At 33.0% G+C, this 72,089-nt stretch overlaps 6 protein-coding genes across 7 annotated transcripts in view; 3 read left to right on the forward strand and 3 right to left on the reverse strand.

The window, feature by feature from the left end:
- Positions 1-3: 3 nt before the first annotated feature.
- On the forward strand, positions 4-2,691 carry LOC132722015 (perlucin-like protein). Its single transcript, XM_060706411.1, has 5 exons — positions 4-87; positions 416-511; positions 1,135-1,220; positions 1,576-1,666; positions 2,234-2,691. Exons 2-5 carry the CDS (start codon positions 448-450, stop codon positions 2,452-2,454), a joined length of 462 nt encoding a protein of 153 aa, XP_060562394.1. The 5' UTR covers positions 4-87; positions 416-447; the 3' UTR covers positions 2,455-2,691.
- Positions 2,692-3,383: 692 nt separating this feature from the next.
- On the reverse strand, positions 3,384-13,335 carry LOC132722014 (uncharacterized). Its single transcript, XM_060706410.1, has 6 exons — positions 13,220-13,335; positions 11,946-12,043; positions 11,343-11,439; positions 6,744-6,931; positions 5,045-5,134; positions 3,384-4,020 (listed from the first exon to the last, which is right to left on the reverse strand). Coding segments are annotated over exons 1-6 (720 nt in total). The 5' UTR covers positions 13,221-13,335; the 3' UTR covers positions 3,384-3,774.
- A 10,525-nt stretch (positions 13,336-23,860) lies between these two features.
- LOC132722016 (potassium channel subfamily K member 2-like) lies at positions 23,861-26,034 on the forward strand. The gene is made up of 3 exons (XM_060706412.1): positions 23,861-24,187; positions 24,660-24,820; positions 25,582-26,034. The coding sequence occupies exons 1-3, from the start codon at positions 23,926-23,928 to the stop codon at positions 25,654-25,656; spliced, it is 498 nt and encodes a 165-aa protein (XP_060562395.1). The 5' UTR covers positions 23,861-23,925; the 3' UTR covers positions 25,657-26,034.
- Positions 26,035-34,757: 8,723 nt separating this feature from the next.
- On the forward strand, positions 34,758-40,676 carry LOC132722018 (uncharacterized). Its single transcript, XM_060706413.1, has 6 exons — positions 34,758-34,840; positions 35,713-35,784; positions 36,448-36,591; positions 39,481-39,582; positions 39,978-40,158; positions 40,448-40,676. Exons 2-6 carry the CDS (start codon positions 35,722-35,724, stop codon positions 40,591-40,593), a joined length of 636 nt encoding a protein of 211 aa, XP_060562396.1. The 5' UTR covers positions 34,758-34,840; positions 35,713-35,721; the 3' UTR covers positions 40,594-40,676.
- A 3,618-nt stretch (positions 40,677-44,294) lies between these two features.
- On the reverse strand, positions 44,295-56,448 carry LOC132722019 (uncharacterized). Of its 2 annotated transcripts, none has more exons than XM_060706415.1 (4): positions 56,338-56,448; positions 51,728-51,883; positions 49,428-49,976; positions 44,295-47,349 (listed from the first exon to the last, which is right to left on the reverse strand). In XM_060706415.1, the coding sequence occupies exons 2-4, from the start codon at positions 51,828-51,830 to the stop codon at positions 46,940-46,942; spliced, it is 1,062 nt and encodes a 353-aa protein (XP_060562398.1). In that variant the 5' UTR covers positions 51,831-51,883; positions 56,338-56,448; the 3' UTR covers positions 44,295-46,939. The 2 variants fall into 2 exon arrangements, with proteins under 2 accessions (XP_060562398.1, XP_060562397.1); XM_060706414.1 differs by lacking the exon at positions 56,338-56,448 and adding an exon at positions 55,679-55,951.
- A 15,333-nt stretch (positions 56,449-71,781) lies between these two features.
- LOC132722006 (uncharacterized) overlaps positions 71,782-72,089 on the reverse strand; it is a gene marked incomplete at its 5' end in the record, with an annotated part of 723 nt that continues 415 nt past the window's right edge. The window contains 1 exon segment of the mRNA XM_060706400.1: positions 71,782-72,089. This exon segment is cut by the window's right edge and continues 415 nt beyond it. Within this exon segment, the coding sequence (XP_060562383.1) occupies positions 71,849-72,089 (241 nt within the window).

Below are 72,089 nucleotides of genomic sequence, written 5' to 3' on the forward strand. Positions count from 1 at the left end.
ATTACATGAGCAGGATTCTATTTTCTATTAACATAAGCAGATAAGCAGAAACAGATTGTTTGTACATAAAATGGGATTTATGAAAGTGTTTGTTGAAATAGTATTATATTCAGTGGGCTGATAGTTCGACGTGATATTATGATTTCAATTTATATTTAACTGTCTAAACCATTACAATATTTGATATTTGGCTTTTTTATGAATTATCTTTGTTGCTAAGAAATAAGTTACAGCTTTCAGTATTTTATAAAGCGAATACAAGAAAAAATAGTAATTACTTTCATTTTCTGTTGTTGCTCTTTTTTAAATTGATATGTTACATTTTCATTTTGATACCGAAGAAATAAGTAATATTATGTGATAAGAAATAAGAACATTTAAAGAGCTTACAAGTTATAAATTTTGTCAATTGCAGTCAACCAAGAAAATTTCTATTCACGGCGTAAAATGAAGACTGCTTTGGCATTGCTGTTTACTGTTACAAGCCTGCTGGTAGGAACTAATGCTAGAGGTAAAATGATTTATAATACGCAAAATCATTCCTAGCCCGATACAAGTTATGGAAATGAAAATTCCTTAACAATAATAAGTAATTTGAATTTCCTGTGTATAAAACGGTAGTTTTACAAATGTGTTAAATCACGTACATTAGGAAATGCATATATCTAAAGGTATTTTTTGAATAGTTATGGTATATAAATTGATGCTTATCTTTTGTTTATTAAAGAATAAGGTAGTGTAGTCTAATTCAAAATATATTTACTTCTTTGCCTGAGTGGCGCAACTTTTTAAGCAAGAGGAGTCCCAAATAGACAGACACATCCGTGACTTCTGTCTATGGCCTGCATTGTGCGCTATAACGTCAGTCAACATTCAAAAAAATCATACAGCCATTTTCTAGCTTTATTGGTTGAGGTAGACCGCAGGTGCCCCAACGTGCATAACAAACGATCACTTGAATAGAACCACCGATGTTCCGTAAGCTATCTAGGTAGCTTCCTCGCATGACCGAATACAAAGTCCTTGACGGGATTCAAACCTAAAGCGGTGAGGGGCAAATGATTTGAAGTCCTTACGAACTCCTTCGAACGAACTTAACCACTAGGCTGCAGACACCAAACTTTTTGGTTTCAGCATGCTGCGATGACGGCTGGATAGCATATCAAAATCATTGTTACCACATCGGTTATTGGAAGCTTCTAACATTTGCTGAGGCACAGGTATGTGTAACAAATTTTTCGGTTTAATTTACACAAGTAACCATAAAGCTGTATTTATATTGAACACATTTTTCAGTAATAAGTACATAATTTCTAATTCAAGGAAAGGAAATTTTTAATTTTTTTTTAATCGTAAACCAGTGCCACTCTGGTTCAATTATTATTATTTTTTCGATATGTTGCATTTATTGTTTATATTTAGTAAAATGTTAGACTATTATTTTGTTCTATTCATGGTTTTGAAGCTTTTAAAGTAAAGAAATTTACCAAGTTTATGTTTTATGCAGAAATTTAGAAATATATTTGAAACTTCAAAGAAATGAATCTGATTAAAAATACATGTTTGTTATATCAGGACTACTGTCAAAATCTCAGTGCTTACCTTGTCCGACTGGAAACGTTAGCAGAAAATCATTTCCTAAAAGATTTACTGAACAAGACTCAAGGTAAAAATTTACTTTTCCTTTCAACAATTCTTTAGAGCCAGGTTGCTTTTGTATGATTGTTACTGTGGAAACACATAAGAATGTTGAATCGAGTGACATTTGCCAACAATTGTTATTATATTTGTGGGAACAGTCAAATTTTCGCTTGAAGGGAAATACGGTAATAAGAGACATTAGCCTAAGGTTACAGTGTTTTTACGAGGGATAATATTTTGACTGTTACTCACAAACTTATGTGTTATTTATTTAATTACCCGAAACAAATTCTTCATTGGGACACTGTTTCTATAGGTTTTTATTTAGTCACATGGTAAACTTTAATTTACAGTAAGAATGCCTCACATTGGCCTATGGGAAAACTAGTCAGGGGTACATATAATAAAGTAATTTATAAGGCTTTAAGTATGAGTTTCCTTTGAATCTGTTGTAACAATAATGTAATTTACAGTTCCATTTTCGAGAAGTTGACAAAGTCTCTACAACGTAAAAGATATTTACACACAAATCATTTCATTTTATTACAAACATATTGAGAAGAATAAAAAAAATTGTGTTCGTAATTTTAAGCTGGAAATGCGTGGATGGGGCTGACTGACCAGGAGCATGAAGGTATTTGGATATGGATTGACACAGGCATACAAGCGACATTCTCTGACTGGGGACCAGTGGAGCCTAATAATTATCAAGGTCAAAATGAAGAGTGTGTGTATTTTTATGGCGCTGTAAAGTATAAGTGGAATGACGCTATGTGTCTTCACAAAGCTGTACCTTTGTGTGAAAAGGAATAACATACGTTTCTCAGCATTGTCAATCACATACAATATGGTACAGACAAAAATTTGTGAGAATTTTCTTTCATGAAAGCCAAGAAAATTATTTGGTTGTAAACATTACTGTTTATATTTGGACTATTATACATGTACACGTTCATAAATATGTCTTATTGTTTTGGAAAGATAAATAAATAATTACTAAAGTAGGAATATATCAACTATATTTGATTAAAAAACAAGATCTGTATCAAGAAGTTAAAAAGTTATTTTCTATAACTACCCTATGCATACCAAACAATCTTAAAGTGTACGTTTAAATAATTGTAAGCAAATTCTAATAATTTTTACTTTGTTTAAAGCTATTTTGTTTATTGTGTGAAATGTTATGACAAATGAGCCGCGTCACGACAAAACAAATATAATGGGTTTGCGACCAGCATGGATCCAGATCAGGATCCATGCTGTTCGCTTACAAACCCTATTACAAGTACAGAAACTGATAGCGAACAGCATGGATCCTGATCAGACTGCGCGGATGCGCAGTCTGGTCTGGATCCATGCTGGTCTCAAACCCATTATGTTGGTTTTGTCGTGACGCGGCTCATATTATTACACTAAATATTGCCATTTTCGGATATCACCATAATATCACAAATTGTAAGGCCGTAAATATATAAGCTTATAATTTGCTTCGTTTAAAATTTCAAACCTTAATTCTTACTGTCTATGCAGTTTTCATTTAAGTCACATAAGGTATCTTCTTCTACCTTGGTATCATTAATCAAATAGGCTTTTTTTCTCAAAGGCACACTAAGCCTAAAAAATATATACATTTGTTTCTTCTTAAGAAAATTTAAACAAAAAATTGACAATAGTCATTGATTTACAGCATGTTAGACGTCTATACGTTGAACTACGTTTTTCTTTTTTTTAAAAACAAAGAATATGTTTTAGGTTTTATTGATATATAATGAAAAGTTTCAGTACTCGGATTGATTAATAAACATATTGGATTCTAAGGCGTTTGAACCTACACAGACCAAGTGTCTATGGCGGGCTTCAACATTGGTCCTTTGATCATGTGACATTCTGTACTGTGCCATGTATAAGTTTCATTATTTAGGCCCGCATTTTTATTTTGGGAACTAATATTTAATATACGGAAGCCACTTTCGCGATTAAGTCTTATTACGCAATGCCCGCAGAAAGAATATGAACACTGCATTGTCGGCGAGACTTTAACAAAACAATAATGAACAAATAACTGTTATTATATTTCAAAAATCATATGCTAGCCACCTTAAATGAATTTATTTAAGAACGAACGAATCACTTTTACAATCTTGCATAAACTCGTGTAAATATAACAGTATTTTCGATACTTTCGATAGAATCACCATCCGCAATTTCGCTGTCATTTATATTTCTTGAAGAGACAAATATGACCAGTGTCTTTGTACCCACAATCATGGGTCCGAAGTGATAATCACAACGTGTTAATAATATGTCTTCAAGTGACGCATCTGGAGGGCAGCCGAACTCGGCCTCTTCATGGCGCGTTTGGATTTCACGCTCGATTGCCTGAAACATACGTTTAACTCAATTAAAATCACATAAAAAGGTATCTGTGTTTAATCTTATTATTTTGAAATATAGAGACTATTTATCTGTTATTTTTTATGCAAAAGTGAAATAACGTATTTGAACAATCAGTTATAACGCGGTTCACTTTACGAAAAAAAGAGATTTTTTTTCGCATGGAGTTCTCACTAGAGCTGGCTCTACAATAAACATAATGAATTTCTGGAAAAAAAATATAAAAGAAAATGCAACCTGGACCACCTTTTGTATTGGTTTTCTTCTCTACACAGATCACAACAAGAGCTGTCCGTAAGACAGCGCGCTCGACTTTTTTATTGCTTGCCAATAAAAAAAGTTTTTGCAGTAAAAGGCAATACAAGAATCTCTGTATTTTTAAAGTGAACAATGGCCATGAGCAAATCCTTGACAGAGTTACCTTCTCTTGCGTACAGATGGGGGTAATGATGTGAAATAGCATTAAAAGTTTCAAAGCAATATCTCAAAGGGTTAAGGCAATAAGTGGATTTTACCCATATTCAATGTATTTTCTAAGTCAAAAAGGGGCATAATTCTGTCAAAAACCTTGACAGAGTTATGTCCTCTTGTCTGTTGATGAAGGTCGTGATGGTAAACAAGTATGGTCAGTTTCAAAGCAATACCTCCAATGGTTTTGAAATAAAGTGAGGTGGTACAAAAAACTTAACCAAGCTCAATACACTTTCTAAGTCAAAAAAAGGGCCATAATTCTGTCAAAAACCTTGACAGAGTTATGTACTCTTGTCTGTAGATGGAGGTTATGATGGTGAACAAGTATGGTAAGTTTCAAAGCCATACTTGTAATACTTCTGAAATAAAGTGGGGTGGTACGAAAAACTTAACCAAGGTGTGACGCCGACGCCGACGCCGGGGCGAGTAGGATAGCTCCCCTTTTCATAGAAAAGTCGAGCTAAAAAGCACCGTAAGTGTGCAAATTCTAATCTATACCTAGCTGAAATCACCAGATTGAATAAAAACTTGGTATTACCTTCACACTTTCTTCATGGATATGTTTCACGCTTTCAGCAATTGCACAAGCTGTAGATAAAGGCCCCTTACAGGAAACTGTTGCGCTTCTCTGACACGAAAAGAAATATGATCACAATCAAAATTATTAAATAATAGCCCAAATAAAGGTAACAATAATTCTTAATAACAGACAATGAATATCGCTAAAGCGGATGAATGCTCCAAAAATCAGCAAGTTGGACAATGTGTTTCAATGATCATCAGCTAAATATACGGAAGCGTCCTGGTGCCAATTTAACATGTTCTATAAAAAAATGATAACTCCTACGTAGGAGATAAAAAAAAAGCCTAATTAGGAGTTTATTACTCCTACACGCAGGACTTTATAACTCCTAAACGCAGGACTTTATAACTCCTACGTAGAAGATAAAAAAGCCTAGTTATGAGTTTATAGTGTTTATAACACCTACGTAGGACAATTAAAAAATAGCATGTTAGAATTATGGTTTAGGAAATTGATCTCGGTTTTTGAGTGCATTGTTTTATAATATTGCAAGGCTACTATGGACTTCAGATGCTCAGTAGAAAGCGGCTGTAGACAAGACTGTGACGGACGGACGGACAGACATACCAACAGTACGGTTTATTTTTTTTCTTTGATCTTTATGTATCATTTTTTTCCGCAATTTCCACTTTAACCAAGGATTTTTGTTTTTTTCTTCTTTTTTACTAGGATTTTCATGTTTTCCTTCTTTTTTACTAATAGGGTTTTTGTGGTTTCCTTCTATTTTATTAGGACTTTTGTGATTTCTTTTTTATTAGGAGTTTGCGTTTTCCTTCTTTTTTACCAGGATTTTAGTGTTTTTCTTCTTTTTTTACTAGTAGGATTTGTGTGGTTTCCTTCTTTTTTATATGATTATGGACGGACGGACAAGGCGACGACTACATGTTCTCCCTTTGTGGAGCTGAAGATTTTTTTTGAACATAGTTTGTGGTGCGAAGGGGTTTCCTTATATGTAACCAATTTACCAAAAGATTTCAAAGCAGAACTGATTATTTAAATCAGGGTCAGAAATCAAACTGAGATTTAAAGCGTTTGGCTGTAGGTTATCGTGGTACATAAACGCATGTTTTTTTTAGAGATATCTAGTTTGTTGGTTTGACAGCTTCCCAAAGACTACATATGTCAGAGACTGACGGCAACGATTTGCCAAGGCACTGTATTACCCAGTTCAGCAACTTATTCTGTATTTGAAACAAGATATAAAGACAAATTAATCGTTCCCGCCAGTGAATAAATCGAATAAATCGCTCTCTTCACATTGCTTACCGTTTATTCTATGAACTGTTTTGTTTGCATGTAACAGTACTACTCTTTTTTTTTATCTAAATGCAAAATTTGAAGAAAAAAAAACGCATTTCTCTATTATGTTGTTCGCACGACATAGTAACTCCTTATAACGACATACTAAGTCGTTTGCTCGAGTTAGTCGAATCGAGATTGAAAAAAAAAATTAAAGTCACAGAAAATATTTCATGCCATCTTTTGGTATCCAGCCATTTTATACATTGATTTGAGTGACACCAGTCAAATCTAGCACTGAATACATCTAAGCAAGTAGATAATGAAAAAAACTAAAATTGAAAAATTAACAAAAAATCGATAAATCGATCAACAAATCAATTAATATCTGCTAATGAAGTAGTTAAGAACTCACTGTTTTAGATACTGTCGACTTGTGCATAACAGTATCTAGACTCGAAAAATCCACTTGATGTAATGAACTGTAACTAACTTCAACTTCTTTGTTGCCATGACGACCAGTGTCCATGTTCTGGCTTGGAAGCATTATAATGACGTCAGCAGTTTTACTCGCTTCGCAAAAATTATTAGTTAATGTGACAGCTGAAATGTAATTTAGACAAGTTTATGTGGCAAGGAGTAAACTATGGAACGCCTGGACTGTCTTATGTGTAGAATGACTGATATACATGGTTAAATGTCATTCTGTTGAGTCCGAGATACAATATGCTGGGTCAAAATCCCAATATACTGGGTGGAAATCCAAATGCGCTCAGTTATTGAAGTGTAATGTTGTGTGCTGATTACATTTTATTCAGTCAAGTCAATGTATTGTCAGGTGCATTAGTCGTTCTGTTCAGTTCTTAAAACAAACAGGCATGTGGTAACACAATTATGTTGAGTTAAAAAGATATGTTGTAGGGTGTGACAGTTGTTATGTTCGGTTAAAATAGCTCTTCTCATCATGTTCAACCATGCAAATAAACAGTTGAGTGGTACTATCATTTCGTTTGGCTGAGGCAGTGTATTATTGGGTGATACTTTTATTATTTTCAGTTGCAATGACATGCTGTTGGGTGCTTTATTCAGACTGTTCAGTCGTGAAATAGAACTGTTGAATAGTACTATCATTATGTTCAGTTCACATGATATACTGTTCGGTGCACAGGTCATTATATTCAGTAGTGAACACAAACTGTTGTGTGATACCGTCATTATGTTCAGTTCAGATGATATCCTGTTTGGTGCAGAGGTCATTATGTTCAGTTCAGATGATGTACTGTTCGGTGTAGAAGTCATTATGTTCAGTTCAGATGATGTACTGTTCGGTGTAGAAGTCATTATGTTCAGTTCAGATGATGTACTGTTCGGTGCAGAGGTCATTATGTTCAGTAGTGAACACAAACTGTTATGTGATACCGTCATTATGTTCAGTTCAGATGATATACTGTTCGGTGCAGAAGTCATTATGTTCAGTAGTGAACACAAACTGTTGTGTGATACCGTCATTATGTTCAGTTCAGATGATATCCTGTTTGGTGCAGATGTCATTATGTTCAGTTCAGATCATGTACTATTCGGTGTAGAAGTCATTATGTTCAGATGATGTATTCGGTGCAGAGGTCATTATGGTTCAGTAGTGAACACAAACTGTTGTGTGATACCGTCATTATGTTCAGTTCAGATGATATCCTGTTTGGTGTCATTATGTTCAGTTCAGATGATGTACTGTTCGGTGTAGAAGTCATTATATTCAGTTCAGATGATGTACTGTTCGGTGCAGAGGTCATTATGTTCAGTAGTGAACACAAACTGTTATGTGATACCGTCATTATGTTCAGTTCAGATGATATACTGTTCGGTGCACAGGTCATTATGTTCAGTAGTGAACACAAACTGTTGTGTGATACCGTCATTATGTTCAGTTCAGATGATATACTGTTTGGTGCAGATGTCATTATGTTCAGTTCAGATGATGTACTGTTCGGTGTAGAAGTCATTATGTTCAGTTCAGATGATGCACTGTTCGGTGCAGAGGTCATTATGTTCAGTAGTGAACACAAACTGTTGTGTGATACGTCATTATGTTCAGTTCGGATGATATCCTGTTTGGTGCAGAGGTCATTATGTTCAGTAGTGAACACAAACTGTGGTCTGATACCGTCATTATGTTCAGTTCAGATGATATACTGTTCGGTGCACAAGTCATTTGACAATGCGCTGAGTGGTCGTACAATTATGTTGGGTTCATTCGGATATCTTCGCGTCAAACAGAGCAACTAATTTCCATAGGTCACGTCGAGGCTAATGACCACTAAATTGCCAAAACAATTTTCTTCCCCGTAAATACCATCGGGAGCTTAAAAACGTTATTTCCATAAATTGGACAGATCGTATGGCATATTTAATACCCAATGGGTATTTTATCAAGTTAATTTATGACTATACTATACTGTTACAGTCATAATGGGCACAGTATATAAATTTTAAAATATGGGTAAGGGTATAGCCTGTTCAAGTCACACATGACTACCGTAAATAAAACATAAAATATGTGTTGGTAACTTTTTAGACTCACAAGTGGACACATCAAACGAAATTTAAAATATGAAACATAATATACAAGTAAGGCAAACCTATTTGAGTCACACATGGCCACAGTATATGGAACGTTAAATATAAGTATGGAAACCCCATTTGAGACACACATGACCACAGTAAATGGAACATTATATATAAGCAAGGGTAGCCTAATAAAGTCAAACATGGCCAAAGTATAAAGACAATTCTATATAAGTAAGTGAAACCTAATTGAGTCACACATGGCCACAATATATTAGACATAATGTTTAAGTCAGGGAAATGTATTTGAGTCTAATTTTATTAGGCTACCCTTACTTATATATAATGTTCCATATACTTTAGTCATGTGTGACTCAAATAGATTTCCCTTACTTAAATATAATGTTCCATTTACTGTGGCCATATATGTCTCAAATAGGTATTCCTTACTCGTATAGAATGTTCTGTATACTATGGCCATGTGTGACTTTATTGCGCTACCCTTACTTATATTTAATGTTCCATATACTGTGGCCATGTGTGACTCAAATAGGTTTCCCTTACTTAAATATTATGTTCATTTATTGTGGTTATGTGTGACTAAAAATGGGTTACCAACACACATATTTTAAGTTGCATATGCTGTGGCCATATGTGACTTTAATAGGCTACCTTACTTATATGCTCCATATACTGTGGCCATGTGTGACTCAAATAGGGTTCCCTTACTTGTATATGATGTTTTATATTTTAAATTTCGTTTGCTGTGTCCATTTGTGACTCTTATAAGTTACCAAACAGATAAATTTTAAGTTTTATTTACGGTGGTCATGTGTGACTTTAACAGGCTACCCTTACCCATATTTTAAGTTTTATATACTGTACCCATTATGACTGTAACAGTATACATGTAGTATAGTCCTGAATTAACTAAATAAAATACCCATTGGGTATTTAAAAGTCCAATTTATGAAAATAACGTTCTTAAGCCCCCGATGATATTTACAGGGAAGAAAATTGTTTTGGCAATTTAGTGGTCATTAGCCTCGACGTGACCTATGGAAATTAGTCGCTCCCATCTTGTTGCCCGAAAATATCCGAATGAACCCAACATAATTGTGGTATCACACAACAGTTTGTGTTCACTATTGAACATAATGACCTCTGCACCGAACAGTTTATCATCTGAACTGAACATAATGATAGTACCAAAAAACCACTGAACATAACGACCTTTGCACCGAACAACACATTGACTTGACTGAAGAAGATATAATCAGCACACAAGATAATGATAGTACCATTTAAGATAATGATTGTACCATTTAACAGTTCTATTTCACGACTGAACAGAAGGAATAAAACACCCAACAGCATGTCATTGCAACTGAAAATAATAAAAGTATCACCCAATAATATACTGCCTCAGCCAAACAAAATTATAGTACCACTCAACTGTTTTTTTTCATGGTTGAACATGATGAGAAGAGCACCAAACAGCATATTATTATAACCGAACATAATAACTGTCACACCCAACAACATATCTTTTTAACTCAACATAATTGTGTTACCACATGCCTGTTTGTTTTAAGAACTGAACAGAACGACTAATGCACCTGACAATACATTGACTTGACTGAATAAAATACAGTCAGCACAAAACATAGCACTTCAATAACTGAGCACATTAGCATTTCCACCCAGCATTTTGTATCTCGGACTCTACAGAAAGACAGTTAACCAGGTATATCATTCATTCTTAACATAAGACAGTCCAGGCGTTCCATAGTAAACCAATATATGAACAAAACATTATTACTTCATGTAATTAAAATATAAGGTAGAAAATATGTAAATTGAATAAAAAAAAAAGCACACAGCTATGTATACGGAATATATTTAAGTTTTAATTAAAATAATTTTACTTAGAACTGTGATTTTTTTGTAAATGTATATATAAACTGGACCGGCGACCCAGAAAAAAAAGCGTTTCGAGGTGTCATGTCTTAACGGGGCAATAAAAAATTTCCAGGTGGAAGAGGACCTCGGATGTGTTTTTGTGTTTTGCATCAATGCTTAACTATAAACTAATGATTTATAGTCTAAATCGCACAATAAAGTGCAAAAAGAAAATCCCCTCGGTAAACTAGTAAACCGTCAAACCCCTTCTGCAATATGATTACCCTTTGACAAACTTTTGAAATTTTGTAACCACCCTATGTCATAAATACTGGATCAGTGCCTGAACAACAAAACCATATATCAGTAAGGCAAGATGTACTTCGTGCGTTCTCTAGTTTGGACTCTATACTCTTACACGAGTTTTTTCAATTACATGTACATAAACCGTCTACATAGTGGATAAATAAATAAAAATTTAGATACAAATAAAATTGTAATTCCATTTTCTTTATAAAAACATTAAAATAACAACCATAAACAAGCTTACATGAAAGCAAAGGAAAAGCGCAGTCTTGTAGTTCCATAGCAACACCCCTCATATTTTCGTCTGCTTCTTTACAGTCGCATAACATCAATTCGAGTTGCTGTCAATCAAAAACAAACAAACAGAATCAAAAATTGAAAAATTCTAAAACGTCACGCTCACTATATATGTAATATGTACAGAAAATTGGCAAGAGGAGCTCCAAAACTGTCGTATAAGAAAGTGTTGTCAAAGTAACAAGACAGGATTAGTGTTATAAATTATGTTACTATTAAAATATAAGTATAATGTACCTATCCAAAATAAAAACAAAACAAAATTCCTCGTAGATCTAGTCTAACAGAAAGAAATAAAATTGTAAAATATGTATATAATGAATACAAATTATGGAAATAGACATCAAAACGAAGTAGTGCTGGGATTAAGACCATTCCTCTTCCCCCACTTCGACGACCCCAACTCTTCCCCCACCCCATGTGCCAACCATCGACTTTTTTCGGGTAAATAAGACCATCCCCTTCCCAACCCACACCCCCGCAACGCCCACCCACTTTTATCTTATTAAAGTACGGGATGATAAGGAACATTAGATAATGAAAACATTACCCATCCTTTGATGACGTCACCAGAGGCTAGCATCGGTAACAAATGGTAGGCAGTCGCTGACGTTGCCTCTGTCACAAGGATTCTTAGCATGTTTGACACTGGAAAAAACAACAACAACATTGTTGACATTAATCTTGTGGATATACCCGAGAAATTTCGGAATATTTTCTGGTTCCTCTGAGACAAATAATCGCTATGAAAGAAATATTTTGCACCCTTGTTTTTTACAAATGGCTAGTACTGTAATCATTTTCATATAAGAGGTGCAGTTTATTACAAGGGAGACAACCTGGCATTGTCACAATGCCATATACCAGTGTTCTCCCTTTATAAGTTTAGTTACCTTTTTAACTTTTGTTTTTAGTTAATTTCCATCATAAACTTTAGTTTTAAAATTTATTAAATCAGCCATATCATATCATATTATATACATGTGACTGTTAATCTTACGCTATTTTTTATTTTTGGAGTATTAATTAATTTAATGTTCTTATACAGCCATGGACAAAATACCGCCAAACCTGATTTCCCATAGGCATAGTAAGACATAATCTTGATAGGTTTTTCCCCCCTCTGATAGATAAAAATTACCGCTTAAATGCTGTTTTTATCACCATTTTTTATTTCTTAAATGATAATTGTATAGCTAAACTACAATTAATTGTGAGTCTTAATATTGTAAATAATCAAAATAGGCCTTCCACCGTTCCGGATGTTAAATAACGTCCGACGACCTCGTCGTTTATTTTAAAATCATATAACTTTACTATATTTTTTATTTAAGCACGGAAAGTTGAAAGTGCATTTATGAGTACCTTTAATACGTAAATCTTCAGCAAATTTTATGGAACACAATCTTTATGAAAATGCATATGTTCCGGCCCGATTTAAATCGTTATTCAATATAAAACTATAAATCTTCTTTAAATTTCGCGGGTTAAAGTCAGCCATATTGTCACGTGATGTAAACATTCAGTTATTTTAAAAAAAACTTTTTTAATCGGATTAAAACTTGTTCGTGTAAATACGCTGCAAGAATATGCAAATAACTGTTACATCTCATTCGACGATACATTTTATGTATCATTATTTAATTATTTTAAAAAGTATTACACCTAGGTGTAATAATTAGATCTATTGTAAGTTGAACCTCACCTAGTATTGTAAATAAATCTATAAATCATTTTATGGTCAAGACATGCTAACATGTTAACTGTTGAACTAACCATTTAGCACCACAAAAAGAAACAAGTCTTTAGAAAAGTGTCACTTACTTTTTATTGCAGAATACCACAATTCGTGTACTATCTCATATTTTCTAGTGTGAAGTTCAAAAATTAGAATGCTGGACTTTTATCGTGTTTACTTCCCTTTATTCATGAACTACTTGATAACCCGTCACACGAACAGATAAATAATTAAAGCGCTTTAAACTACTGAAGGTATTTTCGTCTGGAATTTATAAGTTGTCTTTCTTTCAATGGGATGTACAGACCAGAATATCTAGCTCGAGGGTAACAGTTTACGGCTGTAACGAGGCTCTTCCGAGTTTCTGTTCGTAGACAGTCATATAGGCGGGTAGTTTCCTAACCATCGTTCCTGGAGAGTTACACCAGTACTAGACTACCTTCCTCCGCGCTAAACTACCAAAGCATCTCCCGGGGATCGTACCCACGCCAGAGAGGTAACTGGATTAGAAGTCATCGATTCTAACCCCTCGACCACTGAGGCGGTGTATGATGTGATACCGTCTACTAGCTACTGATAAAAAGTATTTCAAAAGGTTAAAAAAATTTTAATTTATATTTTATATAGAGATAATAATGTAGCAGCTGTATAAGTATGTGCATTAGACTTTTGCCACACTATTTGAATACAGTTGAAATATTCATAAGCTTTGACGCAATCCAGATTTGAGTCACCGCATCATAAATATTTTTGTTATGATCATCGTGTTTCACGCCTTGTATTGATCGTCGTATATAACGCAGTAACTAGATCGTATTTTACGCATTGTATTGATCGTCGTATTCCATGCCTTGTATTGATCGTCGTATATAACGCCTAGTATTGATCGTCGTACATAACGCCTAGTATTGATCGTCGTAGATAACGCCTTGTATTGATCGTTGTATATAACGCCTTGCATTGATCGTGGTATTTTACGCCTTGTATTGATCGTCGTATTCCAGGCCCTGTATGTATCGTCGTATATAACGCCTTGTATTGATCGTCGTATATGACGCCTAGTATTGATCGTCGTATATAACGCCTTGTATTGATCGTCGTATTTTACGCCTTGTATTGATCGTCGTATTCCAGGCCCTGTATTGATCGTCGTATATAACACCTTGTATTGATCGTCGTATAAAACGCCTAGTATTGATCGTCGTATATAACGCCTTGTATTGATCCTGTTTTTTGTTGTTACATTTTACGCATTTTCCCAACAGTATTTCAGTCATATAGGCGGGTAGTTTCCTAATCATCGTTCCTGGAGAGTTACACCAGTACTAGACTACCTTCCTCCGAGCTAAACTACCAAAGCATCTCCCGTGGATCGAACCCTCGCCAGAGAGGTAACTTGATTAGAAGTCATCGACTCTAACCCCTCGACATATTGATTGTCGTATTTATTTTACACCTTGTATTGATCGTCGTATTCCAGGCCCTGTATTGATTGTCGAATATAACGCCTTGAATTGATCATCCTTTTTTACGCCTTGTATTGATCGTCGTATATAACGTTAAAAACGCCCTGTATTGATCGTCGAATTTCACGCCTTGTATTGATCGCCGTATTGACGCCTTGTATTGATCGTCGTATTCCAGGCCCTGTATTGATTGTCGTATATAACGCCTTGTATTGATCGCCGTACTTTACGTCTAGTATTGATCGTTGTATTTCAGTATTCGACGCTTTGTATTGATCGTCGTATTTCACGCTCTGTATTGATCGTCGTATTCCGCGCCCTATATTGATCGTCGTATCTTGCGCCTTGTATTGATAGTCGTATTTTGCCCCCTGTATTGATCGTCGTATACCGCGCCCTGTATCTGTTCGCCATATACCGCGACTTGTATTGATCGTCGTATTCCGCGCCTTGTATTGATCGTCGTATTCCGCGCCTTGTATTGATCGTCGTATTCCGCGCCTTGTATTGATCGTCGTATTCCGCACCTTATATTGTTCGTCGTATTCTCCGCCCTGTATTTATCGTCGTACTCCGCGACCTGTCTTGATCGTCGTATTCCGCGCCCTGTATTGATCGTCCTATTCCGCGCCTTGTATTGATCGTCGTATTCCGTGCCTTTTTTTGATTGTCGTATTCCGTGCCTTGTTTTGATTGTCGTTTTCCATGCCTTATACTAATCGTCGTATTACATGCATTGTATTGATCGTCGTATTCCAGGCGTTGTATTGATCGTCGTATTTCAGTATTCCTCGCCTTGTATTGATCGTCGTATTTCACGCTCTGTATTGATTGTCGTGTTCTACGCCTTGTATTGATCGTCGTATTACGCGACCTGTATTTTGATCGTCGTATACCGCGCCTTGTATTGATCGTCGTATTCCGCGCCTTGTATTGGTCGTCGTATTAAGCACTTTGTATTGATCGTCGTATTCCGCGCCTTACATTCATCGTCGTATTCCGCGTCTTGTATTGATCGTCGTATTCCGAAACCTGTATTGATCGTTGTATTCCACGCCTTGTATTGATCGTCGTATTCCACGCCTTGTATGATCGTCGTATATAACGCCTAGTATTGATCGTCGTATTTCACGCCGTATATAATGCCTTGTTTTGATCGTCGCATACACTACTCATATGTACAGGTGTTTTCCACGTCTTATATTGATCGTCGTATTGCACGATTGTATTTACAGTCGTTATCTTTCGAGGTATAGAAGGAATATTTCAAGAGCAATCAGTTCCAGAAGTGAGAATGCATAATTCTTTATCTCTTGCATGAAACAAGAAGCATTATTGGCTTAACATTATAAAAAAATGCAATTTGTGTCCGTTGGACCCTTGGATTTTGCACGTGATGATTGCAGATGTTTTTTGCTGGTTTTTTTGTCTTTTGTTGTTGTTGTTGTTGTTGTTGTTGTTTGTGTGTGTTGTCTCTTTCGAATCATGCCGAACAAAATTTAAGTCGTAATAATTAGGCATTGGTTGGAATATTACTAATGTCAGTTTTACCAATTGAACTTTCAGAAACTATAACGAGGTTCATTATAACGCTGTGTCGTCTGTTTGAAACCTAGACAATAGATCTATATAGGTAATTTTAGTACATTTGTATTAACCTTAAGAAAAAACTCTTATTATTTGTTAAAGTGAAGTTATGAACAATCAATAGTGGAAAAGACCCTTGTACACTTCTACATATCAATTACTTTGTTTATTTTAGTTTAGTATGCTTCAATATTTCATGTATTTTAAAAATGTTTTATTGATAAAATAACAGCGTGTGCACCTAATTGGACGAAAAACGCTGCGCTTTCATATTATGTTTAAGATTTCTGTAACTTATGTATATATTAGTGTTTGGCGAACAAACATATATAAATTTAATAATGAATTCACTTAATAATATCAATAAATAGCCATTACTCAATAATTATGGTTCAATTATAAATAAAAAAAACATAAATCTTGATATACAGAATGAAAACTCTGGGCATGTAAATCTTAAAATGTCCTTTAATTTAATTTATAATAAATAAATAAATTAACTAATTAATAAATAAATTAATTAATTAATTAATTAATTAATTAATAAATTAATTAATAAACTAGTTAGTTAGTTGGTTGGTTGGTCGGTGGGTCGGTCGGTCAGGTAGTCAGATAGTCACAATTAGTCACAGTTAGTTGGTTAGTAAGTTAGTTAGTTAGTTAGCTGGTTGGTTGGTTGGTCGGTCGGCCGGCCGGCCGACCGGTCTGTCGGTCGGTCGGGCAGTTAGTTAGCTAGTAAGCTATAGTTAGTTAGCTATATGAACGTGAGTATAGAAAGGGTGGATAAGGCCAAAAATGTTAAAGCATTAGTTTCCCTGTATCAAAATTAATTAGTTAGTTAGTTAGTTAGTTAGTTAGTTATTTAGTTAGTGTTAGTGAGTGAGTGAGTGAGTGAGTGAGTGAGTGAGTGAGTGAGTGAGTTAGTGAGTTAGTTAGTTAGTTAGTTAGTTAGTTAGTTAGTTAGTTAGTTAGTTAGTTAGTTAGTTAGTTAGTTAGTTAGTTAGTTAGTTAGTGTTATAGTATAACTGTTCCTATTTACAGAGGTTCAGGAGTCGATTATTATAGGTGTTTTGGCTTATTAAAAATATGTTGTTCTGTTCTATTAAAAGAGTTTCGTGAAATGGTAAGAACATCATTAATGCACATTAGAACTAAAATAAAGAAACTGAACTATTTCCTAAACTCAAAATGTGGAATATTACCTTGTCTTACTGCCAAGGTCTTAAAGACTATCTTCACTTCATATCATTCATCAATCTAACTTGATAAATTACACACGCGCTTGTTTATATTTCAAATATTTATCAGCATCTTGAAATTGAAAACCAGCGCGGTGTACAATTTGCAACACATTGTTCTGTAATCAATACAAATTATACCGTTGTATCATCAGGCCATATCAAATTGATTGTTTAAATCAATAACTACATGTGTTCGCCTCTTATTTCTCTTTTTCTTTTTATTACGAATCAAAGAAAACCGGTTGTTATTTAATAATCCGGTACAATTTGACACAGGGAAACTAACATTTTTGGCCTTATCCACCCTTTTTCTGTTCAGTTTTCTATACTCCCGTTCATATACTTATCGGATTTTATTAGATGGTTTTAAGACTATTCTCTTCTATGCACCCGGGAAATAATGAGCTTTTAAATAGAGTGTTAACTTTCTATCATTCTATCCCATTCTTAAGTGGCTCTTTGTGGATTGTGAAATTATAAAATATCAATTTTATGTGTGATTTGAATACGTGGATATCATATACAAAATATCTTCTTCAGGTAGGACTATTTTAATATTGGCTTAATTATTATTCTTCTGTTTATACTAATTCTTGATCCTTAAGTAATTTAGAATGACAAGAAATCAAATGGCGGTTGTTCGTATTTGATTTTATACAATCGGTTTACTTTAAATCTTTTTATATCAAAATATACTCTTGTACATTGGAGTACTGTATATGAATATATCATAATTACTCAATAATTTTATTAATTAATCTTTCCTTGAAGTATAATACAGTAACTTGATATTTCATACAAATCATGTATTTAGATCAAAATTTCATTATGATGTTTATCACATGTTTAAACCCGTTTTACGTGTTTTCTATAATCAAACATTTAAAATTATGTGTTCACTGAAGCGTACACATTTTAAAAAGGCCTAGTATTTAAACTAAATAAGACAAGAATTTAGGCCTTGTGAAATAAAGAAGTTAGGTTCCTATAGATTTATTTCAGTAAGTGTGTCAAACAGTGCGTCAATTATATTCTACATAACAGCTGTTTATCCGAACAGCTGTCGAGCTGTCGTCTGCTTCACTTTCATGTATAGATTTTCAAATAATAATCACTATTTTCATATAAAAACAACGCGTCAAACACGGTCATTGATAACCCAACACAAAACTTGGAGTAAATAAAATATCAAATCTAAATAAAGTTACTGTGCAAAGGAAGCAGATATTAAGATCCTTAAGGACCACACCGGTTGTTACGTAACACTACCAGTGACACGGTAAACATTTAAATAAACATGACATGGTTGCTACTAATGACACAGGTATTTTAAATTTCTTATATTCAAACGAGAAAGAGATTTCCAACTGAAGGGTAAAACGTTAAAAGTTCATAGTGCTTGATATAGTATCTATTTTTGAGGCAACATTTTGTCAGAAATATTGAAAACGTTTAAAACTAAACGGAATAAGTTTGTTTAAGGGTAAACTGCTTTAAATTACACGCCGTATCCAGCTTAAATATCACATAAACGAGGATTGAAAATAAATGATAGGTAAACCAAAATTTGCATAACAAATAAAGAAGAACCTTTACACATAATTATACACGGTTGATGAAAGCAGACACTGATGAAATTATAGATTTCCCCGATGATAGTGGTGATAAATTCACTTATACAGGAGATGGGTGATATAACATTGTATGCGTAAACATAAAATTACTGGGCATATTATAATCGTTTGTTAGTTTTTAGCAGAACTTAAAGTAGCTTGATTTTCAGCGGTGACTCAACGGCCGATTGGTTAAAGTTGCTTTTATCAGCTGGAACTCTTTGGCCCAGTGGTTAAAGTTGCTATTTTCAATGGGGCTTCCATGACCGAGTGGTAAAAGTTGTTGACTTTTGATCACATTCCTTCAATACTTTTGTATTTAAAAAACGCCAATGACTTGGAAGCTTGTCAATCAGCTTCTGGAAGGTCGGTTGTTCTACACGAGTGCCTGCTCGTGTGTGACAAATGCACAAAACGCCATCTAAGGTCTTCCTTCGCCCGTGAGCCGAATAGTTGATTATGATCTCCCCGGTGTTGGTGTGACCTTAAAGAAACTGATATTAGAGAATGATATATAATCATAAAGAAGTTTTAAGAAGCTTGCGTTAAATGTGAAACACGTTTCAACAAAGCTGACTTTATCATTATGACATATTTCTGTTGTAATTAGTGTTGTTGCTAATGTTGATGGAAGCTTAATGATAAAATCACATTTGACAGAGCAGCGTAAATCAATTCTAATTCCAAATACTGAAACGTTAATAAATTGTTTATCCTGCGTAAAATCTCACAGTTTATGATGTTTTTATGGGATAAAATTACAACCTATACACTTAGCATGTCACAGTCGTACACTTGATATTATTGCTTAAATGTTTTAAAAGCATTAAACAATTTGAAAGTGTAGTTAATATTTGTTGAATTCGATATAATTATGTCAATTCACATTTATTCATGTTTCTAAACGGTGAGGACAATACCCGTTCTTCATCATCGGCCTAATTTGATGGTATTTGCTCCAGTCATGCTGGGCATAGGGCAGAAGGGTGCTAGTCTAGACCTTTCGACAAGTATACCCGCATTGTATCGTTATTTTGTTTTGAAAGTTTATAATCCTTAGCTTAAGTGGTCAGTTTGTATATTTTGATGTAACCGGATTTTACATAGGAGGTTAGTTTGACCAGCCGCTTGCGAAATAATCCTTGTATATATGGTATTTGATGTACAGAGAAATAAATTTTGTATATTTCATAGCAATTACTATGTAAGGACAGGCATGAATCAGTGATATATATTTTAAGTCTGTTTGTAAAGTAATCATCCGTAATTTTAAAATAACACGCATAAACGCAATGATATAATATCAACCCATACAACGAAAGGACGCTGTAAAGCTTTTAGAATATAAATTATAAAATATAATATATTCTAAAAGTTTTACAGCGTCGTTTCGTTATATGGGTTGATAAACAACACTTTGTGTAGTAAAACTCTTCAAGTAATAGTCAATCTGTAAACATTTGCCAAATTTGTGAAATGTTTTGTCCTGTTTTGTATTTGGACCGAACTGTCCATTGTAAGATTTAGGGACTTCAATGTGAAAATTAAAAAAATGAACCCCCCAATATGACAAAACCGGGTCAGACTGCATGCAAGTATGTAATATACATTTGTTAATTGTTGCAATTGGTAACCTATACTGGAGACTCATTCCAGAAGAATTAAAGTTATCTTATTTTTTTTGGAGGAAGGAAAAAAGCAATACCAGACGTAACAAATGGTTCTTTGATATGCAAGTTGTATGCCACATTACACGGGCCGTTGTTTTTTAAAGTATTATCCGAAAGAGTTGATTGTAAATTTTAAGTTGTGTGTAGCGGCGGGTTTGAAATCTATATTTATGGTCAACCAGTTTTACCTTAAGATCAACATGACTAGTCCTCCTTAACATGAAAGTTCAAGCTGACATTACATTTGTATTACATTGTTTAATTATGCAAGTCATATCGATCGGAACAATCCAGCGGCTACGCTCCCTTCGCAGCTCACTGAATACACTCACGTTACTTAAGAAAGTGAGCGATAGTGGAACATTCGACCGATGCGCAGGAGAGTATCCAGCGGCCAAACAGCTCCGATTACTTGACACTTCTGTCATATTTATGTCTACATTATTTCAGATTTTTCCATAAACGATGCACTGGATTACAGTCCTTGTGTTACTTGTAATAACGGTTGGTTACCTTTTTACCGGGGCATCAGTTTTCCAAGCGCTGGAATCCGACAATGAGCAGGACACCAAAACTATGTCAAGGAATCTGGTTAAAAACTTTCTGAGTAAGTTATATGTTTTTAAGATATAGAATATTCTTGATAGCAGATGCATTTATATGGTAATAATTTAATTCATAAACATGACAGATCCAAAGTACGTGTTCAAGTTTGTCTGGAAAAAAGATATGGTAGGCGTAACTTCTCTTTCAATTACCAAATGATCTTAACATACATTTGGGATGTAATATTAGGTATAGAATGTTCGAAAATATTATTTATAGATTGCCTGTCTTGTATTTTAAATGCAAATATCACCATCTTTATTATTAGATATGCAAATATTTCTTTATTGACATGCTTAATATAAACATTAAAAGAAGATAAGATTTATTTAACACGACAAGGTCTACCTTATCTGTGAAAGTTAAACATATTATCCAAAATATGTATATTATATATTACAAACTTAAGATTCACAACATTGACTTATGTTTAATTTCTCTTTATATAACTGTATATCTAGCGTCTACGACATAGAAAACTTGAATTGAGTTAAACATCTATTTCTCTCCTCAATCTTTTAACTCCAGATGTCAATATTTTTTATTATAAATACATTTTATCATATTCACATTATATTGTTTTGGGTATTTTGATATTATCTATATGACAATTTAATGTAGATACAGGCTCAATTAACAACTAATGAGTTATCGGTTAATTTATATTATTGATAGCCAACCTCAAGGTTTATCATGCTTGATAATGGTAATAGCTTTTTGGCCTTAACATCAGATATGATTGAATGTATGCATTATTTACTTTACCTTGATTAGCTTAATTCGCGTAGTATTATAGAAACTTACTTTCTTGTTGGAAACTACATATAGTAATATAACATGATACCATCGTATGAGAATTCATTTTTTGTTCTTTTATAAATCACACATACAATGAATGTTAGGATAAATTCAAGTATGGTATCACTTTATCATTGCACACAATGGATTTTGCAATTCAAATAAATTGTCATGTAATTATTATTTAAAATAAATATTGTTTCTGGCTTCATACAAACTTATTCTGAAATAACATAGAGAGTAATTACAATCTATACTAGAAAGCTTAGTGATAAGGTGTAAGCAAAACAATACAGACAGACAACTGGGACCTCTGAACCATTTTCTCTTTCGCGAACTAGTGACACATTGGTAAGGACATGTTGAACACAGATTTAGTCGTTATAAGTTATCATACTAGTTTAAAATATCAATGTATCTCATAATCGGCTCTTTCCATCTGATCATACACCACTACACCACCGACCGATGCGCCTCGACACCGTCTATCTGCATTATCTTGCATCCATATATCATTATCATATGCAGTCATAATTCATCTTCATATATCATAATTATCATATCACAACCTTCATTCTGATCAGTATATATAATATTTATCATATGGAGGGGGTTAGGCATTATCACTGTCCAGTCCTGTTCTCATAAGGGCACGTGGCACGCTTGGTGCACATTATCATCATCACACCGACCACCATCATCATCATCACCACCACTATCACCACTACCATCATCATCATCATCACCACAACCATTTTCTATTTTATCATCATCCCCATCTATTCCATGGTCAACATTTTTTTCTTCATAAAAGATCAGAAAATTTAGTGAAATTTTATGTTTATAATTATTCTTCTAAAACAGTTTTCAAACATCTAAGAATATGTTAAATTAATACTGCAAATGTTTACTCGCATTATGTTTAATCATTAGAATATATGCATTCATTTCTTCTTTGACTAAGACTTTATAGAAAACAAATTTATAATTACCTCCCTTTATTTACATGAAATATAAATTCGATAATATCTTTACAAATAATGCTTTTTGGAACATACACTACTGATAAATCTTCATTTGAGCATCAAATTTATGATATAAAACCATAAAAAAATTTAGTTACCGGATTTTGAATATCATGATCTTCTTAATATATATTAATATGGTCTTGTTCTCCTCCTTTCCTATCTTCGTGATCTTTTTTCATTATCATTTCCTCCTTCTTCTCATTATTATAAGCATTATTGTTTTATAATTTTCCTTTCATGATAAATTAAAATGCTTTGTTCACGACTGGTTACTCTATTTTTGTTTATTTGAAACGAATGATTGTGAATCTGAATAGTTCACAACTTCATCTAGTTTTACAATCTTTTGAGTTGTTCTTAAATCTAGATTGTCGTCTCGGTGAGGGCCACACATAATGTAAGCTCCCTTCGCAGCTCAGTGAATACACTCCGTTGCTTCACAAGAAGCGAGCAATAGTGTATCATTCGGCCGAGAGTACAAATAATGGTGTACTCAGTACTTAGTCAAACTGTTGTTGTTGTTGTTGTTGTTTTATATTTGTTTTTTTTTCTTTTGTTGTTTTTAGCATGTTTTTAAGTACTTACTGAAGGTTTAAATTTCAGTAATATAATTATGATTATGAATTAGAAGGAGTAATATATTAACATTTTTTATTCTCGCTTAAAATTATCAAAGTTGGAACATTTTACCGCGAATAAAAACCGTGTAGTCAATTCGTTTCAGGTTATGGTCACATAGCTCCATCAACACAACAAGGTAGAATATTTTGTATCTTCTATGCAATGATTGGTATACCACTTGTCGGTGTGTTCCTGGCGGCCATAGGACAAACGTTATCCATACCATTGAAGAAATTTCGGAAACGATCGAAATCAAAATGGCAACGTGTGCTGAAGACTGTTATTATATCAATTGTTGGATGTTGTGTACTTGTGCTCCTGCCAGCTTATGGCTTCCACAGAGCTGAAGAATGGTCATTGTATGAATCTATTTATTACGCTGTTATAACATTAACCACTGTAGGGTTCGGAGACTATGTTGTAGGTATGGGTTCTTTATTGTACTAAGAAAATACTTATTTTTTTATTTGCTGAATTAGAGACATAGCTAGTTTTGATTTTGGAACCGACAGTTGTAAGTGGAACGTGGTTGCTTTTCATTTTGCTTCTGGTATTAAGCGATGTATGTTACATAGAAAATATCTTTAACATAAATAGTTGTCTTAGATATGATTCAAGTGCCGAAATTACGACGGATTCACAAAATCCTGACACTAAAGAAAGATAAATGGTCACGACTACGTTTCTTCAGACAAAATCAGTACTTGTAACTTCAAGGAAGTGGACTCGATAGTGATAAATATAAGTTGCAAGAGCATGTTACGCAATGAGCTGAAACGAAATAAGTTTCAAATAAATTTAATACTTTTTCAAGTAACGAACCTGCTTCTTCTGTTGTTTTTTTGTGTTTTTTTTCTTGTTGTTGTTAATTGCATCATCCATTATTTTCTGAGCAGGTCAGACTAAAGACTCATACGCAGTGTGGTACCGGATGGTCACATTAGTGTGGATATTTGTTGGTTTATCATGGTTTGCAGTTATATTGTCAGATATAGGAGATTATTTCACAGATAAAGTGAAAGAAAATGAGCAGTCTATTCGAAGGAGGAAACCTCAAGTATGTATTTTCTACACTTCTCTTTCATTTACTATTGTCTTTGTCAATTCTTACGCCATTACATATGCGAACATTGTAGACCGCGATGTGCCAGCTGATCTTGGTCTGTTCTGGTCGCATATGTAGTTACCAGGTTCAGCTGGCAATCTAGTGGGTAAATAGAAACCAAAATACTGATTTTATCAAATTTTCATTCAAAATAAACTATTATCTGGTCAATACATTTATGCAAATTTTATGTGTCACTATTTAGCTCAAGAAGTATACAGAATTTCTAAGTAGCCAAGTGCACACTTTTATGCAATTGAGTATCTATGAATAACAAAATAAATATCTTGAAAAAGTGATCCTTCGGAAGCATTAAAAACAGCAAAATTACATGAAAATTACAGACTCGGTTTGATTGAGTCTGTACATGAGGGATAAAACTTACGTAAGAATCTCGTAAGCCTTATCTTCCTTTGGACATTTTCTCGGGTAAGATATTGTATTAATGAATGAATTGACTAAAACTCTGAAATTGAGAGATCAATATTTCATGTATTAGTAATTCTGTTCATAAGTTCAAAGGTTTCACCGATATATTTGCAACATTAACCATGATCATTAGTAGCGGCTATAGAAATAAGAATTAAATCTTCGATGCTAAAGGTATTAGAGCTAATGATCCCGAAAAGGACCAGAACAATTCCAATTAAGATATTGTTATTTAATGATTTTGCTATTAATTATGACAATAATTTTATTTCTATCATTTACAGGAGGTAGATACAATCAGATCTAGGAAAAGTTCGCGTAGTAATGGACAATATAATAGTGCCTTCTCACAAATCTGACAGCGTTTGTGTTACTAAAGACTATACAAAATATATAGACAAAGTGGTCACTTCAAACGTAGTGTCGTCTGCTGCAGTGACTTTTAACGTCATATTAGCCGCGTCACGACAAAACCAACATAATGGGTTTGCGACCACCATGGATCCAGACCAGCCTGCGCATCCGCGCAGTCTGATCAGGATCCATGATGTTCGCTATCAGTTTCTCTGCTTGTAATAGGGTTTGTAAGCGAACAGCATGGATCCTGATCAGACTGCGCGGACGCGCTGGCTGGTCTGGATCCATGCTGGTCGGAAACCCATTATGTTGGTTTTGTCGTGACGCGGCTCAAAAATTATATGCAATGCAGCGAGGGAAGTACCTCACAGTGATCGAGTTGCCTAAAGAATCTTCAGCAATAAATTATTGATGAGCAGCATTTAAATTTTATGCAAGAAAGACGATTTTTAGATTACATTAATTTACTATATAAGTCAAGACTTTAAGAGTCAACATCTCGTGTGGGGGTGGGGGGAGTGGTTAAATTGAATCGTTAGGTAAATTTATTTTTTAGGTGCAATCAGTGTGAAAATGTCCTATGGAGTATTAATGTTTCATAAATCTCGTAAGCTGTAATTTAAGGACATTTTGACCCTGAAATGATTTTATTTCTTTTTCTCAAATTTTTATTTTTGGTTTTCAGATGTAGTTTAAAAATTACTCTATCTACCATTTACCTGAAGGACTTTCTGCTTATTTTGCTTTTCGTAATGAATACAGTTATAGTAGTTTAGTATTTTGTATGGAAGTCAAAACACTACTTTGTTTACATTTACTATATTTATTACAAATAATGTCACATTCAACACCGCTTTTTGCGGGTAATAAGTATCTAAAATTTTGTAAAACCATTATTTGAACGTTAACTAACGTATGCCCTTTCCCTTCTAAATTAGTTATTTCTTAGGCATAATGTGCCTTTAAACAAAAAAACATTTTATTGGAAAAGGAAATAAAGCATGTTTTGCCATAAAACGATCTTCCCTCGAAAGGTTTAATTAGATTTCAGTTAATGCAGACGCCCTGCTTTTTTGTGCTGTCTTTTGGTATTTGCTTTTGCCTCCTTTGCTTGTTTAGTTTCAACACCTACCGTTTATATTGTTTAACAGTTTAACCCTAAGCCTCCTAAGAGTTTTCGCAGCAACATTTTGCAAACATTATTGTGTCAGACTAAACATCGAATACCACAGCGCTTTTCCTAGCAAACTTCTTGACCCACTTTTACAATTAAAAAAAAAAAGAATATATAAAAAATTCGGAAGACGAAATTTTTAGTAGACGACAATTTTTCCAGCGTTTATATCCAGTCGATCTTTGAATATCTAAATAGTCGACATATAGATTATATTTATTGTTTTGAATTATTTGCTGGATATTACATTTTTCTTTCAATCTAGTACCGAAAAACTTTTTATTTTTATTTTTGATACATGAATTCTCAGTTAAATGATTAATAGTGCACGCAATACAATTTATGCATTCAAGGGATGTATTATTACAAATTATGCTCGAATGTTTAATAACCATTTTAATTAAGTAATAAAGAATTCGTTTTAAACATTCGAACAATAGCATATATGATATATGTAAATAAAGTGAAAGTTAATGACGGTGCTTATTTTGTTCACCACCATGTCCTTCTTATGGTGATAAGTACAATGTAATGATTAATTGATATCAGTTTTACGTAAAATCATTTCCATGTTTAACATCAGTAGTCTCACCCTTGGAGCAGATTTAAGCTGAAGTACGCAATATGAATGTTTTACATGATATTATGTTTAACCATAATTTATTATTGCTTTGTGTTTTGATTTACAAGTATACATATAAAGGAATAAATTTATAAATAAATCAGTGTTATTTATAACCTCATTTCACTGTCAGATGTTTAAAATGAGTGCAGTGTGCAAAAATACATTGTGTTGATTAGAATTTCGAAATGTTGAATTTAAAAACAAGGTCAAGTTAGATAATTTCACACAATAAACTCATAACTGCACATAAAAAATCGTTTCGACGGCAATTTTGTCCTCTTAGTGTAAAAATTATATTAGGTCTTAAGTAAGTCTATATGAATAATTTAATATTTTTAAAAATTTGGTGAAAGAAAATAATTTATATTTGATTAATGATGTGATATCTCTGCATAATGTATTACATTTAATATAGATATAAAAATATTAAAGTAAGGGTTGGCTTAGGTTTCTATGACGTCAGATTTTCCAATATTTTGTAAAAAATTTATATGTAAAGTTTTTTATGAATACCGATTCATTTGTTTTTAATATTTTTCTTAATCTTGTTAATCTTGTTAATTAATCATCTGAAAATTGAAAGCTTTACTCATTTTTAATGAACTGTATTCTGTTATGGAAACATTTCTAAAAAATAGTAGTTATTTAGATATTTCTCGAGTAACGACTATCGTTGAGTGAATGAGTGTTCCAGAATTTTTGGTAAACTGGGCGGACGATGGAATTTTGAAAAAAAAGATGTTCTAATCTATCTACAAACGATTCAGCGACCCAACTTGTTTTAATCGCGTGTTTGAAGGTACATTTCACCACACCGGCCCACTAAACTTGAAATAGAGATAGGAACAAACTAAAATTACTATTTTATAACACATCCCAATTCGTACTTGCATATATGCGGAACTTACAACAACGACCGACAACAACACCAATCAAAGCATACACATAAAAAGTTTCGTCGCATTAACCAACTAAATAACATACGAAAATGCTTTTAAGTAATTGCAAAATATGTAAATGGTTAAATGTATCCGGTGTTTAAGACGACAGATAACAGGAAACAAATATTCTTTGAAATTTCTAAGAAACTTTAACAACCCCGCAACTACCCCCTTCCAGACGCATACTCCCCGTCCCCTGAAAATTCATTCTATATAAAGTAATGCAAACTTATCCTCTTTCTGTACTTCGAATTTATTAAAAGATTGAACCATGACGCTGTTTGTAGATATAAAAATCTAATTTTAAAAAGAAGCAAAATGAAGACTTTATTTATCGTCTGCACAATCTTCGCCTATGCCATCTATGGTAAGTCAATTATGTATTTATTTACTTTTTGTTTCATTGTTTTATACTTAGAGTATGTTCATATTATAAACTACTTGCCTCTCCCCACTGTAGGTTCAAGTCGCGCAGGTGTCTGGATTCTTTCATGTGAGAAAGCTATACAGCTAGCTTACGGAACGTCCGTGGTTCTACTCAGGTGCCCGTTTGTACCTGAAATAATGTACAGAGGGACACCTGAGGTCTCCCTCCACCAGTAAAGCTATGATACCTATATGCTGAGTTGGTGCGACGTAAAGCCGAATAAAAAAATGTTAAGATTTTAGAATAACAATGTATCAACATACAACCTGTCTTTAGAATTGTAAAGACAGATCAACTTACTATTATTTGAATATCATAGCAAACATTTTTATGTTTGTAACCAAGTTCAGCATTCCTCATTTCATACTAAATTTATTAAAATATTTGTTTTTCATGTAATTTGTCTGCATTTTATTTTCTTCTAAATTCTTTATTCTCTTTTGTTTGTTTGTTTGTTTGTTTGTTTGTTTGTTTGTTTGTATTTTATTTATTTATTTATTTATTTGTTTCTTGATGTCTTTTTACTTTTCAAATTTCTGAAATAATATCACGTAGACAGCTAATGATGATTCGATTTTTCTAATAAATATCTAATGTCAAATAAATATATTTGAAATATTTTATATTTTTTAAAGATTTTTTCACCATAAAATCGGCGAAAAAGCTGACTGCATTAAGAATTATTTCAACATTGCTTTATGTACTAAACTAAAGAAAAGAAAAGCGGAGGCTAGGGCTTTTTATCTAGTTTTTAGATAAGATAAGACAAGATAAGATAAGATAAACGTTTAATGTGCCTTAACATGTAAATAACATTCTGAATACTTAAACTATCATCAAATGAAATTGCATGGAAATTACGGGTTTTTTGTTGTTTCTTTTTTGTTCATTTTTGTGAGTTTATTTTTTATCATTAATTAATTTATAATTAATTAATTAATTAATTAATTAATTAATTAATTAATTAATTTATTTATTTATTTATTTATTTATTTATTTATTTATTCAAATTTATTTATTCATTTATTTATTTATTTATTAACTTACTTATTTAATCTTTATTTATAAAGTTATATATTGCAGTTCTGGGTTTTCATATTTTAAGGTCCTAAATTAACCTCAAATTGCTTGCGTTCAAAACGATTAATCATAGTGACTGCAAAGACATTTCCAATAGGCGTACAAGGCGTACATAAATGGCCAGCAAAATCATTTATTTCCCTTATTTCATGAGAATCATTGCTTGATTTTAGCTTACATGAAATAAGATGAAACTTGTTCATTCCAAATCACTTTCCTTTGTAGAACTTTTTCATTGGCTTCTTTTATTTAAAGTGCATTCTTATTTGCCTTATTTCAGTTTTAGCACAACACCAACATTGTCATTCAGATCCGGAATGTGCGAATGTCACGTGCATTGACAATACTCACAGCGCCTACTGTCACTCACACGAGTGTCACTGTCACGACGAGCACGAGTGTTACGATAACAGCGATTGTACACACTGCGGTGATACTGGATACAGCTGTGACAACCATCATTGTCACGGTCCAAAATGTACACACAATAGAAAATAAATCCGTGACATCATAATGTAAGTAATATCTCATCATAATGATGACGTCATTATACTTTTTAAGAATGTTGTTGCTTTTGTTTAGTTTAAAGTCATGCCCCCACTGTAAAGATAATGTGGCGACTTACAAGCATTATTTGTTGTAAAAGACTTTAGTTTATCGCATCTTTTCGGCCTTTTCCGTCAAACTTCGGATAAGATGTATTCTTATAAATAATAGCCGGGGTGTTCCGATTAAACATCGTGACCGAACTACTGAATATATTCGGTCTGCTACCTGGATAGTTTCCCTCAGCTGAGTTTTAGGTTTTTATATCCCTTTAAATGAACGGTTCCAAATTCAAAGCAGGGTATGTTTCCCAGAATAAATATCATATATTTTCTTCAATAACTGATGTTGTGATCTGATTTCAATTTTAATTGATTTCTAGACCATATATCTACATATAATGTATTTTTTAATCTGAATCGCTGTGTGGTTGAAAATTGGAGGAAAAAAGTTTATTTCATGATAAAACGGACCATTTCATCGCTAAATTCAGTAACTGGGAAACGCCGCCACAAATACATTTGATCAAATCTACATGGCATCAGCATCATCCGAATTTTCGTTATTTGTGTAAGAGTTATAAACATACTATAAAATGATAACTTTGTATATCTTTTAATTATCATTTTCTTTTAGCGAATGCACTAAGCTCGCATGTAGCCGACTAGAGAAGTTTACTTGTATACCTCGAAAGAGGTGCTCTTGTTTAGACACAGGATTGACGATACATCGGTGAGAGGCAAGTGGCAAAGGTCAGCGACATGATACACCCTCCTGCATACGGGCAATCCCCCCAACAATCGCTCAAACTTATCATTTCACTTATTATACATATACTTATTATTAGGACAAGGAATTATATGAGTATGAAGATTGATTTGTAAATGAATAATAGTGTTTGTTAAAAGTGGGAAATTATAGCGTAAAATTGTTTCATATTACATTAATATTTAAATTCAAATTATTTCAGATATTGCAAAGATTTCATAATAGTGAAGGTGGAACTGAAAGCAGAAGGAGTGAAATAATATTTATATGAGAGCAGTTTATTTATATATTATTCGTTGATTTTACACAATAAAAATGTTTGTCAAGTCATACAGCTATTGTTATTCCCGTATAGATTTTCGTTTATGTTCGTTTATTCTTTGTTTACATGAATGTCACTTTCATTTGATAAATGAATTATTGAAAGTAAAGACAAGATACGGTATTAGGTAAACCTATATAAAGTCATGTGTAGGACCATTAGTAAATGAGCCGCGTCATGACAAAACCAACATAATGCGTTTGCGACCAGCATGGATCCAGAGCAGCCTGCGCATCCGCGCAGTCTGATCAGGATCCATGCTGTTCGCTATCAGTTTCTCTACTTGTTACAGTGTGTGTAAGCGAACAGCATGGATCCTGAACAGACTGCGCAGATGCGCAGGCTGGTCTGGATCCATGGTGGTCGCAAACCCATTATGTTAGATTTGTCATGGCACGGCTCAAATTATGAACAGTCTTTATTTATTCAAGATACAATATGCGTCAGAAACGAATGATTTTTTCCTTCACATAAGTTTTATAAAATTTGAATAATGGTTTTCAGAGCACGATAGATGCGTATCAACCGAAGAAAAGTAGCTATGGTTGTGAAATTATTTGTCATAAAGGTAGCAAAATTTAAACTAAGTAATACTTTGACCCCCATTAAAAATTCTAAATCTCTGTAATTGTACTAATTGCCAAAAGGCAACAGGACCAAAAGATGTTCCGAGTAGTTACTTTTTGAAAGGTAGAGCAAGTCATCCAAAATAGAAAGCTTTTGAGAAATAAAACTAAAGGCTTTTCAGAGGCATAATGTGCTCATGTGCCTTTAAATGTAAGCATGAAATGTAAGTTATGATTAACATCCGGATGGTTTAAAGATTTAACCCCTCGAAACGTTGTTTACAGTGGCAATGGTTTACACAAAATCTTGCAGTTGTACTGACTTAAATTGCTATCTTCATCAATAGCAGATTGATACTGGTAAAACAAGTTCATAACATCACCAAACTTGCCTGTATGTATACTCAAATTAAAGATAAAAATCAAAATGAAACAGTTGCCTTTTGGTTAAGATATGTGCCTTGCAACCCTGGCATCTTGGGTTCAAGTCTTCATGGGGTTGTTCTCATATGGCACTAGGACTTGTTAGTTCGGAGAGGCAAACTCCAGAGCGAGCGGTTTAAACAACCTTCAAGCTTATATCACAATCAAAATAAGTTAAAGCAAACTTTTAATCAAAATTTCAATAATATCAAAATTTAAATCGAAATTAGAATGTGTTTATATGTCCTGTGTTTATCAATGCCATACATACAGGTCATCCTTGTTTTGTTCATAATATTATGTTTGTCTTCCATTTTGCACGGAGTTGTACTTTTTGAACTTTTGTTTCCTAAAAAAGTCACGATTTATTTACATATTTTCGAAAGGAAGACATGTAAATAACGAAAAACGGTCACGTCCATAATCGGAATATAGGCATATCTACTGTGTACTGTTAGGGTTAGTAAATATGTCGCCTATTGGCATGCGTCTAAATCACTTGTATAACACTTTTCATTAGCTCAAGAAGCGAGGTGTAACATTTCCGCGAAAGTCTGCGACATCATTCGTGAAAATTAATTCTCGCGAAAATCAAAAAATGTTCTTGCGAGACTTTTTCATACCCTCGCAAAAACTAATTCCCAAATGTTTCGTTCGGAGAACCCTCGGTTGTGATCACGGGTACTGGGGAAAATAGCCGAAGTTTTCCGAAAGAGACATTCGGGAATTAAGATTGACTTTTGCGATGGTAAAAACAATTATCAGCAAACCCAGCAAGTGTTTGTTCGTGTAATATTGCAGCACAAACTCTGGAAGTATTTTACCACGCAACAATTGAAGAAATGAAGAAATAAGTAATATAAAATTCAAATTAGATGGTGCTTAGTGCAGGGACAATGTATGCTTTCTCCTGTTAATTTATCAATGTTAGGCATACTTTAAATACAGGTCATCTTTGTTTTGTTTAAAAGTTTATCTTTTATCTGGCACACGTAGATGTACTTCTTAAACGTATGTTGCCTTCTCAAGATGTGTTTATGACACATTTACTAAACATTTTCAAAACATCGGAGCAAAAACAGACACGTACCTAAACCTGTTATAAAATAATTTGAAAGTTTATTACCATCCGAGTATATATGAACATATAACGTCCAAAACAATATCAATTTCATAACTAAAAGATATATAATATAATTAATTATATACTAGGGTCAAAAAATCAAAAAGTTATCAGAAAAGTATATCTAGCTATGATTTATATAGGTGTTATATAACATAAATTACATTTATTTATATTCCATGTGCATCGTTTACCAGAATTGTGACTATATCAATTCTTCCTATAAATAATGTAATACTTGTTTGAAATTGTCAGAAGGAACTAAAATATTTTTTCTCATAATTGCAGAGACACATTTTTATGAAAGTTATTTTATGCAGAATTCGACTTAGTCTAATTGTGTAGTAATCTATAAGTTTATAGACACACTCTCGGATCCGTTCATAGAACCAACCAGTACTGAGCAATGAGTGTAAAGTTCCTTTGCTCAAGAAAACAATGGTTTGTCCCTGAAGGGATTTGAACCTACGCGGGAAGTAATCCTGATATCATAGTTTCTACACCTTAATTTACACGACAAACGCGTCCGTTTGGCTGCTTTGTCATTATTTGTTGGCGTCATCTTATGTGAATGCATTATCACATTGTTAAATATTTCAAATTAACCACTTCCCGTTTGTCATAGTAGCAAACATACAATATTTAAATTGATTGCCAATGTTGGTAATGTAGATAATTTCTTGCATGCAAAATATCGCAAGTGCCATTGTTTTGCACGATTTTTGATATGCGTGGCCCAGGGGGCCAAGTAAAAAAAGCTTTCTGCTATGACGGCCACGGTTGTCAAACGCGTCCTTGCGCTCATACAGATGGTAATGCACGAACGGAGTGTATTAATGCTCTTATAAGGGATCAGAAAGATTGTGTGCCTGTTACAAACTGGAATGATTTTCCTGCTAAACGAAAATCAAAAGATGTCAAAGAAAGGAGTTACACAAAATGTCACATCAGAACATGAACAGTCACACTTGCTCATCTTATCTTGTTTACATTTAAAATATTTCACCTTGCACCACTTACAATATAGAGTTTTGAACTAATTTCAATCAATTATAGAACTCTATAGCACGATTGTTTTGATAAACAAGATATCTTGGTGCCAAATCTAAACCGATATGTTGCAGATGACTATTATATAAAGGGCTCAGTATTGTAAAACTTCATAAACATTTCATCGACATTTTAGAAAAGGTAAGTCTTGTTGCATAATATAATTATAAGATTTACTGTTTCTTAAAATTTATCATCTATAGATTCTTTTCTTCGATGCTTGGGAGCAAAATTTTACTCAGCGATTTAAAATTAATAAAAATTAAATATAAGATATTAAATTTATACAATTTTTAAAGGGTATAAATATATGTCTTATGAAATATTCTTATAAAATTTATCAACAGTACAATTATATTGGTTCCATTATTATATGGCTGATTCCCGAAAAAGTTGTATCATAGAATGTCTCTGTTATTTAATACACATGAAAAATGTACGTAAATATAATAAAATGTTCCGGAACAAAATATTATTTTGCTATTGTAAGTAGGATTTTATCCGTTTAGCAATGACTTTGTGCATGCGCCACTCGCTTTAAGGCAATTTATTGCCATTTTTAATTCATACAAACATTTTGAAAGTATTCTTTTTTAAAATCCGAACACTTTTTTTTGTGCATCAAAAACTTATAGCTTTATACTTTTTTAAAGATAATATCGATCGATTACAAGGAGAAAAACTGCTCCCTTTAAAAAACAGTAATTAAGATAAACTAATATGACACTTTTAATTGTTCTTTTGCTTCAAATCGAAAATTTGACGCCAGCTCTTAAATTGATATTGGGACAAAACGACAATCATTAATCCTTTTTATTTCCACTGAAGTTTTGTAAAGCAAAACGCGTGTGCTACTAAACTTTATCGAATGACTTCGCCCGAGGATTGAAGCATATCTAGAATTTCAAAATTCTATAAAATATGATACGAAATACATTGAACAAATCATGTTTAAGAATTAAAGAACACAAACCGTGACGTTTTAAAGCCAAACTTTTATAATCTTTTATCAGAAAAGAAGAATGAATATCTGTGACGTACATTTATTGGTTGGATTGATGGGAGCTGCAATTGCATACCCTGAGGTAAATATTTTCATCATAACTTTATTTAAATACAAACTGAATATAGGTCTCCTTTCAAAAATAATATCATAGTCTTTTCTAGAAATATATTTTACGCAAAAGTAACTTCTTAAAGAAATCTTTATTTCCCGAAATATACTTTTATATTTATCTAACTTAGCTATACCGAAATGTATTGAAAAAGTACACTGTCATACCGGCATTTCCCCGGGAGAATATAATCATATTTCAAATTATAGACACGATTGACCAACAGTCGACATAAAATAAGCAATACACGAAAAACAATAGTAAATGCCATCTGAATGGTTAATTTGCATGCATGGCTAATTTGTTAGTTCATTTGATTGGAGCCATTTTATACGAACAAGACTGTATCGTACGCGGTATGACACCATGCATATGTGTTCACATATTATGTTTCTCTTACAGTAAAGTGTAAGACATATTACATAATGGCCTAAATTTGCTTCCGAAGTTTACATTTACGAACATAATTGAATCGTATATTAGAATATATAGACATATATAAGTGAATGCTATAATAGAATAATATACTATTTACATAACTACATTACTTGTTATTCACTTATTCTTTTTCTAATTTAGTATAATTGATTTTATGTTGTAACTTAACGTTACTGTTTATTTACAATCACGCAGTTCCAAAGGATACGTGTTTTCCACAATCGTATGTTTGCTGATGAAGATGTGATGGTTGACGAGGCGGAAGGATATGTTATGGTCACTGTTTCACATATAAACGGAACCGGAATACCTACTATTAACTTACACGACGCACGTGCGGTGAGTATCCTTTTTTGTTCATTTGTCAGTTGCAATGAATGTCCCGAGGGATCACTTTGTTTCCAGATTTTAATATATTTTGTTTTCATTTTTTTTTCATTAGTCACACTTGCACAAAAATATCATACTGAGTAAATAAATAAAACTTAAACGAAATATGAATACCAGTAACACATATTGAACAGAATAATAATTCAACTTTGTCAGATTCGTATCCCCTTTGTGACTGATGGGATTGCCTATACAAATTGAGGCATTAGAATTTCAGCCGTAAGAGGCGACTAAATTAGTTTGAATTATTGGAGTCTAAACATCTCTTGGCTCCAGCACACGCATACTAAACGGTGGCTCTTTCACATTTTGGTGATCTGTTTAAATGAGAGCCATCGACACTTTCGTTGCAGAGCCCTCGATGACAACAAGTCTGAAAGAGGTACGAAATTTTAGTAAAATTATCAATTTAAAAAGATCATGCTTGTTTTTCAAAAATCGAAGAATGTAATGCCACGTAGAACATTTTTATCATCATCGTTGGGTGCAGTTTCGATAAGAAATACCCTGAAATGACGTTGCTAGAACTTTTACCAAATATAACCTTGTGGGTTTTCTTTTACGAGGAGACACATTTTGAGTGATTTCCCACCGTAAAGTAGATGCTGGCCCACTTAATCGTGCATATAGCATTGTCCTAACCTCCTCCTTGGACCAACACAAAAAATAACTTACAGAACTTAGTTGAAAACCAAATAATCACATTTTTATTATTGTGATCGAGTCATCGACAAGGTGCTGGCGCCATCGGCAATGTGAATGAGCCCTCAAAAATGTGATGAAGCCAACAATATCATTCATTTTGTGATAATATGATGGAGTGTAACCGTTATTATTCGTAACTGATTAACATACATGTATACAATTCCATATGCGTCGTATCACTGGGATGACATATTGAAATTAAATACTTACGCGATTTGATCATTCGAATTCATTAAAATCGAAGTAAAACCTCTTTGTATTTATAAGATATTAACAGATTAGGCACACAAAAAGTTTTTTACTTTTAGTCGGTAAAGTTTCAGTTTTTCATTTTGAAATTTATGTAAATCACAGGTGGAATCTCGATATGAATAAGGGGATACAAAAACGATTTTCGTGTGATTTGTGTGGAAAGACGTACGCCAATAAGGCCAGGGTTAAACTTCATATAAAAAAAACTATCATGAGCAGCCGGCGACCAGTACATTATGTGGTTTATGTGATGCGCGATACGCAACACCATCTTCTCTTAAAAGGCACGTTGAACGTGTACAAGGGAACTTGTGTGCACGATTGAAGAATGCAATAGTTCATTATACACAAAGAAAGACAGGACGGACCACATACGGAAAAAACAAAATGTCAATAAGCTGAATTGTGAAAGTGTGAGAAAAAGTTTGCTAATGAACGCAACTTAAAACGACACCTCCAAAGATGCGGAAAAAGTATAAAGAAGAGTCACACATGCAAGTATTGTACCAAACAGAGGCATTTTTCCGTATGTGGTCCGTCAGCGTTCAACGTGCCTTTTAAGAGAAGATGGTGTTGCGTATCGCGCATCACATAAACCACATAATGTACTGGTCGCCGCCTGCTCATGATAGATTTTTTATATGAAATTTAACCCTGGCCTTATTGGCGTACGTCTTTCCGAAAATCTTTTTTGTATCCCCTTATTCATATCGAGATTCCACCTGAGATTTACATAAATTTCAAAATGAAAAACTGAAACTTTACCGACTAAAAGTAAAAAACTATTTGTGTGTGCATAATCTGTTAATATTTTATACAAAGAGGTTTTAATGAATTCGAATGATCAAATCGCGTAAGTATTTTATTTCAATATGTCATCCCAGTGATACGATGCATATGAAATTGTATACATGTATGTTAATCAGTTACGAATAATAACGGTTACACTCCATCATATTATCACAAAATGAATGATATTGTTGGCTCCATCACATTTTTGAGGGCTCATTCACATTGCCGATGGCGCCAGCACCTTGTCGATGGCTCGATCACAATAATAAAAATGTGATTATTTGGTTTTCAACTAAGTTCTGTAAGTTATTTTTGTGTTGGTCCAAGGAGGAGGTTAGGACAATGCTATATGCACGATTAAGTGGGCCAGCATCTACTTTACGGTGGGAAATCACTCAAAATGTGTCTCCTCGTAAAAGAAAACCCACAAGGTTATATTTGGTAAAAGTTCAAGCAACGTCATTTCAGGGTATTTCTAATCGAAACTGCACCCAACATGATGAGAAAAATGTTCTACGTGGCATGACATTCTTCGATTTTTGAAAAACAAGCATGATATTTTTAAATTGACAATTTTACTAAAATTTCGTACCTCTTTCAGACTTGTTTTCATCGAGGGCTCTGCAACGGAAGTGTCAATGGCTCTCATTTAAACAAATCACCGAAATGTGAAAGAGCCACCGTTTAGTAGGCGTGCAGCAGGTGAGATGGTTTTAACTTCTGGTGTTGCTTAAAGTTTAAAACACCAAAGGTTAGCCTAAATTATCTTTCCTAATTCGGCGACATATGACCTAAACTGTGTTGGTGTGTCGGAAACCATACAAAAACAACAACAACGACAACAAAACACAAAATACAACAACAAAAAACGAACAAAACATTGTATATAGATCTTCAAAATAAATGGTGACATACTTGTTAATTCACTCTGATTAAACGATTTCAATTTTAGTGTCCTATTGTAAGTCATCTTTGAGAAACAAATATATTTCTGAAAAAGTAAATCTGTACACGTAATCCGGGGCATCTTCTCTCAATACCAATAAATTTTATTAAATTGCACATTATTTACAAATATATATTTCACAGGGTTTCAGCGTTTTGAAGGATGTTATGCACGGGAAATGTCACATACACAAATCTTCCCATACTATGTCAGATATGAAAAATAGGATAGATAGAATCGGACATGTAAGTTTATTGGTCCTAATATTATTACATTTGTATGTTTAAAACTGAATATTGCTAATAACGGTTCAAGGGACTAGGGGCGTTTTGCTTTTTTCATGGTTTTTTGTAAAACTGAATCTGATATTTTCAAAGCAGACGCTCATCCATGTATATTTTCCATTTCTTTATTAGTTTACATGTTGAAATACATGTTGGGTTTTTTTTAAAATAGCTCAACTAAGTCATGAATAGTAAGTAATTTGATTGACAATTTGAAAATTGTACATCATTTGATTTTAAAGGATTTTTGAATGGAGGTCAAAAGTTTAATCTTTACCGTTATATTATATTATATTCCACTAGGCCAGAAGCAATACGTTCTTAATATATGATCACAATAAAATTTCTTCTTTCAGAATGGTGGAAATGAAAGGATATCGCAAATCTTTAAAGTTGTTTCAAACAGTCCCATTCCGTCACAAAACTTATCTTTCTATGGGGATAAAATAGCAAGTTTTTGTAAAAACTACGAATCATACTTTATGGTACGTTCGCAAGTCGTGACAAAGAGGGATATGATGTATCTCGCATCGGATTGTAAGTCGGGTTTTTTACCTCAAAGTTTCTAGAGATGAGCTTTTGTCATATACGTTATAGGATAACTGAAAAGAAGCAGTCAGTTAAGTACATAATTGTCGGACTACATTTATAGGCTATGGATGTCTACACGGCTCTTTATTATAACATATTCATTCTAAAGTCTAAATGTCCTTAAATTATCATATCGATTTAGATTTAACAAAATCACGCGAGATGATAAGCCGAGACCTTTGGAATATATAAGTTGTTTTTTTTTATTTAAAATCATATCTGATTTTGTTTGCAGTGGCTGCAGAAGCAAGATGGTGTTTTATTTGCATTACAATAACGAAAGAACTGGCTAAACAGGAGAGTTTAAACATGCTACCTGATGGACTGAGTAAAGAGCCAATTGGGGGACAATTGTGTGTGGACTGTCTTGGAAAGCGTTAATATATGTTCTGTCTAATTATTTTCATCTTAAAAGCAATACTGTTTATATCTTCTGTTTAAATAAAAAACACAATCTAAATTCATATTGGGTTATCTTAACATTATTTTAATTTAGCTAACATAAATATCATTTGTATGTAAACATAGTAATATCCTTTTGAAAACAATATTATTCTAATACACGCGATTTGATTTGAAACACCTCTGCAAGATTCTTTAAATGTTTTTTGTCTATTTATTGATTTTTTCCCCACAAATTCTAGACCCAGACATAAGCGTTTAACCTTTTTGTTAGCTAAATAACTTACATGAACTTGTTTAACTTTCATTCTGTAAAGATCATTCATTATTTAAAATGAAAATATCAAAATAATGAACTGACTAAATAGGGAACATGCCATGATTATGCACAATTCGGTTATTACCATTATCAGGTTTGCAATGGTCAAGTGTTTCATCTGTTTGATTAGAAATCACACGGACACAGTAAAGACCATGCGGCAACTTTCCAGCTTTACTGGTGAAGTTTGACCTCCATTTCCCCTTCGTATTTAATTTCAGGCATGGACAGGCAATTGTGTAGAACCATGATTTACCTTCGGTAATCTAGCTGGAAAGCTTCCTCACATTAATGAATTCAAAGTCCCAGACGGGACTCTACCCGTGAGCAGTGAGGGGCAAATATTGTATTTCTTGTAAACCTGCCAATATGAGTTAAAGAAACAGTGACTAGGTATATGATTATCTTTAATGTAGATCCTTTATGTGTCTTTAGGAAAGTGGTATACAACGTACATCAAATTACAAGTGTTTCATAACATAATCAAATAAAAAACAAGGGCCAGTACTATATAAAAATGTCTCCACGTTTAAGAGGGTTATAATAACTGTCAGGGGTGTTATCACATTGATGGGAGGGTTACTATCACAGTAAGATGGTTACATGTATTATCACAATAAGGGGGTGTTATCAAATCGAGGGGAGGCTTATTATCACAGTCAGAATGTTACATGTATTATTACAGTAAAAGGGTGTTTTCACATCGAGGGGAGGGTTTTTATCACAGTGATGGTGTATTATGACAGTTAAGGGGTATATTCACATTGAGGGGAAGTTAATACATTGAGGGGAGGGGTGTTGTCACCGTCAGGGGGTATTATCACAGTGGTACTGGAGCAATTTGACGTGTAACACGTCACAGTTTAACTATTTATTGACTCAGTTTGCCTGATCCATTTATGAGGGGAGTCACTTGGCACATTTTGTAATGATACATCTTTCAAAAAATCTATAAAGAGAGGTAGTGGAAAAGCTTTATTAGATGTCAGATATAAACACATTTGATATGTTGCTACATGTACTGTGAAAACAAAATTGATTAAGGTACATCAGTCTTGAAATGAAAGCACGCAATGCATGCATTAATGAAAACGGAGATGTTAAAATTAATTAGCTAAGATTTAACATAAAATGCATTGATTCCCAATAAGAGTTACTTTTTTTTCTTTTACAACATATTTTAAAGATATGTTGTACTTAAACATCACCGGCTAAAGCTTTGTAAAACATGCACGGGTTCCATAAAAGATTACAAGAAGCTTGCCCGGCTGTAACGAAGCTCTGCTTAATTACAAATACAAGGGCCATAAGTGATGATATGTGTCGCCTTATGATAGCCATAACTTGGCAAAAAATCATACAACCTAAAAACCTGTGTAATATGCACAAGAATTCGAGCTATCGATCAATCCTGTAAAGTTTCATTGAAATTGCAATAGTGGTATAACAGGAGTAGTCCGGACAAATTTCAAAATTAAAATTATAAAAGGGCAAAATTTCTGACAAAAAACAATGAATCGAAAAATGTTGATGAGATGCACAACTAGACATGGTATTGATCATTCCCCTAAAATTTTGATGAAATTGCACCAGCTGTTTCTGAGGATTAGTCCAGACAAACTTCTGTGTAGCAATCAACACACAGAACACGGGCAATAACTAGGCCAAAAATCATTCAAGCGAAAAACTTGTGTATAACCCACAAGTACTTGACCTAAAAATTAATCTCGTTTCATTGAAATTACATTAATGGTATTTGAAAAGTAGATCCGGACAAATTTTATTATTTCAAGGGCCATAACTAGGCTTAAATCATTCAAGCGGAAAACCCGTGTAATATTCGCAAGTGCTTGACATACCAATCAATCCTGTTATTTTCATTGAAATTGAATTAGTGGTATATGAGAAGTAGTCCGTAGAAACATTAAAAGTTAAAAGTAATTAAAGGGCCATAACTCTGACAAAATTTATTGAACCATAAAAAGCCGATAATATGCACAACTAGACTTGGTACTGATCATTCCTGTAAAGTTTGGATGAAATTGCACCAGTAGTTTTTGAGAAAGAGTCCGGACAAGCTTTTGTGTATCTGGCAACACACAGAAAATTGAAGAGCCTTAACTCGGCCAAAAATCATTCAACCTGATAGCCCATGCAGCGCAAGGACTTGACTTACAGATCAATCCTGTAAAGTTTCATTGATATTAAATAAGTGGTGTAAGGGGAATAGTCCGGACAAACAATGAAAATCAAATAATAATAATAATAATTAAATAATTATTAATAATAATTAAAAATAAAAATAATTAAAGGGCAATAACTCAGACAAAAATCATTGAACCGGAAAATGCTGGCGATATGCACAACTAGACTTCGTACTGATCTTTCCTGTTAGGTTTGAATGAAATTGCACCAGTAGTTTATGAGGAGTAGTCCGGACAGGTCTTGTGACAGACGGACAGACGAATAGACAGACAGACGACGGAGAAGTGATCCCTATATGTCGCCACAACTTCATAGAGGTGACACAATAAGCAGTTTCCCGAGAACAAGTTCCGTTTGTACATATTCCTGGTATATAACTTAAAATTGTAGCTCGAAAAGAAATCATTAAAACTAATATCTTAATTAGCGCTATTTTCTTAATGTAGGTGATAAAATTCGTTCACAATATCGGCAGAATGACGTCATTAAAAGAACACGACACATCTTACGTAACTCTACATTTTCCAGACTCAGAGAAAAATTACCCAGTGTATTATATAATAATTATACAATCAAACTCAATTCACTTGTCAATCAATCAATCAATCAATCGCCAGGCCGCACTTGAAATCCTGTAAATGAGGATCTATTGTCGGTGTCCAGGAATGCAAAAAAAAAAAGAGTTTTCTTGACCAAATTTTGGATTTTTACTTTTTTACAATTTTCTGAATCTATGAAATATCATAACTAATTCCTGAACATTTTATGATTGTGTCTTTCTTATCTACAAAGATATATATACACAATTTTGTGTGTATGGCGTCCAGTAAATTAATAAAAATAAACATACAAAACTTTGATAATTGTGATGTTTAAAGGTGCATGAGGAACTTATGAAGCTAAAATGAATTTTGTGAAGAAGTCATTTTGTGTTATTAAAGTTAATCAATCTTGTAGAATAACTTTGGAATGCAGCCACCATAATTGAAGCATCATGTACATTCTGTTGTGTAGCAACAAGCCTAAGCCTAGTCCAGGGTTCTTCCCGGCCTTTTCCATGTAAAAGTCATGTGCTAGGTTTATTTTATATCACTTGCAACTGTCAACTCTGGGGGGGTGGGGCGCCAATGAAAATGACTCATGTATAACATCATAAAAAGCAGTAACACTAAATAAATGACATCATTACCCAAATACAACTTATAGGAAGCTATATTCTGTTACCTTGCAACCACGGAATATTCTAAATATTTGTAATTTATTTGTAACTTAACATATTTCTTGGTAAAATATAGCTAACACAGCAGCAGAAATAAATAATTTTCAACACAATTGCAAACAATGCCTATTTTTATTTTTCAATAATTTTCCATTTAAGATATTACATACATTCCATGTTCTGTACACTTGACTAGTGATAGTAAGCCATGTTAATTTTTAGCAGAAACTCAATATTTTACGATATATATTGTTCTGTATGTTATTGTTTACAATGACCAATAAGCATTTTATCAAATGTGAATTTCCATACTACATAAATAAGCTATCTGCTGTATAACTGGTTTATTTAATACGTAAACAATTAGTAACAAAAACAATCAGTGTTGCTAAGCAACCACAAAATATTCCATGATTTTCTTCTAAATGTTTCAGATTTTAAGCGCATTGTTGGCTATATGATTAAAATAGATCTCAAAATATCAAGATCAAAGCAGCAGGATTGCAAAAAAGCATCTATTAAAACTGCAAATACAATCTTAATAATAGTTCTTGCATCGAAGTATCCTTCAACTCACTATACATAGGTATTGAATTTTTATAGATATTAATACATATTTTCATAAAAGTATTTTCAGGAACATCTTGTGTTAACTACACTGTACCTTCACAACAAAGTAATAACTTTGAATTGACTAGCATAATAAACTGACATAAAGAAATTTCCTACAAAACAATTTCACTTACTTATAACTGTCTCTGTATATAATTAGGTTGCCTAGCAACCAATGAATATTATTTTTTCTAAATTGCTAAATTTCCAAATTTTTACAGTTTTACAGGCATATAGGAGATTAAGTTAACAAAATAGCAAGTATAAAAAAATATGAAAACAATACTACAAATAATGTCTAGCTGAACTTCCTAAGGTATTTAGAGAACAGCCTTGTCATTCCAATTCAATTCAGTATACATTGAAAATAATATTAATATTATGTTCACAACTTTTATTATCAGGTACATTTAAGGTTCTATATTTTGATAATTTATATAACGAAGTGATGATTATTTCTTCAACTTTATGAGACTCTTAAAACTCGTTAACTCTTAAAAATCCTTCGCAGCTGAAAGGATTTTTTTGTTGCCTAGCAACCAAGGAATATTCTTTGATTTTGCTGCTTCTTTTAACAATTTTCAGGATTTTGTGATAATTTTACAAAGTGATTCTACACAAATATCAACGTAAAAATTAAACTGGCCTATCATTGTTATGGATAAAGTATATTACATATTCTACAACTATAAAATGTTTAAAATATGACAACAAGTACAGAAGCTTATTACTTGACATTTTCATACAGTCATTTTCAATCTAGGACAAATCTTAAGATATAGCCACACAACCAACTAAAACTGTTTATCCATCTTGAAATCAATACTACAAAAACCTGCATCGACATGATTACAGTTGATCAATTCATAAATGCATAGGTTAAATGCAATTCTATAACTTAAAGTAAAATGACAAATGTTGTATTACACTAAACTCAATCTCATTAACATTTTGTAAATATGATGTCAATGAGTAACTAGTTACCTTACATTCAAAAATATTATAGGCAACCATTAATTAATATCTATACATCCATGGTCTGTTAATAAAGCGTATGTCCTTAGAGGAGAAGTTATGCAACAAAACACTTGTAGGCTTATTTTATGAAGCTTAAAGGCAATCATCTAACTTCTACTTGTATCATAATCTATATTTGAAATGAAAAAGATGATGACAGACCATATACATGACCTCTATGTTAAAGGAACCCCAATTATATTAAGAGTAATAGACTGCTCTTTCTCTTTCCGCCTTTTTTTACATTATTGTCAATATAAGAAGAAGAAGAAAAAGAAGAAAAAGATGATAATGATGAAGAAGCTTTATTCTTTCATAAATCTCACAATACATAATTGACAAAGCTATTATAGCTCATAGTCATACGATGTATTGATGAAAACGGTAATCTCATTACAAATGTATTGTAAGTCCTGTGTTCTTTAAAAGTAGGTTATAATATGCTGAACATGAAAAGCATTTAATTACAATAGCAAACACTATTTTCTTTTTACAAAAGTTTCTGTTAAAGGGAGAAAGTGATTATTTTTTTAAATACATGTACAAACAGTAGATCTATTTAAACGTACCAATCTAATGATATCTAAAAAGAAGCCATGGGTATCATCGACAATTTTATGCCTGTCTGGCTGTTACGAAACTCTGCCGAGTTACAGATAAACAGTTTTCCTTGAGCCAGGAAGTCTCGTCTGCACAGATTTCCTGTCATATAACGTAAGAATTAAGTTCACTAAAGAAATCACTCAGACTAATGTCTTAATCAGCGGTATTTGGTAAATGTACACATCGGCAGAATGACTATGGCGTCATTAAAAGCACACGACACATCTTACTAAGTCCCGGTATAAACCCTCGAAATGAAAACGTATTATAAGATAATCATACAATTAAACTCAATTCACTTGTCAATCAATCAATCAATCAATCAATCAATCAAACAAACAGTCAATTAATCAGTTGTTAGGCCGCACTAGAAATCCTGTAAATGATGATCTAAGGTCGGTGTATACAGCTCCAATGCCTGTACATCCGCCGATGTATACAGTATCTTTGGTATCTAAATGTAGGGCAGCAGAGACCCCGATAGAATATCCACCATCATCATTTCCTGCATTTGTTCCCGCCGGATCTTCCCTCGCACCGACAACTATAAACTGATTACGATATATGAAACATTCAACAAGATCTGTCAATGTTTTGTACATTTTTGAAATTTGGAAAGAGAAGAAATATATACCAGGAATTGTACATGTAAACTTCCCTGTAGCAATATCATATCCATTACCAATGTTGTCAATAATATGAGGAAAAACCAGTTTGGATGTTCCAGATACTCCGTATGCTGTAAATGCAACCATTTTATCTGAAAATAATTATGCAAAAAATACAGTTCAAGTTCAAATTTATTTGCAAATCAAAATAATTTTGCCTTTGAATATACATATAAAACATATACAAATTAGAACTTAAAATACATGTTACCTACACGAATATAATATTCTATTTATCACATACCCAAATTAAAGACTGTTTAAAGTGAAAATCAAAGTGCTGCAGCACTGAATGCGACGGACATGCAACCGGAGAGACATTAAGGTTTTTTTAGAAAAAAAAAACACAAAAGATATAACAGAGAAAATTTGTTCCATACAAGTTCGAGATTTGTAGAGCAATATATTTTATGTGTCCCAATCTGATGTAATTCAGATTTTCTACTTATACAGAATGAAATTTATGCCTAAAAACTCTGATCAAACTTGTAAATCAAGCATAAATAATACATTATACATGTGAGAATGTTATTTAGAATTGCTTCGTGTTATATCATAGTGGGCATATAGGCAATAAAATATAAGTCATTTGTATTTTTATTTCTCTTGGATATGTCTCATTAAAAATATTTTTGGTTAAAATCATCAGCAATTAAAAGTGTATTTTTTAGTTTTTTTTTATTTACAAGGTAAAGATGTAGAGGCCAGAGCACATCGTTTTTTATTTTAATTTAAATGTCACTTAAGCTGTTCTTTTCAATTTCACACTAAATTCCATTTTCTTACAATTGTAAGTATTGCATGTAAGCAAAGTAAGTATCCGCTGGTTTATTACATGTATAATGTGTACACTCTAATCGCCTGCAGGTGAAGCAGAATCTATTTTTAGAATAGCGAATGTTAACTCATATCGTGACCTAGAAAAATATGTAAACAAACCACAAGAATCGGAAGTAGAACTGATATTATAACTTCCTCCAATAAAGATTACCATGAAAGACTACATGGTAGTAAAGTGTTGAAAAAACTCTCTTGTTACATGCATTTTCAAAAATAGATATTTATACTAACCATTATACTGTATCTAATTTATTAATAACTGCTGAATATTCAGCTCAACCCGCGGTATGAGTCACGAAAATAGTTCTTCTTTTATTAATGCGCGAGTTATTCTATAGTCACGAAAAACTTTGATTTGTTAATAATTATGTTTGTATAATGTAGAAATATTTATGTCCTACTAATAATTTTTTGGAACTCAGAGCTTACACCTTTATTATAGTATAATTTGCTGTCCTACTTTGTCGACAGCTGTAAATCGTTTCGGCAGTAATTTGCATATTGCGCAATAATACTACGGGACTACAACGTTTTTATCAATCAAATACGTTCATATTTTAACTTGGATAACTTAATTTGAAATTGAAAAGGCTAAATATGGAAGATTTTAAGATATCCCGACAAAGTATGTGAGTTTTAAAGGATCAAATTCATGTACTATTTCATGGGCTGTTATTCGGTTGAGGACACTTTGCGCGATTGTAGCAGACGAAATCCCATGTGTAGATGACTTAGCTCTGAACGCGCCTGAGGGCGCGTCCGTCTCAAAAAGAATCATTTTTCATTGACGCGCCTATAGCGTAACGCTAATATTTGGCGCATCTTTTCACTATGTTTAAGGAGTCGCAAAAGCGGCACGAGTATGTGATAAAAATAGAAATTTCATACTTCTGCAGATTGTTTTTGATAAAAGAGCTAGAATTAAAAGAATTCTGGGACATGTACGATAATGATTTTTTTTTCAAATTAATAAGTTTGTCCAAAATATTGCTAAAAGAGTAAATTCGATAAAACCTATGCAAGAAAAATTATAATAATTAAAAGTCGCTTAAAATTATTAATGCAAAATGTTATTATCATTACTATTTTTTTTTTTTGTTAAAGGAAGTTGAGATAAGACAAACAGAAGCAGATGTTTACAGGAAATCGTCAACACAAGAATGACGTCTTGAAATGAGTATAAAAAATCGTCATGCAACACGACACGCTTCACATTTTAAATTGCTTTACAATTTTATGTTACGAGAGAAACAAATTAAAAGTAAATATTAAGTAAAAGATAATTAAAAAATAAATGAATGGTTACGGAATGGTTACGGAACAGAAATACCTGAGTGCATATTTGAAAGTCTTTTAATAGAATCTCCAATCGCCTCTTCAACTTGTTCTATAATCTCTTTTTTATGTTCATTAAAATCATTTGAGATGGCGGTGACCTCCTTGTTCATGAGTTGCGTTTCAGCTTCAAAAGATTTCATTTTACGTTTAACTTTTTCCAGCTCTGATTTTGACATATTTGTTTTATTCTCTAAACCTTTAACGATATCAGTTATTTGATTTTTAAATGCATCGTTTTCCTTTGATATCAGTTTTTTATGATCTTTCATTAGTTTTTCTGTTTTTGTTTTCAAAGCTTGAAATGAGGAACTTATCGCATTTGTTTCAGATAGTGCCGTACGTTCATTCTGTTTGAGGGTTTCTCGAACTTCGTCAATAAATTCTTCATATTTTGACGATTCAGTATATGTTTCTTGCATGCTATCCATTTCATCTGGATGCTCGGCGTTTGGTTTCAAATGTTCATGTTCAGTTGGAACCGTCCTCTTTTCTTTGTCAAACTGTTCCACGATCTCTTGCTTCAGATTATTTCGGTTGGAAACTAACGTAGAATAATCAAAACAAGTTATTAAGAAATAGAGGATATTTGTTTGTTTGTGTGTAAGATGAAATTTTATTTCATCGAGTGGGCTTTAAAAATACTGTTTTTAAAGTTCACGAGATGAAATAAAATTACATCTTACACAACAAACAGACAAATTTTCTTTTTATTTTATGCTTAAAAACAAGTTAAAACGAAATTTCCATAATTTTAACGTTAATATTAAAACTGTTTCCCCCATTGAGAGCCCCATTTATTCGGAATTTCTCATAAAAAAAAGAAGTCTTGAGCTGAAAAATAAGTCCGCCAATCAACATTAAATGACGGTGACATTTATTAATTTTATTAAAAAAATATGAATGATCGCTTGTTTTGATAATAAAAACAAACAATTCTTGTAGGAGAAAAAGTCCAACCATCCATCCATATTTCTGTTTACTTAGTGCGAATTTATATTAGACCTGGATTTGTAAATTGTAAGCGGCAGCCATTTTTTAAAGTTGTGTATTTCATGGAGGAAAATAATTGTGTAAGATTCAGAGAGGATATAATTTGGATTTGTTAGTCATACACATTTTTAAAAGAAAGAAAACTTATTTGAGGATTGTAACAGACAAAAAATAAGTGTTGACAGATGTGAAAACATTCAGAAAAGGGCTAGGAAATAGGAAAACTTGGAAACCTGCTCAAAAACGCTGGGTTGATTTAACTTATTCTTCGAATTATGGCTTGTCAATGCTTTCAATTTTTCATAAAGCATACGGCAAGTTATTGCTCGTAGGATACTTTAATATCCCCCCAAATGTCATCAAGAGCAGTTTTGCAATGGGGGAAGGAATGTATTTTTTGAGACTGTCAAAATGAAACAAAAAAACGAAAATTTGGTGATTGGAATTTCATGCAATTTGAATGAATAGAAGTAAGTTTTCTTCTTTTTTATTCTTTTGACATTTAAGTTATTTATCAATTTCAGTTTTGCTTTTTCTTTAAACAGCCTGACATTGTCAGAATTGTCAGCAAAAATAAAATTGAGGTACCACATGGGGAAAATCTTAAAAAAGTAGTTTCGTCATTGAAAAGAGTGAAATTATATTTTGATAATTTTCACTGTGAAATTACCAAATATAATTTTCACGGATAAATCAGTAATCCACTGAAAAGCATAAAATAAACTAATTTACTTGGTCAAATAATGTAAAAAAGCAGATCCAAGATTTTTAAAAGTTAACTCATTATGTCATATTTTGGAAGATTGGGAAAAAATTTTCCAGAATCTGATTTAGACTAATCCATAGCTTAAATTTCATAAATACAAGTGTAAAACATAAATCAGAATAAGAAAGACAAATTAATATTAATTCGTCTTTCACGTTCAGAGGCAAATATAATTCATTTAATATGCTAAGTATTGTCAAACTATTGATTGGTGATAAAGGAATGAAATATGTAACTGATTGATTTGAACGGTTTGAACAATTCTGTAACGTAACTATCTACATGAAACAAATCCTAAAACTGGCTAGATACTACTCTTACTTAGAGGAGAAACGACACTATTACAGAGTAAAACTACTAGTGTTGGCATTTTGTATTGAGTTTTCAATTACAGTTTTCCTTAAAGCATTTACAAAAATCTTATTTTCCGTGACAATTTCAGAATTGTTTGGAACAATGAAATATGCAATAGGCGAGTACTTTTGTTATGTTATTTAAAGCTTTATTTCTAATAATGGCGTTGATGATAAATATACCTGTACATGAATCCAAGTTGCATAGTTCATACTTCTGGGATCCACCTTGGCAATATTGACCAAATATTGATGGTGCAGGATTGTTACACAATCTTGATCTCATTCGGAGCCCCCCATGACACTCGCTCCAGTATCCCCAGTTTGACCATTCACCATCTTAAACAAAAAATGTTTCATTTGATATGGTATACACAGCCTCTGATATGATTTGCAATTTACATTTTTAATAATATACTTGTATGTTGCTAAATGGACATACTGGAGAATATAACTAGAATAGTATACTCAGTCGTATATGATGTGTATTAATTTCACATTTTTTTTAGAAAATAACCAATGCACTTTCAGTATTTGCATCACTTGATGTTTCAATAGAAATCATATATATCATTTTAGTTTTGACAGCTGTGTACTCGTCCAATGGAATTCAGTATTGAACTAACATTATAATATAACTTGAACCGCTAACCTTCTAGGGTAAGCAGGGCGCTTATTGTATGTCAATTATTCCCTTGACTTTAAATATGTCCTTCGTGGTTGAAATAGGAATATGATTAGCACCGTCTTCAACAATTAAAATTCGATTATTTCTTTATCTATTTTTAATAATTGTTATATCTTGACCGTTACTTTTGCTAAAACAATTAACCTCATGTGTATATCATATTCATATATAGCTCATACACATAAATGTCACAGGGTCATTTGTCATTATGTATATATACCTAACAATTATAATATCCTATATGATATTGTGCAATTCAATAAATATATTCTTCCTGTCCTTCCAATTTTCATCTTTTATGTTCTCCCATGGCCTCATCATCATTCTTCATATATCATAATTATACACAATTTGAGCCGTGTCACGAGAAAACCAACATAATAGGTTTGCGACCAGCATGGATCCAGACCAGCCTGCGCATCCGCTATAAGTTTCACTACTTGTTATTGTGTTGGTAAGCGAACAGCATGGATCCTGATCAGACTGCGCGGCTGCGCAGACTGGTCTGGATCCATGCTGGTCGCAAACCCATTATGTTGGTTTTGTCGTGACACGGCTCATTTATAGTTACTAATAGTGCTGGAACTAGACTCCAAGTACTCTCATATTTATTGTAGTAACTGGTCCCCGATTATAAACAAGAGTTTCATACACAACTTTATACCATAACTTACGAAATGGGATTTCTTTTTGCCATAAGTGCTGGGGGACTAAAAAATCCAAGATTGCGCAAAAAATTGAAATTACCATTTATTATTTATTTCTTAAATTTGTCAGTGTAACTATTAAACAGAGTTGTTTTTAACATTTTGATATCAAATATATTCCTAAAATGCAGTTTTAATATCCATTTATAATGCTAATAAATTTCAGATAATTATGACGAAATATTAAAAAAATGCTGTTTTTTTTTCTTTGTTTATTTTTTCAGATGCCTTTTACATATCCATATTATTTTCTTGTAATCAATAATGATTTGTTTTCTTATGACAGATTTACAGGAAACACTCTTAAAAATGTACCAATGAAAGTTATCATTTTAGTTAAATTTTAGGAAACTGTGTTTTTAAGTGAGTGGGCTAAAATGATACATTTATTTTTTATTTTTAAATACTCCAGATTATTATTTTGACTGCTTAAAGGACTTGTATTTATTGCTAATTACATATTTCAGAGTCATGACACTAATTTTGAAATATGAGAATATACGTTTTTTTCTTCAATTTAAAATCACTAAAATGTTTAACAGTCAAATTTCACACATCCTCTCAAAAAATTGTACACTCTATAAACTCTTTTTGGCATATTTCATAAAGATCCTACATGCATGTTTTGTGATGCCGGCTCGCCACGGCGAGCAGGTATACGGTAGGATTTTACTGAGAAACAACCTAAAACTCCGAAGCTATCCAAAATTTAATCGAAGCTTGGGCTTCCAGCTTTCTACAAAAAATTTATCTATCAGGGCTAGGATCCAAAATTATTTTAGCCAATCAATTTAATCTTACATAGCGTCAAAAAACCTTCAATTTTCACGCCATTTTTAAAAAATCAGCAAGTATTGTTTTTGAGCGCAAAGATATAATGATGATTAAAATGTTTGTCTGTATGAATTCTTTTTCAATAAATCATATTTACAACTGACTTCTGATTTAGCGAATTCACCTGTTTTCTCCTGTAGTAAGTTTTCGTTTTGGTTAATTTTAACATAAGTGTACATCTGGTTCTGTGCATTTTTTATTTTTCCTTTTTTTCCGGTCATTTTAATCCTTTCGGTATTTAGTGTATGTATTTACTGGCCGGGATCCGGGACGCCGGGTCCGGGATCGTATAAGATATGGAGGAAAATCCTAATGAACTATATTTGTGTTGATTGTTGTCGTAATGAAAGGGCCATTAAACGTTAATTTTTTTTATTGTATATTATGAACGTTAAATTAATTTAACTTAGAATATAGATATATTTTTAGAGCTATTTTATTAACAAACGTTTAAAATGCGGAAAAATCACAAAAGTTATAATTATATGCCTAATTTAATTGGAAAAATCAAAGACTATTTTCTTGAATTGGTCAAAAATCCCGGGATCCATGTTATTTTAAAAGGATCCAGCTTTTTTGAAAACTATATTTACTTGAACTGGCCAATCCGTGAGATCTATTTACATTTTAATACGATCCCGGCTTTTCTGAAAACTATATTCTTGAACTGGTCAATTCCCGGGATCCCTATATGTTTTAATAGGATCCCGGCTTATCTTAAAAATCATCTTCTTAGACTGGTCAATTTCTGGGATCCCTATATTTTTTAATAGGATCCCGGTTTTTCTGGCTGAATTGATTGACAAACTTGTGTTTACTTTAGGACTTGTGCCTCTCATTCCCAATACTAAATAACATACATGTTTACAACATAATTTGTATAAAGAGACATCTTTATGAAATCTAACCTATCTAATATTTTTGTGGTCAGGTCAAACAGGCCATATAGTAAATGTGGCATAGACATAGGTTCTTCAATCTGTTTACATGCACCTTCATATATTACTCATACTCATACTCATCTTTGGTTAAACTGAGAGAACTTTATATGTCACTTTCAGTCAATGAGTTTAAGATTTTGAATTGACTGGCCCAGAATTCCAGTTTTTGAATTTATTCTACTAAATAATTAACAAAATTTTCTTAAATTTACACTGGCCTGAACTTATATACACTGGCCATCGGGCACCGGGCCAGTGTTGACTTCACTTTTATTTTGTTGTTCGCTGAAGTCTCTTCAGCTAACAGAACTGTCATTTTTACATTTAAACACACCCCTTGAAAAAAATTACGAAGCGAGTCGCTACTAGCTTTTTTAAAAGCTAACCTTGTTGATATTGTTACTGTGTATGTACAACACTTGCAAAAATTATATATGTATATAACTATGCAAATAAAACAATTTTCAAACATCGAAAACTATGTAAAATGTGTACTGCAAATATTTGTGCACAGTATATTTAATCAATAAATTATATGCATTCATTTCTTATTAGAATTTATAGAAAATAAATTTCTTATTACCTCCCTTTATTTGCATGAAATGTTAAATTGGGTAATATCTTTACAAATAATGCTTATTGAAACTTACAATATTGTCAAATCTTAATTTGAGCATCATATTTATGAAATAAAACCATGAAAAATTATGTTACAGGATCTATAATTAAATATAAAACCCAACATAAAACTGTTTTAAATTTGCAATATTTAAAAATACACAAAGTACGATGACGGGCCTCAATTTTTTTTATTCGCTTGTAATTTAACCATCAAATTGTAGAAGATGACACATATCTAACATAATTGAATTCATTTCTAATTTAAGGAAGTGAAACAAATAAGTGAATAAAAAATAAATTGTGCGTGAACACTTTTCCTATATGAAGTAAATGAAAATTTTACCTTTAGTATACGAATACGTGTACATCACAAGAACAGCTATGCTTATATACGGTAATATGACCCAAGCCAGTATTCCAAATGACATTGAATTTTGTTGCACAATAACTGTTGATGTAGAATCACTTGAACCAGCACTATCAGACGCCAAGTTTTGATCACTAGAAGAGGCCATTTGCAAACTTATATCACTTAACTCTCTTCAGAATTCAAACAAGTTCATTGAAATTCAAATGGACTTATATTCATACAAGCTAAAAGGTGGCTTATGTTACCCGTAAGCTTTCCATGCGTGAAACGTGTAAACTGTATCTTCATTCAAGTATAGTAATAAAACTGAATACAATATAGTTGAGTGAAACTGGATCGGATTATTCTTAAGTATGTTAATAATGTAAATGTTATTTTAAAAAAATGTTATCTTTTTAACAATTCTTCACATTTTACTCTAAAATAGCATTTCCCTATTTACATGGTCGATTGAGAGATTATTTAGCAAGCAAGATGAAACTGATATTCTGACTGACGGAGCTTAATTAGCCGAGTGTCGCACACTTTAAAGGAGCTCCACTGAGGTTTGACAGGTAATTTGATGTCAAAAAAAAATTTAAACAAATTTCCACACAAATCACAATATTTTAACTAAAATAACAATAACTTACATTTTAACCAACCCTTTAGCAACAATTACGCTAGAAAATGCATTTTTCACATTAGCTTTTGGTGCAAAAATGAAAGTTGTTTTTTCCAGACATGTACAGAAGTTACCCACATTTTCATCGGGTATGACTAAAATACGCAAGGGAGATTTTTGAGACAACGGAGTAAACGGGGCAAAATGTCGATTGATTTTTCACAACACTCTAACCTATCGTGCTTATATAACTTGAGTATAATGAAGAAAAAATGTATAAAAGCTATTAAAAGTAGCAATTATGATGTCTTGAAAAATTAAACACCATTGAAGCGGACATTTTCTAGACAAAAAGGAAAAATTATTATTTACAATTATTGTCTTTGACATTTTTAAAATACTGTAAGTTTATTTATACCTATATTCAACCAAAAGTAAAAATATCTGTTAACTGAGAAGTTTGTTTGATGTATACTGAAAAGTTTCAATTTCAATATTTTGAATAAATTGGATGAAGATGAACATAGTGCATCGGTGATATTTATAATATAATTTGTCACGACATGTATTAACGCTATCTATTACGTATTTAAATCAAATACAGTAAATAACATTCCATCCTGTAAGAAATGATGAATTTAAAAGCATTTCTCATTTGATTTTCTGTTTTTGGGGTGGGGTGGGGGTTACATCGCACAAAAACCGTGTAGGTCATTATAGCGACTCTTCAGCTTTACTGGTGGAGAAAGAACTCAGGTGCCCCCTTTGCAAAATTGTTTCTGGCACAAACGGGCATCTGAGTATGTAATGAGTGGCGTTTCATAGGCTATCTTGATAGGATCGTACATACACGTTCCACACACACTCATTTCTGACCATTACATCAAATTCAAGTTTACTTCTGTCATTATGTATGTTATGTAATAGAAAGAGCATCGAAACACGAGCCTATCTGGTTTGTACGAGGGAGGGCGTAGGCCCCGAGCATAAATAAAATCGCCGAGTGTCGTGATGTTCTTTTTCTTTTGTATCATAAGCAAAATTAAATACACGTTCACTGTTGTAACAATATGAAATCCCAGAAAAAGGTAATCAATGAACCAGCTTCTGAATGTGACATTTCTATAGATTTTCCTGTCGTCACAAAAAGTAAACCCCAGAAAAAATGAGTCAATCAATGGGCATGCTCTGGAAAAGGTCCCAAAACTATGATAAAATAAAATTAATGTTTATGATTCTATTAGAAACTAGTTTAGAATTTAAGGATTTTTCGGTGAAAATGATACAGTTAAGTTGGTCTACAGATTAGATCAAAGTACTGAAGGCACTGAAAAAAGGATACACTAGCAACTTTAAGTAACACATTGTCACTCCAGTTTCACAGGTAAATGAATTCTATATGTCAGGTTTACGTCTTAATATCAGTATACCTTTGCTTATTGAGACTTTTGATTTTGAAAATAATGTAAACGAGTAAAATAAACCCTCTTTTATGGGCAAATAATTTAATGAGTAGCATCCCCGATTTCTCTTTCATAAATTTACTTCTTTTCAAATATTAAGAACATTCTGTCTACTACTTGAAATCTTCCTGGGTATAAATACAAAGGTGCGTTATCTTTCGGTAACAGGAAGAAAATGACAGTCTGTTCATTTGATCATGACTGTGAAAGAAATCATGTTTTGTGAACATGTCGATAAAGATTTTGCAAGCAATCTTGTGTACCTCTCTTATTTTTTAGTGCTAACACTTAGTATTTATTTCCAAAGAAAAATTTCTTAGGGACCTTAAACGTTTGATAACAGTATAATCACTATAACCGAAATACTTTGGAATTAATTGTAATGCCTGTAACTGTGATATTTTTCGTTCATGTGTTTAAAATACTAGAGTAGCTCTATTCAAAACGATATCCAGTATTTTCGAAACAATTTACAAAGGCTTTTGATACACTATCTCATAAATCTTAGTATTACGAGTACCACCCACCTAATCTCCAGAGCATACATACGAAAAACAAGATCAACAAGGAATGGTAGCATTCAATGAACGCAACACCCACATGACCAAGCAACACAGGGCCACAGCTAAGTTATCAATGAAAACTTTAATTTCAGGCTTTCAAGTGGAAAATAAAAAGACAAAACAAAAGAAAAAGAAAAACAGAAAGAAAGAAGAGATAAAAGTAGGGTTAAAAAAGACGAGAAAAGTAAAGATTTCAGTGCTATAAGACAGGAAAAGTAGGGTTATCTTCCTAACTTATTTATGCAATCAAATGCACCCGATCAATATTTATCCATTGCATTTTTTGAAACCAGTCACTCGTGTCTTAACAAGATAGTCGGGAAATGAACCTGAACTTTGAAGTTTTTTATCAAATCAAAATATTTACAAAACTATTAACAATGAGTATGTCATGATAAAACGGGCTACTAGGAGTAAAAACCCTGGTTAAGATATGCATCGCCCCTTTTCCAAGTTTATTTACCGTCTAGGAGTTGGAAGTATTTTAAAACATAGTTTAAACAATAACTGTTGTATTAGGTGAGGTTAATATCTTACTGAATTCTTAAAGTTACTTTTACTTACCTGCCCTTCACTTTTGTCTTGCAAGTATTATAATTTTGTTTGTTTCAATAATTTGAAATAAAGTTAGGGTTTAAAAACAACAACAGTTACTATATAATCAGTTTTAAGTTTATTTCACTAGTAATGGCAATAACCCTGCTATGGCAGCTTGAGTGTGTCGGGGGCTGCGTCCTGTGAACGTTGCCGTCGCCTTGTTGATCTTTATTCCAGTTTTCCTTTTTTACCCTTACACCGCTCTGAATTTCTTTTTCACCGGGAAGCTTCTATATATTGATAACATTAAAGCACAGATCAATTGACCCATCAATAGTAAGGAGGCCTTCCAATAATAAAGAAATTTATCAAGATATCTGCTCAAGCATACAATCAATAACGATAATAGTAATATTAATGATAGATAGTAATCTTCTTATCAACAAAGTTAACATCCAATCCAAATAAATATGCAAGTATGTGTGTAAAATGATAAAAATAAAATTTCAGATCTATTTAGCAAAGGACATCGATTTTTTTCTGTAGAATTTTAATTATATGCACTAGACATACATACAAATTACTTGTCTCTTCATCTCTAAACGTTGGTTTTCATCTTAATCTTCCTTGTTCTTTTTCTCTTTCTTTAATTTTTTTTTCTATTAAATATTATATTAAAATATTAAAATATCTATCAATTACAAATAATGCAAGTGCCTTACCACATAACCTAGTTTTGTGATTTTTTTTTTCAAAAATATTTTGTATACAATCAATAGAAGCGGTTGTGGTACACATTTGTTATATGCTCTTTACTTGCTCATCTACCAGCCATGTATTAGTTTTATTGTAATTTATCAATAATGGAGATTGACTTTAATAAGCACCTAGTGCTTCCGTCAAAATCCATTGCGTGTATTATGTTAGTATGGTTATGAAAATGTATGTATAATGTATGATTACAATATATGCAATAAATATGTTTAAAACAAATTTTCGAACTCATTCACTGGCCGTATACTAGTAGTTGAGTCGTCTTTTATTCTGCTGTTTAGCCATTAGAAAAATTACAGTGATTTAGTTTTTTTGTAGTAGACAAAATACCATTTACGTTGTCACTATAGTCTGTCCCATTAGAAATGGAAATGAAGTTTTGCCTGGTGTGAATTAACGAATCGAGGTTGAATAAAGATTAAACTATTTTTGTAAACTAAAAAAAAGTCACCCTCGAGATTTTTCAGGATTTTACTCTAAAGTGTCTACTTTTCTTGTGAATTTCTCTATGGTAAATCTCTGTTGTTTATTTTCCGTAGCCATTGCCGAAGTATTCTTCATTTGAAGATGAACGGGAGAAAGCACGTGTCATGTTTCTAAAATATACATGAGGTTCTCGGGGTCGTTTCATAATTATTTTACAAAGCTGGATTTACAAGATGTAACAGTTTAGTTGCAATGCATGATGGAAATCTTTAAAAAATGAAAAACAAGCAATAAGAACACCGAGTCACATTGAGTAGATCTACAAATTGCACTTACTTTTAAGCTGAATAGATCCCTACAGTATGAATTTCGAAATACATCTTTATAAACGTCACGACAAATTCGCATTCTGAAGATTCCTTCATTGCCAGTTTCTATCCAGTTCCGTAGACTTCAAAACTCCTGAATGACATGACTCCTAATGATGGATGATCCAGTTTTTTTAAACTGTTACAGTAGTCTAATCCGTCTCATTATTAAAACATTGTTCAATCTGTGGAGTTATCTGGGTTAGCAAATGAAATATGTAAATGAAACACATCATAATTCAGTATGTTCCAAATCCATAATTCAAAAACGGCCCATCAATTTTAGTTGTCAACTGTGACATCACAATATTTATAACTCTTGAAAATGGCTTCCTCACGGTGATAGGGCGTTTACCACAACTTTTCCGCGCAACGTCAAAATATAATACTTCTGACCTGACACCGTATATTTCTGGACAAAATATTAATGGCGGCATAACGAAATTCCAGGTAATAGCTTAAAAATATCTTACTGCTGGACATTGCAAAATCATTCCAATTGTTTAAGTACTCCATCGAATTTTTGAAACAATTTATTGTTAATCTAGCACAACACAATTCACAAAAAAATACATACTTCGAAGAAATAGTGTTTACAAACGATCGCGTCTACCTCAACAGGACTCGTACTTGTCACAAAAACATGTGTTAAAACGACGATGTATTTGTTCTATGACTTTACGAGCTCGTGTATATATTATGGTTAGGCATAAATTCAAGTTCCATACAAAATTGTGTGTTTCTATTGTAAATTTTAGGGAATATATATGTTGTAAAAAGGCCTATTGACTCGAATTTTGGAGCACCGTACAACACTGAATTCAAACACCGCATTCGTTTTCCGTTTGACCGATAAATACTGCAACCGATTTCATTTGCACCATACTTTATAAGTAACAATTAATTTACCTGCTGTTATGTTATGTTGCTGTTATCATATGTTATTTTATGGAAAACTTCTGAAGGTCTGGTCTATGTAAATATGATACCAGTTAGGTAAGTGCAATGTTATCTATATAGTTTTTTTTTTCGAACTTATTCAAACGGATAAACCCCACAAGGAAAGATCATTCTTCGATGAGGTTACCAAGCATTGATAAAATTGTTTCCGTGAAGAAAAAAAGTTACAATACATTTCCATGGTCGTAACTGGACATCATGCGTTTCGGATAACTGTAGCGCCGATATATGTCCAAACGTCGAAAAATGTCCAAACGACGATAAATGTCCAAAAATTGACGATAAATGTCCAAAACTCCTTTAACGATAAATGTCCAAAAATTAACGGAAAATGTCGCAACAAATTAGGTGCTCATAAATGTCCAAATCGGTTAACGATAAATGTATCAACTTTTCATATGTTAATTTGTAATTTATTGTATTGGATACTGTAACAGTCTATCCAACTAACCCGTGATTTTACCCTCTGGTTTACCCCCGACGTAAAATGTATCATACATTATTGTGCATGGCCAGTTGCAGATCCGGATGGGGCGCGGGGGGCATGTGCCTTCTTAACTCACCGAAGCAATACGTTTTAGCATTGTTTGTGTTCTTCAATATTTTTGTGCCCCATATAGCGTTGCCATTGTCCGTCCGAGTGTCTAAGTGTCCGTCCCGAAAGTTTGTGAACGGTATACGGTATAGGGGCGTGGACAGAGTTGCATATTCCTTTACTGTCAAGAGGTCAAAAGTTAAGAAAAATATGCAACTCTATCTGGCAAACAAAGCAGTTAACCTGTATAAACCATGTGAGCTAATCAAGGGGTTAACTGCTTTGACAGTTAAAATCAGACCTACTGATTCAATAGCGAACAGTGCAGACCTTGACAGGATGACGCATTTGCTTGTTGGGGGATATGGTTCGACAATGGTCGTTATAAGCATATACGCAACAAGTGTTAAATGGGTTTTGTGACTTTTCTCTTAAGTGCTGCGAAGACGGTCCTTCTCATGCTACATTGATTTAAGACATTTGTATTTGATTATAACTCATTCGCGCGTGGTGGACTGAACGCCACTGCGGGGCCACCGCCTTATAAATACAGAGTTTTGAAAGGCTACTTACATGTATCCCTCCAGTGTCGACCCAGATCAGTTTGCACGCAAATGCGTCACCAGATGAGGGTATGCGCTATTAAACACCAGTAATTGGTAGTTAAGGTTCTGTATGTCCCTACAGTGTGGCACTTTCAAGATCAACCTACATGGTTATACATGAATTTAATGTATATATAATCAAGTAAATGTTCAACTAAATAAGGGGAAGTAACTGCTATATTACCATTTTACAGCTTCTGATTGGCTATAATTATGTCGTGGGAACAAGATAATTATTTCGTGGGAACAAGATATTATCTCGTGGGAACAAGATAATTATTTCGTGGGAACAAGATAATATCTCGTGGGAACAAGATAATATCTTGTGGGAACAAGATAATATCTCGTGTGAACAAGATAAATACACCCATGTTGTGAATTGCATACATACCTAAAATCTTTTTCCAGCCATGAAGCGTGGTCGCAAAAAGGCGTGACGGTTTATTATTTCCGGTCTCCATATTTGGCATGGGGACGGTAATGATTGGTTGATATTAGTAAATAACAATGACGTCGATAAAGTTTATGAATGGGAAAATGATTGTTTACTTTCGGTTTTCCTTATATGGTAATGTTTACTACGGAAATAGCTTACAGGTATTCTGACCCAATTACGGATATATTCACTGCAATTTTACACCTTCATGTATATATGTAATGGACCGAATGGACCACTCTCACTCGAATGCTTAAATTGACTTGTTCATTATTTAGCAGTTATGAACTTGATTATTTATATAATGATTTATGTACATTATGTTTGTGTATATGTATATGACGAGAAACTATGTAGTTTAAGTCAATAAAATGTTCTTCTTCTTCTTCTTCCTAAAATAATGACCGACTTACCTGTGATAAAACACAAGCATTTTACACATGCACAGTTTCTTTTTAAGTGCATCTTGTGCCAACGGCCATCCATCACACAGGGGTTTCTCCCGAATTTTAATACATTTATAGAGAAGAAAGGAAACCCCATATGATCCATCATGGAAGATATTGAAAGGGTTTTAGTTTGTTTTGAGAAGTAAAAAAACTGTAATGTCCGCAAGTGAAAATGTGGATTTTTTTCTCGTTTTTATATGAAATATTTAAGCTTATTCACACAGCCAGCATTTAATAAAATATATTTTTATTTCTATTTAATTATTTTTATTTTATTTATTTATTTATTTATTTCATGTCTATCAAGTAAAGAAAACCCTTTGATTTTTAAAGATTTTACGCTGAAACAGGCAAAAAACATGCGTAAGAAAGATGACGCAAAAACGCCACATGCAAACAAAAGATATTCACGATTTTATCTTAGTGAAGTAATGATATCTGAATATTTGCAATAAAAAAACATTTGCAACAGATAATTTCATGTACATTTTCAAATCATACTATTTAATGAACATATACAGAGGATATTCAAGTTTTTACTATAAATACAGGATTTATTTTCATCGAGTGGTATGAAAATACATATTTTATGAGTGACGTTAGCCACGAGTTATATATGATAATTTTCATACCACAAGATGAAAATAAATCCTGTATTTATAGAAAGAAATTGAGTTTTCTGTTTATTATATACATTTTTCTCTTTTCTGACATATCACATTTAAAAAGAACTTCCCTTAAATTTTGTATATTGGCCAGCTGAATTAAGCCCAGCAAGACACCTGTGAAAATATAGAAAATATGCTTCACAGCAGTGAAAATGCGGAAAATGAAAATATCCATTTTATTCATCAATATTTCTCAATATTTAATTTAAAAGTACTTTAACTTTACGTAAAAACTTACAAAATTCTTACTTACGCAAATTTTTAGTAAAACGCCTTTACGTAAAAAAATCTGACGTAAGTTAAAACTTACGTGAATCTTATGCGTAAGTACGTTAGTAAAACGCTGCCCAGTATATTTTGGTAAACCGCATGACTAGTTCCCCCTATAGTTAGAGGCATTGTAGGACAATAACCTTTATACTTTTGTTTTGATAATATATAGTCAACATCCCGGAGTATTATTCATGAGGTAAATGGGCAAAAAAGGACAGGTATTTTTTTCATTCCCTTAAGTATAAAGCTTATTGACTATATTCTATTTTATATATGTATATTTATATAATCTGACAATTAAAATAAAAGAAAGACTAACTTTATCGGTTAATGTAAACACCTAACATACAATAACCTGGCCTAAAAATATGTGTTTTTCCTACTCTGGTATAAATAGAATGAAGAGAAAACCCCGTGTTTTATTTTTAGTAAAACTGGTAAAACCGCATCCATTTGATATTAATATCTGACTAAATTGAATTTTGTACAGTTTATGAAATGTGAAGTGTTAAGTTATACGGATTTAATTATGGCGTCGAGATTTGTTTCACAGAGGGAGAGAGCTCAATATGTCGGATTTGGTGATGAAGGACTTGATGAATTAACAATATCTGATGATAGCATATCGCCTGATGATGTTCCGTTGTTATTTAACGAGCTACGACTCAGATATAGCACCGACTCACCTGGGGACTTGCAGCGTCTCTCAGGAGAGACGGCTACGGAGCGAGATACGCTAAATGCCTTTGAAGATGCGATGAATAATTTACATGACGCCAATGCTGACGAAAACAAAAGTTGTGCGAGCTGTTCAAAAGAAGTTCGTGTAGAAAGTGTCTCCAGCTTCAGAAAAGGTCAACACTTATCTATGCCTGGACAAAAATTTAGAAAGTATGATAAATACACTCATAAATTGATACATAGATATAAACACCATGCAATATTAAAAGAAATAAAACGAAAATCGGGGAAAAGAATAGAAATGGAATTAATTCATTTTACTAAAGAAGACGACAAAATTAAAATCTGTCAGTCTGTCAAAACTTTTGACCTAGCACACGATGAACTATATATAATCGAATACATCCACCCGAGGTATACGGCCGAGGAGATTGTGCATAGAGCAGAATCTATGCTACCGGAAAACGCTGATGAAGAAAATTCATTCGGGACGTACAATCCGTGTACAAACAATTGCGAACATTTTGCTACTTGGTGTGTTGTTGGAGAAGGGGAAAGTTTTCAAGCTCAAGGTATGCGGTCGAAAATTGCAAATCTCGTTCAGCGAGTGTTCGGCGCTGGCACCAAAATAGCAAAAATGGTGATGAGAATTCTTTACATATCATCTGATGAAATTGCGGCCAGTTTCACAAAGGCTTTCAATGTTCCTGAAATTGTACTTGGGGGCGCTGCAGCGTTGTACTTGATATATTGTATTTTTATGACTGTTTCACATTTGAATGATTTCCGAAAAGGACAGCTCTGTAAATCTTGCTTGAAAGGAAAATTACAGGATTTATGGATAACATTCATTGTGTTCGGTGCCACATCTATCCTTACTTTTGTCATTATGAATTTCGCACTACCAGCATTGGCCACTCCAGTTGGCATACCACTGATAATAACTTTAGTTTTGGTCTCTATTGCACTTCAATGTAGCGTGCCAAAGATCAGAAGAGCTTTGCAGTCACCATTTTCTGTTGATACGAAGGAAATTAAACAATTATCAGAGGTTGAAATAGGTGATGTCGTTTTGCTTAAATATTACAAGTTTGATCATGCAATTGTTGTTACAGAGGTCCATCAGAATGACGATTCCTTAAAAGGTCGCATCCGGGGCATACATTATGGACTGCCCAGATTGTTCAAGCCCCGAGAAATATTGGAAGAGTATTTTACAATAGATCTTTCACAATCTACAGTGAAAGTTTTTGATTGTTCACATTTGCTGATAAACTCAGCAGAAACAACCGTAATGATGGCAAGAAAACGGATTGGTGAGAAGAAATGGGCCTCAACTTCGAATCGTTCAGACCATTTTTGCTTCTGGGCTAAAGTTCAACAAAGACCTCGAGAGCTTTGTGAAGACTTTGACAACGGAGACCTTGACGCCTCCTGTACGAAAGATTTAAGTTCTCTATCCTTAGGGGAGACGGAAGTGCATCTAATGAATGACCTGCATTTGGGAGATGTAATCAAATACAAGGAACTTGGGATTCTGGTACGAAAGGTAAATCTAGATAGCGGCAAAGGTAGACAGTTTAAAATTGAAATGATTGTTTATGAGTGGGGACGTTGTCGCAAGAAGACATACATTATTGACCTAAACAAAGACAGTATTGTCATTGAACGTTATAATCCAGCGCTTTGTCATCCAATGGCAGTACGAGTGGATCGTGCAAACAAGTTACAAGATAAAAAGGGTAGCTGTTGGACAGACAAAGGCTTTATAGAACACTGTATTATGAATAATTTATAGTCTGGTGCTGATTCCGGATTTTCTGAAATAAAATTTAAAAAAAAACAAACAGAAAAAAACACTGTTTAAACGAAAATTTGAAATGCAATAGCTATATGATATATTGTGATTTGCCTAAATATCAAATATAAATTTACTATATTTTTCGTTCAGGTTGTTGGTGATCACTGGACTAAAATGTTGTAAAGTTTCTTGATTGCATTTTTATTAAATAAACTGTTTTACATGTAATAATTTTTAAACAAATATACTGATCACAAACTGTATCATCAACTATTTCTTGTATTAAATATATTAATAGTCTCATATAACATAAAATGCCTATTATATACATGTATATTCTTGTATTAAAATATATAACTAGTCAAAATTGATGCATAGTGTTGTCTTTATTCTATGTCTTATTAGAATTAAAGGGTATAAAGCTATATCTTATGAAATATTATTATAAAATTTATCAACAGTAAAATTATATTGGTTTCATTATTATATGGTTGATTCCCGAAAAAGTTGTACCATAGAATGTCTCTGTTATTTAACACACATGAATAATGTACATAAACATAATAAAATGTTCCGGAACAAAATATAATTTTGCTATTTTAAATAGGGTTTTATCCGTTTAGCAATGATTTTGTGCATGTGCCTCTTGCTTTAAGGCAATTTATTCATACAATCATTTTGGCAGTATTCGTTTTTAAAATCCAAACAATATTTTTGTATCAGATATATAGCTTTATACACTTAAAATAGAAAATCAAGAATGAACTTAATATTCTTTCTGACGATTGACAAACCTGAACCTGCGACAGCAAAAATATTTAAATCAAATAAGAGCATCTGAATGGGTAACTATCGGCGGAATATTGAAGGTTCGAATGGCATCTTTGGAATTGTACAGATCACCATCCTATTCAAATACAAGTAATGTGCACATTTTTTCACTTTTATAACAAAAAACAATGTTTTTTTGGGGGTTCTTTTTTTTAATGTTATTAAAGGCCAATTATACCTTTGACGTGCTTTCATTTTATTGATATTCAATCGTTTTTATTTCTAAGATTTTTTTTTCATTTTTGGTATTTTGTTACAGTTTCAAAAGACATACACATTTGTCTTATTTGAATTATCTTTTGCTTTCTTTGCTCTATTGGCAATTGGTATAATTAAAGTGAATAAATATTTTGTTTACATTTTGCTACATAAAAATAATGTCACATTACTTTCTTCAGTTGAAAAATATCTAACATGCTCTAAATCCATTATTAAAACATCATTAACCATATTTTTCTTGCGGTGCCGGTTGGATACAAACATGTACATTTAAAAATTACTTATATGTCAAATATTAACTTAACAATATTATATAAATAACACATGGCTGTAATTTTGCATTTTGCTAACTGGTTACTAAAGCATTATCGTTTTTATCAATACAGAGTTATGTAAGAGTTATGTACCCCAGGGTGATATAAGAAATATTCCACGGGAAATATATTCTAGGAGGGTGATATTCGATCAGAACACATTGTAGGCCTATGGGAGTTTTACATTGAAGGATATATTGAGGTATAATAATTATTGTATATTTTATTGAACAGATCACCTATAACAGTGATTTTACGGGTGATTTGCTTCTCAAACCTTCCTCGGGTAAGTCGAGGAAGACTTTCAAATATGAATACCAATTCTACACTTGTGTTCACCTTGACCAAGGCATCCTCAATTCGTCCTTAAGGAAGCCTTTCCCGAGTTTGAGTGGAGGTTGAGTTCGAGTGACGAAACTGAATATAGCTATAAGTGTAGAGTAGCGCAATGCAGATGTGTTTGTAAAACATGTATGCCCCCCTAAACACAGCCAATTTAATATTATAACATTAGATTTTTAAATGTGTATAGAAAATGCATAGTAAATTTGTTATGGAATACATGTATATCATTGCCATGGGGCAGAACCAATATGACCCATGGGTCATGAATTGAGTAAACCCTGTAGTTGTCAATGAGACAATGTTACACACAAAATATCTTCTAAAAACAAGCTTTTCGTGGTAAGTTCACTGTGACCTTTACCTTTGACCTACTGACCCCAAAATCAATAGGGGTCATCTACTAGTCATGACCAACCTCCACACTAAATATGAGGACCATCAGCCTAAGCATTGTCTAGTTATTGAGCGGAAATGGCATGGTCTACGGACCGACGGACCGACCGACCGACATGGGCAAAGCAATATACCCCCCACTCCTCCGAAGGGGGGCATAATAACTTATTTTATTTGACTTTTTTATCGTTGGTACCGGTTGCCCATATGACCAACGTCCCCTGAAGATTGTTAGTATATTATTTTTCGGGGGATAGTGCATGATACAGAAGACGCCCCGTTACAGAGGCGACCCTGGTTTTTTTAAGTGCCCGGTGTAAAGCACCAGTACAATGCACCTCGGTTTAACTTATTTTTCCCCTTTTAATAGTAAGGGAGATAGACTGTATCCAACAATCAACTTATTTTCAAATACATTTTTTTAACTTTTTTAACAATCTCACAAGCATCCCGCTAGAGTCCCGGTGGTCGGTCGGGTGATCCAGGAACAACCGGGGTACGTCCGTAACTCTGTCAGCAACGTCCGGGATGATCAAGGGCTCTGCCGGGGCTCTACCGGTGATTGTCGGCACTCTATCTGACCGTGCCGGGGCTCTGCCGGGATCATCCGGGACTCTGCCGACATCATCCGGGGCTGTGCTAGCATGGATCTCAGCTTTTATGATCTCTTTGATCGAAGACTTAACAGCGATTGAATATCGTGTTAGGTCATCCGTCGTCCACTTACTATCTGCATTATCCGTAGTTTCAACTGGACTCTGCATGGATGGCCCGGAGTTCATCCTGGTTGTTATAAGTATGGAAATTGAGTATCGCCGTAGTGCTACCGGGGTTATTGAGACTGCAACAATATTTTCATCCCGGATCGTCTGGGGTGGTCTTGGGCTTTGCCGGGATGCTGGTGAGAACGCTACTTAAATCGGTACTTTTTAATCCCTATGGAAACCTTTATAACTGGCTGATGCATTACTGTTGATCATAGAAATAAGTGCAATTAACATATGAAAAGTTGAGACATTTATCGTTAACCGATTTGGACATTTATGAGCACCTAATTTGTTGCGACATTTTTCGTTAATTTTTGGACATTTATCGTTAAAGGAGTTTTGGACATTTATCGGCGATTGAGACATTTATCGTCAATTTTTGGACATTTATCGTCGTTTGGACATTTTTCGACGTTTGGACATATATCGGCGCTACACACGAAATTGGAGAAAATATATATTTCAAACGAATTGCAAAGCCATAGAACATATATCAATGTATCACTGATTTTGTATACGCAGGTAACAAAAATTATCGGTTCGTGAAAATTTATGGAAGGGGATATCCGCCATTTCACACGTTCTTTTATTTGTTATTTGTTTCCAATGCTGCCAATTCAATTTCTATGTTGCTTTTTAGAAGTGCATTATCCATATTTGTATGTAAATTGCAATATTGCAATTATAACTCTACCTTTAATGTTGTAACCATTGAAAACTAATGGGTTTTTTTAATTCAGTCATAAGAGTTCATATTTAGATATTTTTATGATAATTAAGTGCTGAAATTGCTTACTATGCCAATAATATGAAAATCGTCGAGTTATAATTATTGTAATGGACTTTAAATGCAATTATTTAAATTGTTATTTAGGATTATTTTGCTAACTTTCTCGTTTTATCCATTTGAATAAAATTTCATTGATAAACATTTTATTCCTGTATCAAGTGACCAAGAACATATTGGCATGCTTTCGGGATTTGGTTATTTATTAAGAAGTCATGGCCCTTGATTATATTGGAAATGCACTGAATCTTCTGTGTGTAACTCCTCAATACATGTCTCCTGCCATTTCATAAAACTATAATTCGAGAATTTAGAACGAAACTGGTCTATCTGCTACTATTTCTATATACAGATGGAGTAGTTTCGCCCGAAGCCCTCGAACTGTTATTAAATGACTCTGTTCCATTATTAAAGTCTTTGTATTTCGGCCATGTTTAATATTTCGAAGTTTTTCCCATTTGACGAAATTTCCCCCTCGGTGGGGTATTTAGCTGTCGATGAACATGTATTAACACTGAAATGCTTGGGACTTTTAGTAGTATGTTGTTAGTAAACAGTAAAATTTGGCATATGGGGAAAAGGTGCGTTATAGTTTCATATGATGATTTGATTGAACAGTTATTACAAATGATATAATTTGATTTTATCATATTTAAATGCGCAATCCAAAAAAAAACATTTATTCTTTATGAATTTAGTCTATTTTACTTGCAAGAGTTGCACCAAAACAATGCAATCAGATCTCTGTCGAATTTCATTTTTTTTTGACAGTTTGGGCTGGAATATTACTTACTATGTATAGTCAGCAAAGGTGTCAGTGTTGTTTCCTTAAAGAGTTTTTAGTTATCTAAGATTTGGCACCAAGATTGTTAAGATCGGTGAAGATTTGATGAAAAATGCGCTGAAAATTTGAGATGCTAGTGATATAATATTCATAATTTTTTCCATATACTTTATTTTTGTCAATACTTATGATGTTTGCATGATGTTTTTTAGTTGTTGTTGTTGTTTTTCTCTCGTTTTTTTATGTAAAGAAGCTATCCGTAGCTTTCTTCTATTTGAGTACCAGCTCGTGTCTGAAATAATGCACCTAAGGGCACCGCAGGTTTTCCTTCACCACTAAAGCTGGAAAGTCACTATATGACCTTTATATAGTGTCGATGTTACGTAAAATAGAAAAAAATGAAATAAAACAAAGAAGAAGAAAAACAAAAATAGTCTTTAGAAAATTTAATTTATGCACTCTTTTCAGATATTTTGTACATAGTAAAAGATACATAATAAAATTTATAACAAGATGAAATAACAGACATCGAATTAAACGCATTATTATCTCTACATTCACTAGAACCAGTCCTCATCGCTTGAACCCGACACGTCCACTTCCGCTTCCTGTTTCCATTTACCCCACGAGAAATAGTCGACTCGGAGATCAGTCTCTGCATAATCTCTCACCATACGAGCAATGGTGACTCTTTTACGCGCCCAATCCCGATAACACTCTCCGCTACAACATGTTTGGTAGAAGGTATTGGACATGCTAAGCAGACGACGCTTTAAAAGCTTCTTGTAGAGAGGCTGGATC

This window comes from Ruditapes philippinarum, unplaced genomic scaffold (assembly GCF_026571515.1).
Source record: "Ruditapes philippinarum isolate M1 unplaced genomic scaffold, ASM2657151v2 ctg1061_1_1_1_1, whole genome shotgun sequence".
Taxonomy (NCBI): domain Eukaryota; kingdom Metazoa; phylum Mollusca; class Bivalvia; order Venerida; family Veneridae; genus Ruditapes; species Ruditapes philippinarum.

Bases quoted from the DNA above. Each gene is read 5' to 3' on its own strand.
- LOC132722016 (XM_060706412.1), top strand. From the start codon at position 23,926: ATGATTGGTATACCACTTGTCGGTGTGTTCCTGGCGGCCATAGGACAA. The intron at 24,188-24,659 runs GTATGGGTTCTT...TTTTCTGAGCAG, and splicing joins GTTCGGAGACTATGTTGTAG to GTCAGACTAAAGACTCATAC. The intron at 24,821-25,581 runs GTATGTATTTTC...TATCATTTACAG, and splicing joins TTCGAAGGAGGAAACCTCAA to GAGGTAGATACAATCAGATC.
- LOC132722018 (XM_060706413.1), top strand. From the start codon at position 35,722: ATGAATATCTGTGACGTACATTTATTGGTTGGATTGATGGGAGCTGCA. The intron at 35,785-36,447 runs GTAAATATTTTC...ACAATCACGCAG, and splicing joins CTGCAATTGCATACCCTGAG to TTCCAAAGGATACGTGTTTT. The intron at 36,592-39,480 runs GTGAGTATCCTT...TATATTTCACAG, and splicing joins ACTTACACGACGCACGTGCG to GGTTTCAGCGTTTTGAAGGA.
- LOC132722015 (XM_060706411.1), top strand. From the start codon at position 448: ATGAAGACTGCTTTGGCATTGCTGTTTACTGTTACAAGCCTGCTGGTA. The intron at 512-1,134 runs GTAAAATGATTT...TTTTGGTTTCAG, and splicing joins GGTAGGAACTAATGCTAGAG to CATGCTGCGATGACGGCTGG. The intron at 1,667-2,233 runs GTAAAAATTTAC...CGTAATTTTAAG, and splicing joins TTTACTGAACAAGACTCAAG to CTGGAAATGCGTGGATGGGG.
- LOC132722019 (XM_060706414.1), bottom strand. From the start codon at position 55,850: ATGGCCTCTTCTAGTGATCAAAACTTGGCGTCTGATAGTGCTGGTTCA. The intron at 51,884-55,678 runs GTAAAATTTTCA...TTTTTGTTTAAG, and splicing joins CACGTATTCGTATACTAAAG to ATGGTGAATGGTCAAACTGG. The intron at 49,977-51,727 runs GTATATTTATCA...ATTCTACGTTAG, and splicing joins CAACTTGGATTCATGTACAG to TTTCCAACCGAAATAATCTG.
- LOC132722014 (XM_060706410.1), bottom strand. The intron at 6,932-11,342 runs GTAAGCTTGTTT...ATTACATTTCAG, and splicing joins CGCTTTTCCTTTGCTTTCAT to CTGTCACATTAACTAATAAT. The intron at 5,135-6,743 runs GTGAGTTCTTAA...TTTTCGTGTCAG, and splicing joins AGTCGACAGTATCTAAAACA to AGAAGCGCAACAGTTTCCTG.